General features: G+C 44.2%; 1 protein-coding gene across 4 annotated transcripts; it reads right to left on the reverse strand.

The window, feature by feature from the left end:
* Positions 1-17,370: 17,370 nt before the first annotated feature.
* Positions 17,371-42,340, reverse strand: LOC123127189 (methyl-CpG-binding domain-containing protein 9). 4 transcript variants are annotated; one of them, XM_044546766.1, is made up of 11 exons: positions 41,521-42,340; positions 31,298-31,383; positions 30,644-30,966; positions 29,338-30,468; positions 27,464-28,156; positions 26,209-26,517; positions 25,186-25,521; positions 22,193-22,291; positions 21,406-21,915; positions 18,321-20,201; positions 17,371-18,129 (listed from the first exon to the last, which is right to left on the reverse strand). In XM_044546766.1, exons 1-11 carry the CDS (start codon positions 42,186-42,188, stop codon positions 17,884-17,886), a joined length of 6,282 nt encoding a protein of 2,093 aa, XP_044402701.1. In that variant the 5' UTR covers positions 42,189-42,340; the 3' UTR covers positions 17,371-17,883. The 4 variants fall into 4 exon arrangements, with proteins under 4 accessions (XP_044402701.1, XP_044402702.1, XP_044402704.1 ...); XM_044546767.1 differs by having other exon boundaries at positions 41,524-42,339; XM_044546769.1 differs by lacking the exon at positions 41,521-42,340 and adding an exon at positions 34,340-34,582.
* Between the last annotated feature and the right edge of the window lie 29,749 nt (positions 42,341-72,089).

A 72,089-nucleotide genomic window follows, 5' to 3' on the forward strand; every position in this document is an offset into this window, starting at 1 on the left:
GATCAATTGCCTATGAGCTTTTCAAATATTGATCTTCGCTTATTTACTTTTCCGTTGCCGCTATTACAATCACTAAAAAAACTATTACTATTACCATTGCCACTGTTACCGTTACTTTCATATTACCTTGCTACTAAATACTTTGCTGCAGATATTAAGTTTCCAGGTGTGGTTGAATTGACAACTCAGCTGCTAATACTTGAGAATATTCTTTGGCTCCCCTTGTGTCGAATCAATAAATTTGGGTTGAATACTCTACCCTCGAAAACTGTTGCGATCCCTTATACTTGTGGGTTGTCATGTCGGCGGCGTGGTAGCCGGGGTGTGGCGTGCGGTGGCGATGAGTGTGGCTGGGGTGAAAACCTGATCTATCTTTGGATGGAACGGCGGCGGTGAAGCTCGTTCCCTTCTTGAAGGTGTTGTCGCGGCTCTCATTGCCCGTCGTGGTGCTTCAGTGGAAAATCTGATCCTCGGATTGGGAGGTGGTGGCGCTCCGGTTTCGTGTCCTTCCTGAAGGCGCTGCCTTGAAGCCCACGTTTCGTCATATGTGGCTTCACTTCTACGCGGTGGCATGTTCACGTCGATAGCCCCCGGCTGCTCTTGTAGTGCTAGGGATGGTGTTGCTGCACTCAGCACCTATGTATCTTGCCTTGGGTGCATGTGTGAGTGTGTTGTGGGAGCGTGTGTTTGTATCGGGTGCCGTTGATCTTTGCTTTATATATAAAGTGGGGCAAAAGCCTTTTTCGGTATGCGATTTGATCGATAAAGATCTTTGTAGAATATGTAGGAACCAATATGAGCATCCAGGTTCCGCTATTGGTTATTGACCGGAGATGTGTCTCGGTCATGTCTACATAGTTCTCGAACCCGTAGTATCCGCACACTTAATGTTCGATGACGATATGTATTATGAGTTATGTGTTTTGGTAACCGAAGTTTGTTTGGAGTCCCGGATGAGATCACGGACATGATGAGGAGTCTCTAAATGGTCGAGAGGTAAAGATTCATATATTGGAAGGTAGTATTCGGACATCGGAATTGTTCCGAGTGATTCAGGTATTTTTCCGGAGTACCGAGGGGTTACCGGAACCCCCAGGGGAAGTGTTGGGCCTACATGGGCCTAAAAGGAGAGAGAGGGAAGCCTGCGAGGGGTGGCGCGCACCCCCCTCCTAGGGAGTCCGGATAGGACAAGGAGGAGGGGATGCCCCCCTCCCTTTCCCTCTCCCTCTCCTTCCTATTCCCTTCGGTGGAGAAAGGAAAAAGGGGGGCGAATCCTACTTGGACTAGGAATCCAAGTAGGACACCCCCTTGGCCTTCTCCTCCCCCCCCCTCCTGCCCGCCGGCCTTCTCCTCCCCCCCCCTTTATATACGCCGGCGGGGGGCACCCCAAAGGCACACCAAGAATTCTCTTAGCCATGTCCGGTGCCCCCCTCCATAGTTTACTCCTCCGGTCATAGTGTCATAGTGCTTAGGCGAAGCCCTGCGCGGATCACATCACCATCACCGTCACCACGCCGTCCTGCTGTCGAAACTCTCCCTCGACCCTCTGCTAGATCAAGAGTTCAAGGGACGTTATCGAGCTGAACATGTGTTGAACATGGAGGTTCCGTACATTCGATACTTGGATCGGTTGGATTGTGAAGACATTCGACTACATCAACCGCGTTAACATAACGCTTCCGCTTTCGGTCTACAAGGGCACGTGGATACACTCTTCCCTCTCGTTGCTATGCATCTCCTCCATAGATCTTGTGTGATCATAGGATTTTTTTTGAAATTGCATGCTACGTTCCCCAACTGTGGCATCCGAGCCAGGTCTATGTGTAGATGATATGCACGAGTAGAACACAAAGAGTTGTGGGCGATAATAGTCATACTGCTTACCACCAACATCTTACTTTAATTCGGCGGTATTGTTGGATGAAGCGGCCCGGACCGACATTACATGACCGTGTTCATGAGACTGATTCTACCGACGTGCTTTGCACACAGGTGGCTGGCGGGTGTCTGTTTCTCCAACTTTAGTTGAATCGAGTTTGACTACGACCGGTCCTTGTTGAAGGTTAAAATAGCACACTTGACGAAAAATCGTTGTGGTTTTGATGCGTAGGTAAGAACGGTTCTTGCTAGTATCCCGTAGCAACCACGTAAAACTTGCAACAACAAAGTAGAGGACGTCTAACTTGTTTTTGCAGGGCATGTTGTGATGTGATATGGTCAAGACGGATGAGATATAAATTGTTGTATGAGATGATCATGTTTTGTATAAGTTATTGGAAACTGGCAGGAGCCTTATGGTTGTCGCTTTATTGTATGAAATGCAATCGCCATGTAATTGCTTTACTTTATCACTAAGCGGTAGCGGTAGTCGTAGAAGCAATAGTTGGCGAGACGACAACGATGCTACGATGGAGATCAAGGTGTCAAGCCAGTGGCGATGGAGATCATGACGGTGCTTTGGAGATGGAGATCAAAGGCACAAGATGATGATGGCCATATCATGTCACATATTTTGATTGCATGTGATGTTTATCTTTTATGCATCTTATTTTGCTTAGTACGGCGGTAGCATTATAAGATGATCCCTCACTAAATTTCAAGGTACAAGTGTTCTCCCTGAGTATGCACCGTTGCTACAGTTCTTCGTGCCGAGACACCATGTGATGATCGGGTGTGATAAGCTCTACGTTCACATACAACGGGTGCAAGCCAGTTTTGCACTTGCAGAATGCTCGGGTTAAACTTGACGAGCCTAGCATATGCAGATATGGCCTCGGAACACTGAGACCAAAAGGTCAAACGTGAATCATATAGTAGATATGATCAACATAGTGATGTTCACCATTGAAAACTACTCCATCTCACGTGATGATCGGACATGGTTTAGTTGATATGGATCACGTGATCATTTAGATGACTAGAGTGATGTCTATCTAAGTGGGAGTTCTTTAGTAATATGATTAATTAAACTTTAATTTATCATGAATTTAGTACCTGATAGTTTTTGCATATCTATGTTGTTATAGATCAATGGTTTGTGCTACCTTTCCCTTGAATTTTAATGTGTTCCTAGAGAAAGCTAAGTTGAAAGATGATGGTAGCAACTACACGGACTGGGTCCGTAACTTGAGGATTATCCTCATTGTTGCACAGAAGAATTACGTCCTGGAAGCACCACAAGGTGCAAGACCCGTTGCAGGAGCAACTCCGGACGTTATGAACGTGTGGCAGAGCAAAGCTGATGACTACTCGATAGTTCAGTGTGCCATGCTTTACGGCTTAGAATCGGGACTTCAAAGACGTTTTGAACATTATGGAGCATATGAGATGTTCCAGGAGTTGAAGTTAATATTTCAAACAAATGCCCGAGTTGGGAGATATGAAGTCTCCAACAAGTTCGATAGCTGCAAGATGGAGGAGAATAGTTCTGTCAGTGAACACATACTCAGATTGTCTGGGTACCATAACCACTTGACTCATCTGGGATTTAATATTCCTGATGATAGTGTCATTGACAGAGTTCTTCAATCACTGCCACCAAGCTATAAAGGCTTCATGATGAACTATAATATGCAAGGGATGGAAAAGATAATTCCTGAGCTCTTCGCAATGCTAAAAGCTACGGAGGTGGAAATCAAGAAGGAGCATCAAGTATTGCTGGTTAACAAGAACACTAGTTTCGAGAAAAAGGGCAAAGGGAAGAAGGAGAACTCAAATATCGGAGAAGAAATACGAGGCTATAAGAGATCATGCATAAAAGAGATGAAAGAAACTCAAATACTTTCATGGATATAAAAAGATATATTTGATCATAAACTCAAAGTTCATCGATCCCAACAAACACATCGCAAAAGAGTTACATCATATCGGAGAAGAAATACGAGGCTATAATAGATCATGCATAAAATAGATGAAAGAAACTCAAATACTTTCATGGATAAAAAAAAATATTTGATCATAAACTCAAAGTTCATCGATCCCAACAAACACATCGCAAAAGAGTTACATCATATGGATCTCCAAGAGACCATTGTATTGAGAATCAAGAGAGAGAGAGGAAGCCATCTAGCTACTAACTACGGACCCGAAGGTCTACAAAGAACTACTCACGCATCATCGGGGAGGCACCAATGGAGGTGGTGAACCCCATCCAAGATGGTGTCTAGATTGGATCTGGTGGTTCTGGACTCTGCGGTGGCTGGATGAATATTTTGTCGACTCCCCTAGGGCTTTGGGAATATTGGGGTATTTATAGAGCAAAGAGGCGGTCCGGGGGGGCACCCGAGGTGGGCACAACCCACCAGGGCGCGCCTGGGCCTCCTAGCGCGCCCTGGTGGGTTGTGCTCTCCTCGGAGCACCCCAGGCGCAACCAGGGTCCATTACGTGTCTTCTAGTCCATAAAAAATCTCCGTAAAGTTTCGTGGCATTTGGACTCCATTTGGCATTGATTTCCTGCGATGTAAAAAACATGAAAAAAACAGCAACTGGGACTTGGCACTATGTCAATAGGTTAGTACCAAAAATGATATAAAATGACTATAAAATGGTTATAAAAACATCCAAGATTGATAATATAACAACATGGAACAATCAAAAATTATAGATACGTTGGAGACGTATCAGCATCCCCAAGCTTAACTCCTACTTGTCCTCGAGTGGGTAAGTAGTAAAAACAGAATATTTGATGTGGAATGCTACCTATCATGTCATATCATATTTCTTTTCTGTATAGCATGGACATTTGGACTTTTATATTGTTCAAAGCAATAGTCTAGTTTTGACATGATAATTTAAATACTCAAGCATATCAACAAGCAACCATGTCTTTCAACATATCAATGCTAAAATAAGTTATCCCTAGCCCATTATGCTCAACCATTGATCCATTCATGAAACACACTCGCATATTAACTACACCCAATACTCAAGTACGATCATATTGCCTCCTAGTTGGTGCTTTTATAAGAGAAGATGGAGACTCAAATTCAAAAATAAAAATTGCATAAAGTAAAAGAAAGGCCCTTCGCAGAGGGAAGTAGGGATTTGTACAGGTGCTAGAGCTCAAAGCAAAAAATAGATAAAAACATTTTGGGAGGTGTATCCTTCCCACCAATGAAAACGATGAGTTCCCAACACTTTCCATGCTTAGATATATCATAGGCGGTTCCCAAACAGAAAATCAAGTTTATTCCTTTTTCAACCATACTTTCACTTTCCATGGCTAGCCGTATCCACGATTGCCCTCCATACCAACACTTTCCAAGGAATTTATTATTTGACAACATAAAGTAAATTCATTTTTCATTTCGGGATTGGGCATCCCTAATACCTTTGCCTTACTCTCGTGCAATGATAAGTGAATAAACACTCATCTTGAGAATAACACATCTAGCATGGAAAATATTAGCCACCCCTCACCGCTCCGCGAGCGAAACGAACACACAAAAGAGAAGTTTATTTTGAAAATTAGAGATGGCACATACAAATTTGCTTAGAACGGCAAATGAATACCGCATATAGGTAGATATAGTTGACTCATGTGGCAAAACTGGGTTAAATGTTTTTGGATGCACAAGTAGAGATCATACTTAGTGCAAAATGAAGGCTAGCAAAAGATTTAGAAGCGACCAACCAAGAAACGGATAATCTCATAAGTGAGCATTAAGCATAATTAACACCGAATAATGCACCACAAGTAGGATATAATTTCATTGCATAATTATTGACTTTCGTGCTTGCATAGGGAATCACAAACCTTAACACCAATATTCTTACTAAAGCATAATTACTCCTCAACATAAATCACATATCACATCATCATATCTCAAAACTATTACTAAGAATCAAGTTTATTTTGTCCAATGATCTTCATGAAAGTTTTTATTATATCCTTCTTGGATATCTATCACTTTGGGACTAATTTTTATGTGTTGCTTTTGACAAGCTCAAACAAATATAAGTGAAGATTATCAGCATAATATTTCTTTCTTTCTCTCAAATTAATTTAAGTGAAGCAAGAGAGAATTTCTTGAAAAATTTACAAACTCTCAAATAAATCTAAGTGAAGCAAGCGAGCATTTATTCAAAAATACTAAAGCACACCATGCTCAAAAAGATATAAGTGAAGCACTAGAGCAAGTCCATAGCTCATAAAAATTTAAGTGAAGCATAGAGAGCAATCCTAACAAGTCATGACATAATTTTGGCTCTCTCAAATAGGTGTGTCCAGCAAGGAATCAAGACTTAAAACACAAAATAAACCAAGCAAAGACTCATATCATACAAGACGCTCCAAGCAAAACACATAGTATGTGACGAATAAAAATATAGCTTCGAGTAAAATACCGATGGTCGTTAGAAGAAAGAGGGGATGCCACTCGGGGGCATCCCCAAGATTAGTTGCTTGCTCTCTTTTGGATAATAGCTTGGGATGCCGGGGGCATCCCCAAGATTAGTCTCTTCTTACTCCTTATTCCTTCATCCATCGTAAGATAACCCAAAACTTGAAAACTTTAATCACACAAAACTCAACAAAACCTTCGTGAGATCCGTTAGTATAAGAAAATAAATCACTACTATAAGTGTTGTATTAAACCAATTCATATTTTTTTCTCGCATTATATCTACTGTATTCCAACTTTTCTATGGCAAAAACTCATCAAAGAAAACCATAGAGCCATCAAAATAAGCACACAACACAAAGACAAAACAGAACAATGTGTAGCAATCTGGAGGTTTCGCATACTTTTGTAACTCCAAAAATTCTAAAAAGTAAGGACGGCCTGAGCAATTTGTATATTGATCTACTGCAAAAAGAATGGGTATTTTATCGCTCTCTAATAAAAAATGAGAATTATTTTCATGAGCGTAAAAGTTTCTGTTTTTTCAGCAAGATCAAACAACTATCACCCAAGAAGATCCTAAAGGCTTTACTTGGCACAAACACTAATTAAACATTAAAAAACACAATCATAACAATAGCATAATTGTGCTCATGCTCAAAAACAGGAAGTAAAAAGCAAAAATAAATTTTATTCATTGGATTGGCTCCCAACAAGCGCTATAGTTTTATGCCCTTGGCTAGGCATAAAACGAGGATCTAAGTTTTGTCATCCTTCTTAATTTTCGTGGAGTGCTACCTCTTTTAGCACTGCGTTGGTTTTCCCCGAAGAGGAAGGGATGATGTAGCAAAGTAGCATAAGTATTTCCCTCAGTTTTTGAGAACCAAGGTATCAATCCAGTAGGAGGCTACGCGCGAGTCCCTCGCACCTGCACAAAACAAATAACAACCAACGCAAATAGGGGTTGTCAATCCCTATAGGGCCACTTACGAGAGTGAGATCTGATAGATATGATAAGATAATATTTTTGGTATTTTTATGATAAAGATGCAAAGTAAAATAAAGGCAAAGTAAATAGAAAAGTAAATAACTAAGTAGTAGGAGATTGATATGATAAAGAATTAAAGATAGACCCGGGGGCCATAGGTTTCACTAGTGGCTTCTCTCGAGAGCATAAGTATTCTACGGTGGGTGAACAAATTACTATTGAGCAATTGACAGAATTGAGCATAGTTATGAGAATATCTAGGTATGATCATGTATATAGGCATCACGTCCGAGACAAGTAGACCGACTCCTGCCTGCATCTACTACTATTACTCCACTCATCGACAGCTATCCAGCATGCATCTAGAGTATTAAGTTAAAAACAGAGTAACGCCTTAAGCAAGATGACATGATGTAGAGGGATAGACTCATGCAATATGAAGAAAACCCCATCTTGTTATCCTCGATGGCAACAATACAATATGTGCCTTGCTGCCCTTACTGTCACCGGGAAAGGACATCGCAAGATTGAACCCAAAGCTAAGCACTTCTCCCATTGCAAGAAAGATCAATCTAGTAGGCCAAACCAAACTGATAATTCGAAGAGACTTGCAAAGATAACCAATCATACATAAAAGAATTCAGAGAAGATTCAAATATTATTCATAGATAGACTTGATCATAAACCCACAATTCATCAGTCTCAACAAACACACCGCAAAAAGAAGATTACATTGAATAGATCTCCACAAGAGAGGGGGAGAACGTTGTATTGAGATCCAAAAAGAGAGAAGAAGCCATCTAGCTACTAACTATGGACCCGTAGGTCTGAGGTAAACTACTCACACTTCATCGAAGGGGCTATGGTGTTGATGAAGAAGCCCTCCGTGATCGATGCCTCCTCCGGCGGAGCTCCGGAACAGGCCCCAAGATGGGATCTCGTGGATACAGAAAGTTACAGTGGTGGAATTAGGGTTTTTGCTCCGTATCTAATCGTTTGGGGGTACGTGGGTATATATAGGAGGAAGAAGTACGTCGGTGGAGCAAACTGGGGCCCACGAGGGTGGAGGGTACGCTTGGGGGGTAGGCACGCGCCCCCTACCTCGTGGCCTCCTGTTACGTGTCTTGACGTAGGGTCCAAGTCTCCTGAGTTGTATTCGATGAGAAAATCACGTTCCCGAAGGTTTCATTCCGTTTGGACTCCGTTTGATATTCCTTTTCTTCGAAACCCTAAAACAAGCAAAAAACAACAATTCTAGGCTGGGCCTCTGGTTAATAGGTTAGTCCCAAAAATAATATAAAAGTGGATAATAAAGCCCAATAATGTCCAAAACAGTAGATAATATAGCATGGAGCAATCAAAAATTATAGATACGTTGGAGACGTATCATGGAGGTATTTTCATCATGGGGTTTTGTAAACACAACATAAAACATATTATCCATAGAAAGCTTAGCATACCTAAGTTGGTGTTCATCATAACCTTTTTGATTTCCCACAACAATCCAAGAGTAATGTTGATTAACATTATTGAAAACCTGTTGGATTATATCTAAAACGGGGACTTCCTTTTTAAGATTCTCGTCAAAGATTTTATTATCCCCAAGCAAATATCTTAAAACATAGTCACTGTTGTAAATAATTTCATCTATCACAGGTTTCTCACGATTCATACCATAAAAATCAAAGATTCCCCCAGCTTCCCGTATGATATAGTCAAACTCATTAATAAGAACGAGAGTGGCTAACTTTTTAGCCTTAGGGTTCTTTATAACGGGGAGCTCAAAAAACAATCTTGGCAAAGTAGGATGAGTACGGATAAATTTACTTTCAAGTTTTAGAACTAGTGCTAAAATAGCATCCGCATAAGATCTAGTAGTTTTAAGTATAGGAGCATCATCAAGACTTAGATTCCAACACAATTGAAAAATTCTTGGATACGCTCTTTTCCCATAACGTTCCCTTGTCCTAAGATAAAAGTTTTAGCATCCAGATTGCCCGTACGTCCAATATTAGGAGTTAGGCCATCATCTGTTGGTGCCATACCGAAATCACTCATGATTGGAAGCAAAGGATAGATCTAAGAAGAAAATGGCGAACGAAAAAAGAGAGGCGGATAAAACGGCAAATTTTTAAAGTTGGGAGAGGAAACGAGAGGCAAATGGCAAATAATGTAAATTGTGAGGAGATGAGATTTGTGATTAGGAACCTGGTATATGTTGAAGATCCTCCCCAGCAACGGCGCCAGAAATTCCTTTAGATGCGGCTTCAAGCTACGTCGGTATTTCCCCAAAGAGGAAGGGAGGATGCAGCACAGCAGCGGTAGGTATTTCCCTCAGATGTGAAACCAAGGTTATCGAACCAGTAGGAGAACCAAGCAACACAACGTAAATAGCACCTACACACAGATAACAAATCCTTGCAACCCTACGTGTTAAAGGGGTTGTCAATCCCTTCCGGGTACGGCGCCTCAAGATAGGCAAACGGATGTGAGGTAAATTGTAGTAGATTGATAGATCGAACGCCAAATAAAATAAATAAGAATAAATTGTAGCAAGGTATTTTTGTGTTTTTAGTTTAATAGATCTGAAAATAAAAGCAAAGCAAAATAGATCGCAAAGGCAAATAATATGAGAAAGAGATCCGGGGGCCGTAGGTTTCACTAGTGGCTTCTCTCGAGAAAAATAGCAAACAGTGGGTGAACAAATTACTGTTGGGCAATTGATAGAACTTCAAATACTCATGACGATATCCAGGCAATGATCATTACATAGGCATCACCTTCCAAGATTAGTAGACCGACTCCTGCCTGCATCTACTACTATTACTCCACACATCGACCGCTATCCAGCATGCATCTAGTGTATTAAGTTCATGGAGAAACGGAGTAATGCAATAAGAATGATGACATGATGTAGACAAGATCTAACTATGTAGAGATAGACCCCATCGTTTTATCCTTAGTAGCAACGATACATACATGTCGGTTCCCCTTCTGTCATTGTGATCAAGCACCGTAAGATCGAACCCACTAGAAAGCACCTCTTCCCATTGCAAGATAAATAGATCAAGTTGGCCAAACAAAACCCAAATATCGGAGAAGAAATACGAGGCTATAAGAGATCATGCATAAAAGAGATGAAAGAAACTCAAATACTTTCATGGATATAAAAAGATATATTTGATCATAAACTCAAAGTTCATCCATCCCAAAACACACACCGCAAAAGAGTTACATCATATGGATCTCCAAGAGACCATTGTATTGAGAATCAAGAGAGAGAGAGAGAGAGGAAGCCATATAGCTACTAACTACGGACCCGAAGGTCTACAAAGAACTACTCACGCATCATCGGAGAGGCACCAATGGAGGTGGTGAACCCCATCCAAGATGGTGTCTAGATTGGATCTGGTGGTTCTGGACTCTGCAGCGGCTGGATGAATATTTCGTCGACTCCCCTAGGGCTTTGGGAATATTGGGGTATTTATAGAGCAAAGAGGCGGTCCGGGGGGCACCCGAGGTGGCACAACCCACCAGGGCGCGCCTGGGCCTCCTAGAGCGCCCTGGTGGGTTGTGCTCTCCTCGGAGCACCCCCTAGGCGCGGTTAGGGCCCATTACGTGTCTTCTGGTTCATAAAAAATCTCCATAAAGTTTCGTGGCATTTGGACTCCATTTGGTATTGATTTTCTGCTATGTAAAAAACATGGAAAAAACAGCAACTGGCACTTGGAACTATGTCAATAGGTTAGTACCAAAAAATGATATAAAATGACTATAAAATGATTATAAAATATCCAAGATTGATAATATAACAGCATGGAACAATCAAAAATTATAGGTACATTGGAGACGTATCAGTGTGTCCGAACGTCGTAACCGTACTTTATTAGATATGGTGTGATCTATGATGTCTCTTACCAATTTAACGCTATCGTTTTGGGGTTATGCTTTAGAGACGGCTGCATTCACGTTAAATAGGGCACCATCTAAATCCGTTGAGATGACACCATATGAACTATGGTTTGGCCAGAAACCTGAGCTGTCGTTTCTTAAAGTTTGGGGTTGCGATGCTTATGTGAAAAAGCTTCAACTTGATAAGCTCGAACCCAAATTGGAGAAATGTGTCTTCATAGGATACCCAAAGGAGACTATTGGGTACACCTTCTATCACAGATCCGAAGGCAAGATATTCGTTGCTAAGAATGGATCCTTTCTAGAGAAGGAGTTTCTCTCAAAAGAAGTGAGTGGGAGGAAAGTAGAACTTGATGAGGTAATTGTACCTTCTCCCGAATTGGAAAGTAGTTCATCACAGAAATCAGTTCCAGTGATTCCTACACCAATTAGTGAGGAAGCTAATGATGAAGATCATGAAACTTTAGATCAAGTTACTACCGAACCTCGTAGGTCAACCAGAGTACGATCCGCACTAGAGTGGTATGGTAATCCTGTTCTGGAAATCATGTTACTAGACCATGGCGATCCTACTAACTATGAGGAAGCGATGATGAGCCCAGATTCCGCGAAATGGCTTGAGGCCATGAAATCTGAGATGGGATCCATGTATGAGAACAAAGTGTGGACTTTGGTTGACTTGCCCGATGATCGGCAAGCCATAGAGAGTAAATGGATCTTCAAGAAGAAGACTGACGCTGACGATAATGTTACTATATACAAAGCTCGACTTGTTGCGAAAGGTTTTCGATAAGTTCAAGGAGTTCACTACGATGACACCTTCTCACCCGTGGCGATGCTTAAGTCTGTCCGAATCATGTTAGCAATTGCTGCATTTTATGATTATGAAATTTGGCAAATGGATGTCAAAATTGCATTCCTTAATGGATATCTTGAAGAAGAGTTGTATATGATGCAACCATAAGGTTTTGTCGATGTGCTAACAAAGTGTGCAAGCTCCAGCGATCCATTTATGGACTGGTGCAAGCCTCTCGGAGTTGGAATATACGCTTTGATAGTGTGATCAAAGCATATGGTTTTATACAGACTTTTGGAGAAGCCTGTATTTAACAAGAAAGTGAGTGGGAGCTCTATAGAATTTCTAATATTATATGTGGATGACATATTGTAGATTGGAAATAATACATAATTTCTGGATAGCATAAAAGGATACTTAAATAAGAATTTTTCAATGAAAGACCTCGATGAAGCTGCTTATATATTGGGCATCAAGATCTATAGAGATAGATCAAGATGATTAATTGGACTTTCACAAAGCACATACCTTGATAAAGTTTTAAAGAAGTTGAAAATGGATCAGTCAAAGAAAGGGTTCTTGCCTGTATTACAAGGTGTGAAGTTGAGTCAGACTCAATGCCCGACCACTGCAGATGATCGAGAGAAAATGAAAGTCATTCCCTATGCCTCAGCCATAGGTTCTATCATGTATGCAATGTTATGTACCAGGCCTGATGTGTGCCTTGCTATAAGTTTAACAGGGAGGTACCAAAGTAATCCAGGAGTGGATCACTAGCCAGCGGTCAAGAACATCCTGAAATACCTGAAAAGGACTAAGGATATGTTTCTTGTTTATGGAGGTGACAAAGATCTTGTCGTAAATGGTTACGTCGATGCAAGCTTTGACACTGATCCGGATGACTCTAAGTCACAAACCGGATACGTATTTATATTGAATGGTGGAGCTGTAAGTTGGTGCAGTTCCAAGCAGAGCGTCATGGCGGGATCTACGTGTGAAGTGGAGTACATAGATGCTTCGTAAGCAGCAAATGAAGGAGTCTAGATGAAGGAGTTCATATCCAATCTAGGTGTAATACCTAGTGCATCGGGTCCAATGAAAATCTTTTGTGACAATACTAGAGCAATTGCCTTGGGAAGGAATCCAGATTTCACAAGAGAACCAAACACATCAAGAGACGCTTCAATTCCATCCGCGATCAAGTCAAGGAGGGAGACATAGAGATTTGCAAAATACATACGGATTTGAATGTTGTAGACCCGTTAACTAAGCCTCTTCCATGATCAAAACATGATCAGCACCAAGACTCCATGGGTGTTAGAATCATTACTATGTAATCTAGATTATTGACTCTAGTGCAAGTGGGAGACTGAAGGAAATATGCCCTAGATACAATAATAAAGTTGTTATTTATATTTCCTTGTATCATGATAAATGTTTATTATTCATGCTAGAATTGTATTAAACGGAAACTTAGTACATGTGTGAATACATAGACAGAACAGAGTGTCCCTAGTATGCCTCTACTTGACTAGCTTGTTAATCAAAGATGGTTAAGTTTCCTGGCCATAGACATGTGTTGTCATTTGATGAACGGGGTCACATCATTAGAGAATGATGTGATGGACAAGACCCATCAGTTAGCTTAGAATTATAATCGTTTAGTTTTATTGCTATTGCTTTCTTCATGACTTATACATATTCCTCTAGCTATGAGCATCTTCCTTAAGAGAAATCGATGCTTGCAAGTGTAGGATTGAAAGTAGGTCTAGAGGGGGGGGTGATTAGACTACTTGACCAAATAAAAACCTAGCCTTATCCCAATTTCAGTTGTAGGCAAGTTTTAGCAATTCTACCAAGTCAAGCAACACCCTACAAATGCAAGTCTAAGAGTTGTGAAGCGGAAAGTAATGACTTTGCATATGAATTTAAGGGGGGGCATTGGAGATATCAAATGCAATGAAGACACGTTGTTTTCGACTTGGTTCCGATAGGTGGTGCTATCGTACATCCACGTTGATGGATACTTCAACCCACAGAGGGTAACGGTTGCATGAGTCCATGGAGGGCTCCACCCACGAAGGATCCACGAAGAAGCAACCTTGTCTATTCCACCATGGTTTACCCCACGAAGGACTAGCCTCACTCGGGATAGATCTTCATGAAGTAGGCGATCTCCTTGCCCTTACAAATTCCTTGGTTCAACTCCACATGATCTTGGAGGCTCCCAAGTGATACCTAACCAATCTAGGAGACACCACTCTCCAAAAGGTAATAGATGTTGTTATTGATGATGAAATCCTTGCTCTTGTGCTTCAAAAGGTGGCCTCCTCAACACTCAATCAATCTCTCACATATTTGGCTTGGGGTAGGAGAAGGATTGGAGTGGAAAGCAACTTGGGGAGGCTACAAATCAAGGTTCAAATGGTTGGACTGAAATCCCTTGATCTCAACACAAGTGTAGGTGGTTCTCTCTCAAAAAATAAATCTGGGAAGTGTAATTTCGTCATGGTTGCTCTGTCTAAGAGTAGGTGGTGGTGCAGGGGTATATATAGCCATCACTAAAGATCTAGCCGTTGCAAACTTTATGCACAACTCGGTGACACTAAAAGTAAATCTCGGTGAGACCGAACAGTGTAAAAGATTCGAATGTTAGACATTTCGGTGGGACCAGATGAATCCATGTGGTGAGACCGATATGTGATGACCTAAGAAGATTTCTCATCTCGGTAATTCTGATCAGTTTAACTCGGTAATTTCAAAATGAACACGACGAGTTACAGAAACTTGGTCATTGCAGTTCGGTGAGACCGAATATCATCTTGGTATAACCGAGTTTCTAGCGTTTGGCTTATGGCTATGTCTTGTGTATCTCGGTGGGTCCGGATAAGAGTGTTTTGGTAGGATAGAGATTGGACTTAGGGTTTTGGACAGATTAGATATGGAGAAAGTGGTTGATGGTTTTGGAGCAATATCTTCAAGCACTTGAGCAAATGATTCATGATCAAAACCTCATCCGCTTTTAATAGTATTAGCTTTCCTATGGACTCAATGTGATATTTGATCACTTAACCAAAAATGTAGAGTCTTAAAGCTTTTTCCAATGTATCTCCTTGGCATTTTGAGGGGTCCACAATCACATGTCCTTCCCATGACAACATTGAATTTTCCTGAAATTATCTTTGAATAGGCATTAGTTCAATGACATATATGTTGTTATTAATTTCCAAAACCACCCAGGGATTAGTTGCACTTTCAGCAACCTTTGCACTTGGTGCTTCAATCTAGTTGAGAGGAAGCAGCGTGCAGGTTATGATTCTCATTTCGGTGAATTTCATGTGATCGTCTTTAAGAGAAGAAATCTCAAAGTGGTATTTTATGGGCATGTTGAGGACAACCATTACGTTATTGATTTCTTGAAAGAGAGCACTCATTTTGTAACATGCCTAATGGCCAAGGCCGATTTGGGGTGGCTATGAAATCTTAGGCTAGCCCATGTGGGTATGAAAATTTACAAGCTCTATTAAAGGTGGAGCACATCCTTGGACTAACCGATGTGTCTATTGCCAAAGATCGTCCTTGTAGTGCTTGCATTGCTGGAAAACTGCATGAAAAAGCATAAGTTGAAGACTATCATCTCAATGCCGACGCCCCTTTGGATCTCTTTGGACCTCCATCTTATGATAGCTTGGGTGGGAGGAGGTATTGTCTTGTCATTGTTGATGATTATACAAGATATAGATAGGTGTTCTTTCTCAGTACTTAAGATGAAACACAAGACACCTTCATCGAATTAACCAAAACTTGTCAAGTTGACGCCAATACAATAACGAGATCATGGAAATTCGAAATGACAATGACACTGAGTTCGAGAATTACACTACGGACGATTTCGTTAGTGATGAGGGAATCAAGCATTAGTATGTCGTGACCTACACTCGACAAAATGGTGTTACGAGGAGGAAGAACCAGACTCTTATAGAGTTGGCTAGGACCATGTTTGATTAGTATAAATCTCCATACAGGCTTTGGGCCGAAGCCATCAACATTGCGTGTCATTCTTCATACCCATTTTTATCCCCACAAGCTCAAGAATGCGACCCCTTATGAACTCCTAATGGGAAATGGCCTATTGTCAAATGCTTTCGAGCATTCAGTGGTAAGTGTTTTGTTCTCAACAAGAAAAATCGACTAGATAAATTTGAGCCTAAAACTAGTTTGTTGGATATGCATCAAATTCTCATGATTACCATGTTCTTAATAAATCTACCAGGTGTATTGAGGAAACGATAAATGTGAAGTTTGACGAATATAATGGCTCTCGTATGGAGCAAATTTTTCCTATTGTTGTAAGTGATGAGGCTCCTTCACAAGTTATAAGTACTATGGGGATATGCACATTCGTCCATAAGAAATACCCCCAAGTTCAAGTAGGAGTAAGAGCCCCTCTTGTGGATTCTTTACAAGGGAAGTTATCACCCCCAACAGAAGTGCATAATGCTATGGGAGACCATGTACCTACCCAAGAACAAGATCAAGCCCCTCAGGTTCCCGAGCAAGATCAAGGGAATCTCAACCTAGTGGTAATGGACCAAACATTGAGCTCAAGTGCAAGTTCAAGCTACTCCTCACAACAACATCCTTTGGAGCATCACAAAAGGAGTAACTACTTGTAAACGTTTGGCAAATTTTTGTGAACATCCCTCTTTTGTCTCATGTTTTGAGACTCTTAAGGTATAATATGCTCTAGATGGCCTGGATTTGGTTGATGCTATGCATGAGGAACTAAACCATTTCACCCGCAACAAAGTTTGGTCTCTTGTGAAGAGGCCCAAAGAAAGAGATCATAAAGTCACTGGGACCAAATGGGTTTTCAAGAACAAACAAGATGAACATGGACAAGTTGCTAAAAACAAGGCAAGGTTAGTGGCCCGAGGGTTCAGCCAAATCGAAGGCTTGGATTTTGATAAAACCTTGCCGGCGCTACATGTCTTGAGTCCATACGTATCTTGTTTGCATATGCATATCATCACAGTTTCAAATTATATCAAATGGATGTTAAGCATGTATTTCTTAACGGTCCTCTTAGTGAGTTGGTCTATGTAAGACACCTCCCAGTTTTGAAAACTCGATCACCCCACTCACATACCTTGTGACATTTTTAGGCGAGAAGGGGTTTCAGATCAGGTTAATAGATTCCACTCTCAAGAAAGAGGGTAAAAGGAGAATTGTTTGTATGCCAATATCTAAACCGTTATGTATTTGGGGACACTGAGAGTAGTACATCCATGTATGCAGTGGCTTGCGTACGTTCAAAATTGTATCGTTGAACAGAAAGGCTAACAAACATGCATCGTTGAACAGAAAGGCTAACGGCCACTACCCGCCACATGCTGTCAATCATGTGAAGGTGGGTACAAAATGAGGCACAATATCCTCGGGTTCTCAGACCGGGAGCTAACATGAATGATATGTATCCCTGAAAGCCAAAACAGATTAGCCCAAAAGGAAAAAACTACGCTCGCATGCAGCCGCTCCCGGCAGAAAACTTGAACGACAGCTATTGCGGCTGCCATCCTCAAAACAACGCATTTTCCTTCTTCGCTGGCCCTAACATATCTAAGGCGCACAACTATAGTCTGGTAAATATGACTTATTTAAATGAACGGTCAAGGTTGCACCCTTGCAGGAACACCAGAATCAAAGCTAGCTAGCCTAAAGGCTCAACCACTCAAGGGACCACATAACCAAAGACTCTGTCTATACCATCTCTATCACCACAGCGTCACATTGTTGCACCGTCTGCGGAACTTCTAAGTTTGGGGTATGCAATAGAGCAGCGCAGATTACGACGCTGATGGTTCTGGCTCTTTCCTCCTCTTCCCCTTGTTTACAACCTTTGTACTGTCAGCCACCATGGTGTTAGGCTCCTTGGTGTACATGATACAGTCATCAAGAGTGTAGATCCTGAGAGCGAGCGAGGATACAGTTGAGGTCTTCATAGCTACTGTGAAGGAGGACCAGTACCACCAATCATTCTTCAGGAACTCGGATTTTATCATATTCTCCAACACACTGGTCGCCAGTACCATCTGGAAGAGGCATAGATACGATTAATCAGTACAATGGATAATATCAGCGCTCTCAAGCATTTATTTTGTATGGAGATGATGTTAGAGAGCTCTTAATGGATACTAGATAATCAGCACAAAAATAATCATAAACACTAGTAAATAGATATATGTTTTCTGTGGCATGAAGGTGAATAAATAGATCAAGTCACCTCGGATATTGATTCTGCATGCTTCACAAAAGCACGCCATGAACGCCTTCTTATTTGTTGAGACTTTGAGGCTCTCAAAGCTTCCTCAGGCAACGCTGCATCGATATCAAGCAAATTTATCTTCTGCTGCTTTAGGATATGAGAGTTTCTTCCTATAACAGGCCTCAATGATGACTCCGGAACCAAGCCACCATTAACAGCTAGCAATCTTGTTGGCTTGTCTGTTGCAGAAGATGCTTCCTCACAGGAAGTACTATCAGAGGCGGGCTTCTTAGATTTTGACACATTTTCATCACCCGTGCTACCAGGACAATTTTGACCGGAATTGGACCCCTCCTGTCCTAACTTTTGTGCAGACATTGCCTGGCATTCCTCCAAGGAGGAAACCCAATCATTTGGGATATCATCTTTTTTGTTTTTATTCAGAATAACTGGAGGCTCAAGATAAGATGCAGGTGAAGGGACAAAAGATGGAACTCCATTTGATCCAATAAGTCCAATATCCTTCACTATCTCCTTGTTTGAATCATTTGTGGTAAATTTTCTGCAAATCTCTTCAAAGTCATATGGGCATGACTTCAGTTTTCTGGACTCGGCAGTGGAGCTCGGATCAACGGAATCCTTCTCCTTGACATCTCCATTGCACTTTCCAGCATGCTCTTCATACTCCGTTGATGTGGAGTAAGTCTCATGACATGCTACGCAGTGGTGTTGAGCAGGCCATATAGGCTCTAAGCAGTCACAGCGGCATGTTTTCTCCAAAATTGCTCCAGCCTTGGTACTGGGAAGGTCCATAAGCTGCTGCTCGCTGTTCGACCCCTTGGATATTGGAGGATCACTGAGAACAAAATTACCCAGGTGATAAAGATGCCGCTGCCACTGCTGGATAGCATCTTTCAGCTCCTTTTCCCTTGGATCGTACTCCCTTAGCCAGTCAACAAGACTACGGATTTCGTCATCCGATTCATAAATGACAACAGATGCAGAATTCCATCCTTTACAATCAGAAGTAGATGGGGGGTAGCTATTAACCATGTTAATGTCCCTCTCCTTGCATATCAGCATGCTTCCATCAGCGACCAGCAAAGGACGTTTACCAGATCGTCCTAAAACCCAGTACAATCGACCCAAGGAATCCTTTCCCAAACAATCTCTTCTGAGGGATGACATATTAAGTTGTGACTCTACTGTGCCAATTGACTCCTGCACTTTTGAAATCTCATCCGATAAAGTATCCATTTCACCATTATCAGCAGCTTGCTCAAGTGATCTAGTTGTTGACATTTTCAGATTATCTTGGGATGCGCTGGCATTTTCATCAGGCAACTCCCCACCCGGTGTACTGAGAGGTGTAGCTACTGGTTCTCTTTCAGCAATAGGAGTGTCCACCAAATTGAAGTTATCACGCGACCTTTCGTTCATAATGTTCCCTTCAATCCGGTCACTACCTGTCCCTGATGGTTGTTCAGAAAGTTCCAAAGACTTATTTTCTTCAACCATAGACATGCCATTGTCACTTTTGCAAGGTTTGCCAACATTTAGTTGCCCAGGAGGTGTCCCTTCAGCTGGCTGGTTGAGGTTAACTCCAGTATTACCTTGTTCAGACTCTTCAAGATGGTCTGATGCTATGGCCACTTCATTCTGTTGATTTTCCGCAAGTCCAGAACAATTGCTAACGTGCTGTTCAGTCTTGCTCCATCTGCTTTGTCTAGCATATGAAGTCCTCATTTCCTCCTTATACTTCAAATCTTTCAATTCAAAATTCAAAGCACGAAACTTCTGCTGGAGGTCATTCAACTTATCTGGACATTTTTCTATATGTTCTCTTACCAGGACTGTGTTGAGCATTTCATCACATAGAAATTTCAGCATATTTATTCTCTGCATTTTGATGGTAAATGTTAGACACTGTAGGTTGTCACTTTGTCCACTATGAAAATCAGCACACAGATAAATTATTAGGTATACTAATAGAGAAAAGATTATCTGGCCAAGTAAAATCATATCAGGCCAAATGAGTAAATACACAATACCAACGTACTCCATCCACAGTTCCGTGCAGACTTTTAAGGAAAATCGTCCAAGACATCGGCTAAGAGCTAACTTTATAAAATCAAGCTCCAACTAAACCATCAATGTGGTTATCTAGAGTACGACAGTACAAAGCGTCAGAGAAAATCATTCCGCTTATCCCTTCTACCTTTTTCTTTGAAGACCTCTTGCGCCAAATACAATTATCTACTTCGGTAAAATACAATTATCTACAGAAATAATAAATACACCAAGCCAAATTGTTCTGTTTACACGGCAAAGCATATGCCTAAATAAGTTCAATCTGAGAATGAAGGGGCCCAAATTTTGTGTTGAAATTTTCTGAAAACATGGTCCCGTTTTTCAGGTAATAAGATGGCAAAAGAGCTGTCTTCTTGTCCTAGCATAGACTAGGGGAAGGGAAGTTCACAAGATGATAGAGTGAGGGAAGGGAAGTTCAAAAACGGATCAAATAATTTAAACTACGAGACCATGGGGTGCACCATAGCACCATACACATATGTTGACTTCATCTGTTTGCACAAAGTGCCACATATATAAGATACCCAACAACGCTTGAATAATTAACCTTATTTTGATGGTTGTGACAACACAGGGACAATCCAACAGACTAACACACAGAATATATGTGGCATGTAGAAGTTCACCGGAGCTAACACAAATAAAACATTTCATCTACCACTATGATGGGCGGGAAATTGGGAAGTGTTATAAAACATACGTACAAGTAAAGGAAACCCCAGGTAAAAATACCAGCAAATCTAAAACATGTCGATTTTCAGGGTGCCTATGAATCCAACATCCCTACCACCATAGCAGGACATACCAATCAGAAAATGTTGGTCTAAGTAAGGAATGAAGTCTGACCAGCTTAAATTTTGTATGAGAAAAATGACCCATTTTGTTTTACTGGTCTGAACTCTCAAGCTTCCACTTCATTTTTCTTAATATGAAGGAACACAACGAACTGTGCAATACACAAAGAACTAAAACTTCCAAACACTAAACAATAGAGATATCAGAAAACCCATACCTCTTGTGTGCTAAGCTCCCAGTACTCCTTTTGTTCCATTGCTACAGTTAACTTAATAAGTATGTCGTGAAAGGCTCCTTTTCGTTGTCGTTTCAGATCCTGAACACCCTGGTCAGGATGTGATTTCTTTTGACCTGACATGCACGACGGTTTGTCGTGAACATGAGACTCTGCTCCTTTTCGTTGTCGTTTGGAATCCTGAGCACCCTGGTCAAGACGTGATTTTTTCTTTGGCTTTAATATGCACGATGGGCAGAACCAGTCTCCTTGTGGTATACGAGCTAGTGGTGGATTCAAGCAGTAAGTATGGTATTCCGAGTCACACTCATCACATAAGAGAACACTTTCATCATCTCTATCAATGCCACATACTTTGCAAACACCCTCCTCCCATGGAGCTTTAGGTAATTTGGTTGCTGCAGTCAGAATTTCATGTAGCTCCTCATGGATTTCTGAATCAGTATTCTCATTAGACAGGTGACAATCAAATTTCTGAACAAGGTCGAGCACCTGCACCAGCCATGTAAAAAGAAGAGAAATCCAAAAGGTTTATTAAAATCCCTGGTAATATAACTTAGTAAAAATTAACAGTAAGCTAATATATACTCAAATCAGCATAGGTAATCCCAATAAGATTGTATAAAGCTTACTCAGTGACCCATTTATTTTATTTTCTAGTTGCAATATCATCTTGATCATAAACGCATGTGAAATGAAATTATGGAATCGCATGAGATAGGTTGACTAAATCACGTGAGATAGATTGATAAAGAAAGGGATAACAAACCTCTGTCTTATATAAGGATTCAAGACTCTGAGACAATTCTGCAACCATTTCCACTACATCAGCTCGATCAGCAAATGCAGTGTGCAGATTACGGATTACCTGCAGGTAAACATAATGGCATCATAATTTGACCAGGGAACTAAATATATATACTGCTCAATTATAGAGACATAAACAAATGAGTTCTAGTAGGTTCACCAAATATAATATCAAATTTGCTAATGTAGCTGTGCTCATGAATCATGAATGAACGGGAATCATTCCCAACTTTTCTGAACCAAACAGATGTGTCTCATGTACCAACTTAGAAGCTCGGGATGTTCAATTCAGCACAACACTTTACCTTTTTTGTGCATGTGTAACATCCCTTGAATGGACATAAACCAACGCACATCAAAGTTTATGAATATATACAATGGCAATCAATAAGGAAACAGCCGTCAATAGAAACGAGAATAAGAATCGCTCATGGATAAACAGGCATTACTACATTGCCAACATGAATAGCAATGATATACATAGATAAATTCGTACTGCAGCAGTCAATGGGCTTAGTTTAGCATGAGAAGCAGTTAGTGCACTCATGCCAGCTTTAGACCTGTAGTAGAATGCACACTCAACAGTAAACTGGTGTAGCATCATATAACCAAAAGCCCACTTAGGGAAACCCAGACGAGACACTTCACAGTAAACTTTGATGTGCCCGGGATTGCCCGGGATCGCGCCCGACCCACGGCGGTCGTTTCAGCAGGGAAATATTACACGTGGATCACAATTTGAATATTTGGTTTGGCCCAGGGCATGGAAAATACCGGCCCAAACCACGGCAATCCACTCTGTTCCATAGGGGCCAAAAGGATCGGCTCATCCTCGTGGAACTGATCCACGACGAGAAGAGAAGGAGCGGTGGCGCGCGAACCTACCGAGGCGAAGGGGCGGCGGCGCAAGAAACAGCACCGAGCAGAGCCACCAGCGATGCCTCTGACGATGGTCGCCTTCTCTCCTGTAAGTATGTACCTCTGCCTCCTTCCCTTCTCTATTCCTTTGATCTCCTTTTCTCCTGTATCTTGCGTAGTAGAATCGTCAATGAGCAGGGCATCGGTGCTGCTGGTAGCGAAGATGACGACGGTGACGATGGCAGCCTTCTCTCCCGTAAGTTATCTCATTTTTTTTCTTGCCCTGGCCTGAATCCTTCCCTCCCTCTCCTCCTGCTGCACCGCAGCACCGTCGCCAGCGACGGACAAGGCGGGGCCGTGGGGCTTCCGTTTCATTCCTTCTGTGATGGAATAGTAGTTATTTTGTCAAATCTGTGTGGCTCCAAATTAGGTTCTCATGTGGAGACTTGTTAGGTTCCCATGTAGATCAAACACACGCACATGGCTCCAAATCTGTCATGTCTCTAGTAATTGTCTTTGCATTTCTTGGACGAGTAAGTGATGATAGTTGTGTGTGTAGTAGGAGCTGGCTGTGACTAGTTGCAAGAACAATCATAAGATCAAACACACACACGTCTATTCGTAGTCAGATGGTAACCAAAACTCACAGAAGGTTCATCTTTCTAAGCTGACATGTAGTCCAGTATTAAATATGTGCAGATCTATTTGCTTTTGTCTACTGTTTTGATTGGAGACTTGTTAGGTTCTCATGTCTAAAGATATGTTAGGACTTGGAATTTCTGGACTTTCACCTATGTGCATGTTTGTAGCCTCTAGTACAGTTGCTCTCCACTGTCCTTGTAGTTCATTGTGACTAGTAGTTGGACACACACATTGAGCAAAACTTGCATTATTAATGGCTGCTAGAATAGGTTGACTCAGTTACTTGTCTTTGCAAATTTCCGTAGTTTGTCCCCTGCGTTTTCTTGCAGTTATACTCTTCTTGGTTGCTGTCCAAATTATATGTGGATATATATCCTAATGAATATGTAAGGAATGCATGGATACTATTAGTAGATGGGTAGGTTTCTGACCCGCTAACACTTCTAGTAAGATTAAACATGGGTTACTTGGGCTCTACCAGTCTAGCCGTAGAACAAAACTGAGCACCTCTTCAACTTCAAAGTTATTATGGTTGTTTTGGTATGGTGGGGATTAAGCTTTCCTTTTATTTTGTATGGTTGTTCTAATCAACTTGAAAGTTATTGTGCATCCTCAAAGTTTGCATGGTTTCTTGCGTTGCAAAATTGGTTTGATGTTGTGACGCGTCCTGTAGAAATGATGGGGTCTGTCTAATGATGAGTTCATGACCCTTTTTCTGTTTTACTTGAACCAGAAATGCCACCTGAAGAACAAGGATGTCAGCAAGTTCTTGTATGATACCTACATCGAAGAGAAGTGCACAATCGAGGAACACAAGTTCTTGTTTATTTATTTTTTGAGTGGATCACAAAAGTTCTGAGTAATTTGTACTGAATTATCAAGGATGATATGCAACTGGAGATGGTGTTTGTATCGTTTCGAGATGTTTGTCTACCAGTTTATTCATGTTACTGCTGCATTCTTGTTGCCATCTTGTTATATGGTGCAGACCATTTTCGTATATGATAGTATTGTGTATGTTGTTCAAATGTTATGTCCAAACATGTTGCTCTGTGTCATTTATAACTCTGAACTGAGTTTGGGAGAACCAAATGAGATCTGAAGAGGGGGGTTTGGTATGGATTGGTATACAGTTGGATTGGGTGACAAGCAGGGATCAGCCCAATCCCTAGGTGGATTGATTCCACTAGTGGATTAAATCCCTCGAAAGCAAACAAGGCCTTAGAGAAACCCAGACAAACTATCTCCAAAAACAGATTGTAGCTAGTCAACATTTCTGAAATTTTCTGTTAAAAGATAGAATGATGCTGAAGCAACACCATGATCTGGTGGTACCACCATGTCACCATCTAGCACAAGCTAATGCAACATGAAGTCATCCATGGAAAATCTGAGAAAATATCCCATGCGTATCACCATAGCATAATATAAAAAGGGTGTTAAAGAAAAACATACCTCTTGCACATCCTCAAAAAAAGTCTCCCAAGATCCACAGTAAGCGCCCATAGCCAACCTTGTATCAATTGTGCGGAAGTCCAAAGGGCGTGGCACCATACCAGAAAATCCAAGGATGCCCTCATCCTCATTCTCATTAGAGTTCATTAGAGTAGTTCCAAGCAAATTCCCAAAAAGCTTAGATTCATCTGAAGAAATGGCATGGCGCAGAGCAATACGACACTTTTTCAAGATAACCTCTGAGATGGAAATAGTTTTCCTTTCATTTCTTGGGTTTTCAGGTTTTTGTGGCACTATTACACGGCATGCCTCTGACAACACAGACAAAACAGCTTTCTGTAACAAGAAAAAAAATTAGTGTATTTTCCAAATAGTCCCCTAGTTATAAGGGTTCTCAAATTAAAAGATAGACAAAAGTATCATGGCAAAGAATAAGTCTAATAAGGCACCTAGCAAATACATTTCTTTAAATACAACATAAGTATGGCCGTGCTATGCACTGACTCCTCTTCTGGCAGCTATATATATAGTAAAACTTTGGTAAAGTGCAATACTGACAGCAAGTTCATGTTAACCGAAGTTTCCTGCTCGGCCTATATAAGCAAAGACATGTAAATACAAAATACATCATCTGACTGATTTTCAAGTTTTCAAACAAAATTCGCATTTCTGTCATCCTTTTTAAGGGATACAATACTTCGTAACAAAAGAATTGTCAGGGGAACTAGAAAACGGAATTTATGTATTCGTCTTGCCGGCTAAGAGCAAAATTCATGAGTAGTTCTAATCTAGACTGCAACCCACACAACAAATGGTAATAAAACATAAACTAATACAAACTCATACTTATATTTTGCAACTCGTTACTTCTTACGAGAAAAACACCATAAGCATTGCAGCTCGATGTATTAGTAAAATAGTTTTTTAAGGGACAGAGAGTGGGTCAAGGCTAAAAGAAGGAAAATAAACGCAGTCTAGAACAGCAATAATCATATGACTGCAGCCTGCAGGAGCATTACTAACCTTGGTTGGTCCAGATGCATTACCCTTGTAGACCTCTTTACTTATCGAATGTTCCAAAATTTTCCTTGCCCATTCTGGTGGTTTTCGATCCAAAGCTTCATAAACACACTTTCTAATTCTTGTTCCCACATTTGTCGGTAATTTTCTCACCGGCTCTAGTGGTTCTGCCCAATCTGGCAATGTTCTATTATCAGCAATAGGCACCTCAGCAGAATCTATCATACCAGTGTATTTGTAATCCATCATAAAAACCTTGTTTCCTTCACTTGATAGAGAACTGCATATCAAATTTTCCGCCTCCAGAAGCAGCTGAAAATACAAGACATTAATTACAGTGCAGCAAAAATACACATAAAAATTTATCATCATCTAAAATAAGAACACAGGAAATTTTATAATATCTCTTAGTGAGCGAACAAAAAACTATAGATAAATTATACAACAAACGTAAAACAGCATCCTTATAAATTATATTCAAAATTCTCAAAATATCACACAGCTGGACAAGGAATTAATGTAGTCAAGATGTCTCCATAGATAAGATTTAACAACAAAATTTCTGCAAACAGGTGGAAAAAAAAGGGCAACCTGGTGCATGTAGCTCCCGCTTGCGCAGGGTCCAGGGAAGGGTCCGACCACTTTGGGTCTATAGTACGCAGCCTTTCCCTACATTTCTGTAAGAGGCTGTTTCCAGGACTTGAACCCATGACCTCATGGTCACAAGGCAGCAGCTTTACCACTGCGCCAAGGCTCCCCTTCAGGTGGAAAAACTCTGAATAAAATCATAGAAAAAAACAAATGGGCAGAGTCTCTCAACTGATTATACCCGACTTGCTAGGCTTGTACATACATCTTTCTATTATACTACAAAGTACATATAAATACAGAGTAATGGCATTCCCTGTTGTTTTACCGTAAAAAATGGAAAGCGGTACTGATGGTGACAGCAACCCAAAAAAACAAGTTTTTTTCCTAAGCAGAATAAAACAGGGATATGTCTTATTTCCCTCATGGAAACAACATAGAAACATACTATTATGAAGAGTTAATGTGGGTAATATAATTGTACGGGGTTGCAATCAAAGCAAATATTATTAAATAGAAATAAGAAGTTAAAAATCCAAAAACAGATAGCAAATAACCATAGCATACAGCAATCTAAAGACTGCAACTCATGTCTGACTGAAGAAGGAAAGGAAGGCATGATCCAAATGAATCACAAGTTTAGCTAATTGTATAAGTATAAAATGCTTACCAGGGCATCCTTCTCCATGCCGGCAACCCCAGGTACTGCTCCGCACAGTATGCCACCATCACCTTGTAGGCAGCGGAATAACTTCACCCCTTCTCGACTGGAAATGTCAGACACGTCCATGCACCCATTTATGGAAGAAATAGCTAGCATGTACCTTCTAGCCAACTCGGGCCAAGTCAACTTGTTAGCAGTTAGCATATCAAAGTTAAATTCCTTTGTTGAAATGAGGCTCTCAGTGTCCTTCTTTCTTCCACGCCTGGGTTTTGATTCTTTGGGGTCAATGTTTGGATCTACAAATACGGCAACCTTTGACAGTAGCTCACCAAAAAGAACCTTGAAGAGTGCAAGGTGAACTCCAGGCAATACTACACCAGTGCACCTCCCAAGTGTCTGCGCTGCCAATTTATCTTGACCAGCTTCCTTCATAGAAGAAGTTTCCACAGGAATAAACACAGACACAATCTCTTCATTATTGGATAGACCAGATTCACTATTTGAATGTGATATAGAAACATTTGCAGGGGAATTCATCGGTGAAGAGTAATCCCTACATTGTTGAATGCCCTTCAACAATGTTTCTTTCTGATTTCCACAAACTGGCCATGGGTCAACAAGTTCATCTTCCAATTGTTCATATGAAGGCACTTCTTTGAGACCAATGATTTCAGCAAAACGCCCCAAGAACTCCCATATCTACAAGAATATTTCAATGAGAAGATGGATGCAAGAATAAGAAGGAAATGCACAACTGTGTAAAGATGTGTTTCTTCAAATAGTAGAACCAGTGAAAGATATGCAGGAAGCCTGTGCAGGGTGTGCGCCTGCACAGGCCCTCCAAATCAGAGGGGGCCCAGATTTGATTAAGTACTACTAGTAATAATTGTTAATCATGCAATGATAAAAAAATGTTAATCCTGCGTTAACAGTACTAGTGAGAAAGCACTTGCAATGCTATTTGATAGTTGTACACCGAGAACTGAGACAACTACAGTCTACAAACTCCACCTCACGCACATCTCCCCCTTCCTTCCTTCCACTCGCTCCCTCTCTCTCTCTCTCCTATTCAAATTGGAGACTATCTCCATCAGTCCATCTTTCCTTGACTAATTTCTTGCAATTCCCCAGAATGAATCTATTATCAGCATGAATAGCTAGCACACTTCCTGTCAATCTCCCACCTACCCCATCAATAATTGTTCGGTGAAGAGAAATTCAACTTCTTTTTAACAATTGATAATATTTGAAAAAAAATGTTTATAAAGACCTAATTGAAGATTATGTACACCTTACATTCGAAATAGATGACAATTTTGGAACAAGCAACCTTGACTGCTAATCTCTGTATAAATATGGAGCAGGTAACTATAATAAAAAAAATCCATGTCAAATGTATTGGCACTTTTTTTAACAAACTCAAAAACCTTTTGTTATTAGCGGCAAAGATATAGATTTTTGACTCTATATTTGTAGGATATTTCGGAACGTAGGTGAGTAGTATCAAACAATGCTAAAATGATGCCACCATATGCGAAAAATCAAGTCATTCGGGGCAAGATTTGTTTTTTGATAAGATACAATTCTTTGAGCAATTATATTAGTGATATGAACCATATCTTTCTTTTTTGGAATTCCATTTCATTTTTTTATTAGCGATATGAAATATAAAACTTGTTCTCACAGTTAATTATGTACTCCCTCCGCCCCATATTAATTGACGATCAAATGGATGTATCTAGCACTAAAATACGGCTAGATACATCCGTTTGAGCGTCAATTAGTATGGGACGGAGGTAGTAATACTTAGGGCCAAAATTTAATTTTGCACAGGGCCTCTAATTTCTCAGGTACGACCCTGCAGATATGTAAAGAGCTACCTGGAAAACATCTCCCGCCGATTCTGGTGGAAGCTTATGGCTAATAGGACGTCCCGGAGGTAGCTCACGGATGCTAGAACTGCTGGGCTGAACATGATCATGTAGCCCAGTCACCGCACCATGTCTATCATATGACATATCTCCATTACTTTGGCCATCTTTATGCACAGATATAAGTAAACCACTTGCAACTGTCATAGAAGAGTGAAATTCAGCCCTATTGCACAAGAACTGGTAGTTTATGCAAGACCTGGATCTAGGAAGAGACTCCACAATTTCTTGAACAAATTCCAAATCAAGCCCAATTCTATCATGGTATAACCACTTCTTCAGTAATGTATAAGTAGATTCCACATCATTCTTCTTTTCTATAATTCGTGGTATACTGGGGCCATTGGATGAGCAAAATCTAGTTAAGGGAGCGTAAGGACCATCAAAGTTCTGACATCCACTCCCCTTGTTTAACAAATGATTTCCACTACTGTGTGTGCATGAGAAGACCAAATGCCCATGTTCCTTGTACATTTTTTCACAAGCTTCCACCATAGCACAAGAAATCATCCTCCATACTGAAGAGGATGATGTTCCCTCAAATGTAAACTCACCAATTTGGTCATTAATATTGGCTTCCTTACTTGGTGGAACATTCTCTGAATTTGAAGGTAGTATTTGTGACACCATATTTGAACTCTGTACATCATTGCAACCCAAAGAAGTCATTTTATCCTCTGTATCATTGGTAAGACATGATAAGAAATCTTGATTGGTCTCAGAGGGAACATCCCGGATCATATAAAGATCATCATCCATATCATTAGCAGCATCTCCAATAAAACTGCTACTTTCCTTTGTTTCAATTGTATCAGCCTTTCTTGCACCATTCTGAGAGAGAATGGTCGAGGCTTCTGGAAGGGGGAACGCTGAGCATGGTAACCTTCTGACCTTAAACAAAGGCCCAAAACTCCCTCCATCACACACCTCACACTCAAACAGTGAACCAGTAACTCTATCATGCCAGTAAGACGTAAAACCCACTGGCCATATCTGGTGGCAATTGTGGTAGCTTGCCTGTTTATCAATTTCTCCCAAGCTAGTTATAAAGAAATCTTGATATTGAACAGGTAGGCCAACCTAGAGAAACAACACAACAAAGTAATATTTATCAAAATCAGTGCCAAAGTGAACGTAAGATACAAGAACTGTAGTATAAAATGAATAAATAAAGGCTGTACCAGTGGGAAACAATAACATCTAAAATGGACACTGGATGAAGAAACAAATCGGAAACAGTTAATGAGATACTCACACTGCGATGATGTGGTTGACGGTTGCAATTTTCCGCAAGAAATTTTGGAGGCTTTAGTGGATTTCTTTCTTCTGTAGGACTCGGGGCTGTTGCTTTCATAAAAAATGATGGCTCCATCAAAATGCTGGAACTTACAAACTCGTGCTTCTCAGAAAACTTGGGCAATGCTGATGTTTGTGGAAAATCTCTTCTCCTGCGGCGTGTATGATTGGACCTCTGTTCTATGTTTCCATCAGCAATGAAATTTTGATCCACAGGAGGAAATTGTTGTCTTATGCTAAAACAATGAGGAAGACCAAATGCTGGCATAAAGTGATTCCCATCTGCAACATGATAGCCAGAAGAGGGATTATTATAAGATGCACCACCAATGATGGTCAATAGTTACTTTTAGAGACGAGACAGGTATAGCTTCAAAATGTTAGCATGACCCATATTTTTTTGGAACTGGAACCAAATTTCCCTTTATAAACACATAATATGCCTAAGTGGCCACACATGCACTGAACATGGGGGCAAGCAGAAGTTGATCTTGATGGTTAGCACAGCAAATTGCTGTCTAAAAAGTTACAGTGCATAAAAGGTGTGGAAAATCCCCAACAGAAAGCAAATACATCTCTCTTGCAGTACATATGATTGCTCTAATATCCTTACCAAAAGGAGTTGTATTATTCAATTGCAGCCCCTCGAAACGTGGAGTAGCCAATTCGGTCAAGTGAGCTCCATCAGCAACACTTACTCTGAGGATCAAAAAAATAATATTAACTCTCTTCTGATGATAATGTCTGTACAACAAGGGTTATTAGAAAACTTCCTATAACATTTCTGATATTATGCACCCAAAAACAGTACATCTTATAAAGTTTATCGCTAAATAGCTGCCACAAGTTACTTGTAGTTTCACTTTTCTTTGCAAAAGGTAGAATTTTCAAGAAATCAGAAGTTTTTCCTTCAAACAGATCTTTCAAGAATAATCAAGACAATAACCACTTGACAATAAAACAGCGAGCATCATGTAAGATAATGAAAGCACTGCTCTGTAACACAATGAACCGGCTAGAGTAAATGCAAGCATGCTTTCAGCGCTTATTCTCTTCAGCATAGCACATAAAAGTAGTCTAAAACAATGAGAGGACAATAACGATTTGATTGTTTTACAATTTAGTTTGCAGTACTACTGAGAATTATTGCGGCGCAACCTATTCAACTGTTAAGGGTATAAGCTTCTTAACACACTGTTATGCAAAGACAACTCGATTAAGCAAATTCAACTCCATAATAATCACTAAAGGTACAGAAGAACAATCATCAAGATAACTAAACATTGTACAGAATGATGGTGGGCTGAAAACAGAAATAGTTAGCTTCAAATCATGTTTGATTTTGAAGTTATACTGCAGTTATGTACTCGGCTGCAGCAATTTCGCAACCATCTGTGGATGGGCTACTGATGGGATCTAGTACATCATGTGGATTTAAGAAGATCAAAAGATCTGCTGAAGGAGAGAATGAACATTGGGGCAACTTTGTCCATGAAATCAAGAGAAAGATTCACCAAATAATATGTGACTAAAATTTTAGCATCAAAATAGACCAAACAAGGTGGGGAAATTGTACATCATCTATGCATGTACCAGAACTAATAGGCCGCAAGAATAAATAAAGCAAACTTTGATGTTTGTTACCAACTTCAGTACGCATGATCTGATGCAGGTATAACACTTCACAAAATTGCAAAAGTTGGAAATTCTAGAACTGCCCTCTGCACCCGCCCCCCACCCCACCCCCACCTCGTGCAAGGAGAAAGAAACCTAGATCTGCACCTCCAGATGCATAGATTTGCAGATCATCCGATCTGCCATCAGCTGAAGCAATATTCCAGGGCTGATTTGCAGAACAATAGCGAGGGCAGAATCAGGAGTAATCCCCAAAACAACAAACAGAAGGAAGAAAAGGCACGCAGCGCAGCCTTTAACCCCACCTGAGAGAGAGAGAGAAAAACTAGGTCTACCTCAAGATGCACAGGTTCACAGATCACATCAACTCCTGTCAACTGAACTGAGATCTCAGAGCTGATTGGCGGAAGAAGGGTGAGGGCAAAGTTAAGGGTTCTCGCTCTTTTCTTTTCCCTTCCTGTTCTCTTTTTTATCAAGGAGATTGATTCTCGGGACGATATTCTCTTTTTTATCAAGGAGATTGATTCTCGGGACGATTGGTGTTATAAAGGGAAAGACCCATGGAGTATGTACTCAGTTTATCACCTCCATAAAGGAACATGAGAAAAATGTGCCATCACTACAATAAAAATATATACTTTTAACAAATTCCACGTCACCGTTCCAGCATGTATATCTTATAAGACTTGGCTGTATATAGACAATAAAGTAGAACAATTTGGTGCAGGGTCATCTGGTTGAACGATTTCTGTAAGTACATAAGCCTTTGTCTTATGTGGATCTAAATGTGATATTAAAACAAGTACACGAGAAACTGCAAAAAAGGGGCATGCATGAGGGTTGATGCGCGAAAGCATAGAATGCCACTTTCTGACCGGCATTCTTTTTCTTCAAATTTAGTCTGAAATATATCTTTTTGAAATACAAAAACCAAGCAATCTGACACGTGACCATGGCCCAGTCTCCAAAGGAGACCATCCTTGCAATAATTATGGAATAACATAACCAAAATAGGGAAGGAGTAACCTACAGTACAAGTCAGGTCAGAATCCATCACTAAGCAGTACATGTTTCACAAATGCTCATATAATCTTATATGCTGTATATGATATTGAAATGCTTTAATAAAGGAAAGGCGTCGCCTGCTAACAATTGGGTAAATGCGTATGAACTGATCAGAAAAATTTGCAGCCATGCGAGAGTTGTCATGTTAAAAGAAGAACAGAATAGATGATTAGTAGGTTTTCCATACATAACTTGGTTAATGGATGCCCCTTCTACCTTAACAGCAACATGTTTCATATAATTTATGTCTGCCTATTTTTGCTACGTTTATTCTTCTTTATTCCTCATTAATGCTGTGCACCTTGTTGTAGTATTCCAAGATTATAAAATACATAGGGGCAGGCCCCAGGATTAACAAGCCTGGAAGGAAACCCAATAGTTTTCAGTGAGAAAGAAAATCATGGTAAAATCAAACCCAGAAGAAATTTCCTTAATAGTATTTGAAATTTGAATTCATAATGCAAAACAAGTTTTGTTATCAAAGTGGAATGTTCTTTAGAAATTCTGAAATAGTGAACCCCTTCTCGCATAAAAAAATAAAATAAAAAACTGCATTATACTCTTCCCCACAAGAATTAAAGAGCAGAAAAGCAAGCCGTCCGTGTAGAGAGCCAAATTACTGGATGCCCAACTCCATCCCCACAGCACTCTCCGGACACAGGACTGGAAACAGGACGGATACTATCTGGGCGATCCAAAGTCATATCCCGTAGTAAGCCATTCAAGAAGGCCATTCAATATCCAGCAGAATCCAGTGTAGGACTTGGATATTTCATCCCAGAACAAATTCGGATTCAGAAAAGGCAGTATCTATAGTGAGAGTTCATAAAGTTGACCCTCTATTGAACCGTCAGCCAAAAAATGACCATAGTCTAAAACTTCAACTAAATCTAACCCTTTTGCTCATCGTCAGCCATCGAGGAACCGGGAGAGGAAGGGAGGAACCAGAGCTCACCTATGAAGATGAGGCTGGACGCGAGATCTGAGGGGGGAGCTCCAAGTCGTGCACTTGGGGGACGCGAGGAAGAGGAGATCCCGCTAGCACCGGCGGCGCGAGGTACAGATCCAGTCGCCGGGAACCTGGGGAGAGAGCCGGCGGTGCGGGGTTAGAGCCGGCAGCGTGAGGAGATCCCGCTAGCACCAGCGGCGTGAGGTACAGATCCAGACGCTGGCAACTTGGGGAGAGAGTCGGCGGTGCGGAGTGAGAGCTGACGTTAGAACCTAAATAAGCAAGCCTAAGCCTAAATTTTATAGAATAAGCCGGGGAGGGGGCAGCTTATTTCCACGGCCAGCAATAAGCCCCAAAAGAACTGGCCCTTACAATTGATGGGAGTGTGTGGGCAGGCCAAAAGGGCACGGGTGGGGTAGAGGCCCGGCGGCACATGAGAGTGGCTTTCCAGTGGGCCCAATCGAGAGGAGCGGCTGACAAGTGGACCTTATTAGAGCGAGACGGGCAACAATTGTGAATCTAGGCGATGCGAATGCAGCTAGGAACATGGGGATGCAGCGGCGACAGTGGGATGAAGACAATGGTGAGAGGAGGTCGGGAGAAACTCGAATTGAGAAGACCAGGAGAGAGATGAGTTGCGGCTTCAGGATTAAAAATCAAATCCCTAAACCTAACTTCTGGTACCATGCGAGGAAATATGCAACTCGTATTTCCACGAGGCCATAGGCTGTGGCCCCATAATGCAACGGAATTAAGAGATGATACTGTAGTCACCCACATGTTAGGGGATGTGATTTGGATAATTATTGAACCGGACCATTTGAGGATCCAATGTATAGATAGGACATGGTAATAGTTTTTTTTTACATCTAGACACTATCTGCTCCGATTCCAAACCCGGCACACAAGATATATTATTCCTAATATCTGATGGTGTTAGGATTATGGAGTTTTTTAGTGAGATTATCCAACCCTCTTAAATAGGATAATCCGACTTCCATAGAACTTTAGTAACAAACTTGTCATACGGGTGTTACTTGTTTATGACATGGTATGCTGGCGTCCCTAGTGTTTTACTTGTGGAAGTTTACCGCCTTCTAGAGTTTATTATGTGCTTCTAATTGTTATATATCACCTTGTAGTTCTATATGCCCTTTACTCTTGTGATTTTGCTCGACGTTTAAATACTCTTCGCATGTGTGTATTACCCCGTTAACTTGTGTCTACTATCGGATGAGGCATTACGCTACCTGCCAAGTCTAGCTATGCGGCTGTATTTGTATCTACATCCTAGCGCTATCCGATTCGCTTCTGAATCCAACAAAATAATGTCGTATAGGGGATGGTCTGAGCAGTATCTGATCAAATCCACTGCACTTGCACCTGTAGGCTACATGGCACCGATCATGCTCCATGCAGCCAGATAATGAGTAACACCCTAAGGTGTGAAGAAGTTAATCATGAATCATATCATACTTATTCTTTGGCAGAGACACCAATGGTAAACAAATAGGCAACTCAATTAACCCTACCGTCTCGCCATACACAGACGACGTGATCCTCTTCTGCCACCCATCACCGGGTGATATTATGGCAGAGAAGAACATCTTGCAGCTCTTCAGGCAAGCCTCGGGCCTTCGGGTCAATTTCTTGAAGAGCTCCGCCACCCTGATTCAATGTGACACTGATGAGGCTGCGCCCACCGCCGTCGACCTCCTGGGCTGCCCCATTGTGGATTTCCCCATCACCTACCTGGGCATTCCACTGACGATCTTGCGACCCACTGCTGCCCAGTTGCAGCCCGTCATCGACAAGACTGCCGGTATGCTCCCAGGATGGAAGGCGCGCCTCATGAACAAGGCCAGCCGCCTCGCATTCATCAAGGCACTACTGAGCGCGATCCCCGTCCATCAGCTGCTAGTGTTGGCACCCCCCCAAGAAGACCATCAAGGTACTTGAGAAAATCCAGAGGATTCCTCTGGGCCGGACGCACAAAAGCTAATGGTGGGAACTGCCACGTCAACTGGCGGCGCATCTCCAAGCCAATCTCGCTAGGTGGAATTGGCGTCCACGACCTCGAGCGCACCGGCCTCGCGCTGCACACGCGCTGGCTTTGGTTCAGCAGCACGGACAATACTAGGGCCTAGAACGGCCTTGACCTGCAGTTCAGCGCCGAGGAGTGCACCTCCGCCTCCACCACCATGCTGCTAAGGAATGGCCTAGGGGCCCTGTTCTGGGAGGATCGGTGGATCGATGGCACTCAGTCTGCGAGATCACGCCCCTCCTGTATGCGTGCATCCCCAAGAGCCGCCGCAAGCTCCGGACGGTCGCCAACGGGTTCCACACTGATCAGTGGGCACGAGACATCCATGGCACCGTTGGCGTCCAGGAAATCGGCAAATACCTCCAACTCTGGTACAAGATCAAGCCCACAACTCTCTCCACCGAGCCGGGCTATCTAACCTAGAAATGGAGCGCAAGCAGCATCTACTCCGCGAAGTTTGCCTACCTAGCCACGTTCCACAGCTCCACCGACTGCGACACTTGGAAGCTCACCTGGAACTGTTGGGCACTAACGCAACTCCGATTCTTCCATTGGCTTGCTAACCTTGATCGGTGCTGGACCATGGACCTACTCGCTCGCCACGGCCTACAGCACCCATGCGCTGCCCCCTCTGCGACCAAGTTCCTGAGACCATGCATCACCTCCCCTCCCCCCACCCCCACCGGCCCCTTCTCTCGGCAGGTCCAGTATGAGACGCTGAGCTGGCTAAGGATGCCCTACCTCCCACCCGACAACGAGCCTTCGCTCAATGCTTGGTGGCAATCCACAAGGCAGCTCGCCCCCAAGCCTATGCTCAAAGGCCTCGCCTATGCGACCTTGCTAGTCCCCTGGATGCTCTGGAAACACCGAAATGATTGTGCCGTCAAAGGAGGTCACCCCTTGACGAATGACTTACGTACAAAGATCAAAGATGAGGCAGCCCTCTGGGCACGTGCCGGAGCATTAGGACTTAGAGCTATCACCCCCCAACTTGGGATGTCCACTGATTCCAAATCACAGATTGTAACTGCCTCCTATGAGGATTGTAACTCAAACCCCTTCTTTTCAATGCAATGAAACGCAAGATCTATTGTGTTTTCTCGAGGGGGTGACATAATGTGTGCAAGGGTGGCAGGGGGGTCGCCAACACCGAGGGTGTTGGTGACGAGGTGGCATCACGACATAATAGTCATCCATTGCTCCTTTATCATGGCCAACGTTTCCACCACACCCTCATATACGGTCAAGACATCTTGTAGGCGGTTTGATGTTCTCGAAGGTGTCCATGGGTGAGTATAGCCACCATATTGTTGTTGTTGGCCTTCAACTGGCCCCAAGGAGACTTGATGGCAAAATGTCATATGAAGGAAGATGCGTGGTAGTGCCTTGAATAGGACGAGGCACAAGTTAAGAGAAGAGAATGTAGCCTTGGGAGATAATTTCCCTTCATCGTTTATTGTTTTCCTCTCAAGCATAGGCTCTTCTGCATAAGTAGGAAACGCCTCTTAGCAAGTCCAACATGAAGATATCGGTAAATAGGAAAATCTTCAATCCAGGAAATATGGCAAAATGTGATCATGAGCAAACCAAGTATACCCTCAATCCTGATGATTCCCCTAGATCTTGCAATGTGGAAGTCCTCTCGGATGTAGGTTGTCGACTCACTATATGAGGTTACTCAATGACATGGCTCGCATCATGTCTCTTCCTTGGTTCATCTCCCCTACATGGCCTAAGGTTAGTAACTCCCTTTGTGTGGCAGAATCGTCACATGGGGGTTCACATAGATGCCATTTGCTACATAAGGGGATACCATGGCATACCTCTCCGAGAATCACCATCAATGCGTTTGTTGAAATGTAATGTCTCACGAGCTTAACTAACCGGTTGTGTAGAAGGTCCCACTCAGACTTCTATGAAGATGTACTAAATTGTGTCATGACTTGTTCTACTCATAAAATACATGTGACACTGACGATCAAACATTACCAGTGTTAAACCTTGATAGTTTGTTCCTCTAAGCCTTCAGAAAGTACCTGATAGCTCTTTAATGTTCAGACACAACGACAATTCCAATTTCACATCAAAACTATGTTTATAGTTCATCGAACGGCAGAAAGAAAGATGGGTTAACATCTCAAATCAAACCGTTATAAGGAGTTAGACCAAATGACCATCTACAAGTAAGGTCTCAGAAAGAGTTGCCACGTTAATGGAAAATAATGAAAATTGTTAAAGCTGACAATAGTGGCCACAAGTAAGAACATGGTGACGATAATTTTTTAGTCACGACAATGATCGCGGACTACATAGAAGGTTATACATAAATACCAAAAGGGCAATTTTACATCGGGGAGAACACGTCAGAGGCGAGAGAAGAGATTGGAGTTGGGCCATGCTCGATCTAATTAGGATGGGCCATCGGGAAGAAAAAATGGAAAGGATTCAATGCAGATGGTCACATAAGGAAGGGTTGTGACAAACTAAGGAAATTAAATTACTAGCTAAAGGAGACAAAAAATTGAGAAGATTTGTGTAGCTTTGGATAAAGTTGACGAGAAACAAAAGAACTCGGTGGAGTAACAAGTAACCATGGACATGCCAACTAAAAAGATCCTTTAGAGATCTAGCTAAAGAATGTGTAGCGAGGTCAAGGAGTCAAGGCCGACAATACTGAATCTGAAGAAAAAAACCTAACAACAAGAGTCATGTCCACTGATATTGAGCAATGATGCGACGATAACTACACAAGAGGCACCAAAATAGATTGCCACGGCGATACAGGTTAGGCACGGATGCTAACAGGAAGACCCAGTACATGTTTGTTTGATGTCCCATACATTGTAGTGTAAGAGAGATTAGGGATACTATCACAATGTTGTGATTCACAACAAATTCTAATCATAACAAGAATGTAGACGCAATTCAATCTTGTAAAGGATTTCTGGATTATGCGAATACAAAAAGAACTACTCCCTCCGTTCCTAAATATATGACGTTTTTGCAGTTCAAATTGAGCTGCAAAAGCGTCTTATATTTAGGGACAGAGATAGTAATTCTATGCGTAGGTGGCACCAGAGCTACACGAGTATTTATCCATCGACCATGTCAGCACTCTGCCCACCCTCCTTTTGTCTCTCTTACCATACCAGCTTCTTCCTACTATCGCTCGACCCACACGCCTGACAAACATGTTAAATTTGTTCTTCCTCACAGGCGCCACCACTGGTAGAGAGCCGTGGTGGAGCCCTATCGTGGTGTTGGTGTTGGTACAGTCGTCGACCATGGTTTTCCTTACCAAGCGAAATCTTTACACGGTGATGAATACACACGCTCTAATGGTGGAGGATGGTTTGTCAAGAAGAGTGGTGGTACAAGCGTTCGGCCACAAGTCACTATACTTGATCTCTCTCCATGATGGCCCTTTCATAAAAGTTGTATGCATCATCTTGTGCTCACATGTCCCTTGTACATGAGACATGATGAAACCCTAGCCATTGGACGAATCGTCCACCGTTTCAATCTCCGCCAATTTCCCTCGCCTTCGACAACCGATTTAGCATTAGGAAGTAAGGATCAATATCTGGCTAGGAGTTTAGGTGCCTTCTTTGTTAGGCTTGTGTTTGGAGGTGGTGGCCCCATGGTGGTCTCCCAACTCCATCCTCGCCCTAGTGTGACCATGATGATCTACCTCATGGAGCTAGTAATTCTCAATGCTCGCTATTTTGGGCTTTGCACCTTCTCTACTGGTTGTATGTCTGAGCAACAGTTTGGCAGGCTGCCTTGCAAGGGGTGTGTCCTCGACCACAGTGTTTTTGGTCACATTAGGTTCTCACCACTTGAGCTAGCCAACCCATGTGGCTCTTCAAAACCTATAAGGTTGGTCTGGCTTGTGCGGGTTTGATCTTTTGTGGTTTCGTCACTAAAGACATGGAGAAACATCAAACATTAGATCAAAAGGACCTTCATGCAACTTCCGGTTTTATCATGGATCTTCTTTGTTGGTGGCATTCCAGTTGTTCTGATCCATTGTACTATCGTCAATCAATCAATAAAACTAGCTCATTGTTCTGACAAAATCCCCATCTACCTGATCCTCCGTATAAATTTCCATCCGCAGCTCGGCAGCGAGACACCCTCATCGTCGATGCTTCGGTGCCTTCTACTCTATTACTAGTGATCCATTCTCCAATTAATCACACCAATCCAAATCTTCTCCTCTTCTGAACCTGGTTAATTAATTTACTGGAACATGCTAAGTGATACCTAACCCCAAACTTAATGGACCGAAAAAGAACCCACAAAAGAGTTCATGATTCACGCTAGAGAGAACTAGTTCAAATTTCCATACTAGAATTTTGAATAAAGATAATGTCAGACAACAATCTCATGCAACAATGCAAGAGAAACCAATAAGATACCTTCACAATGAAAGAAAAAAAAAAGGTTACAAATTTCTCTCCTACAGATTGCAAGTCGTGGTGATTTTAAAATTTCCTAAGGCTGAACTGCATGTACCTGTCAAGACCGAAACATGCAGGCATCCTACTTCAATAAACTAATAACACAAACCAAATTTGTGCCACAACTAGAACAAAATAAAATTATCATTGTGCATGCCCTTATTGCCATGAAAGGGTGAAAGTATCAAATTAGCTGCAGTATCTCATACCCTGTTCTTTGTAGTAAATCAGGGAGAAACATGCAGCAACCACGAATTACTCAGTGTAATACCTAAATTTAGAAGCCACTAAAAGAAAATGCAACACCATGCTGCACTCTTACTAATGCTTTAGAAAGCCACTGCTACCAGTTGCTAATTATAGCACTTAAACCAAGGCATTCAGATCTCAGTGTTATCAACAGTCAAGCAAAGCAGAAAAATCCAAAGAACATACCAGATTCATATGCTATGTTGATAGCAAGTGCATCTGTGTAATCATAAGAAGTAGCAAACCAAACATCAGCGATATATAACAAGGTTCAAACCATCATGACACGTTCTCGATTGGACTCAACATTACCATTTGCAAAGTACTGGCGTTTCATGAACAACAATCTACTTCTTAGAGCTAATATATAAAATTCGCTGATCAAAAGATCTAAATTCATAAGGAGATGATTAAGAGGGAGCTGAGATAACTGCCTGGTGATGTCTCCGACGGTGATGGCAACAGGATCCTCCCGTGGGGCAGCATTGATGTCGAGCGGCACTGCTCGAAGCTTCCAGCGCTTAGAGTGGGCACCACCTATCTCACACGCCGGGCACATCCAGTCCTCGTTCACGGCTACCGGAGGCCGCCGCACGCCAGGGGGGGTGGGCAGCGGTGGTGGCGGAGGCTGGCGCATAAGCGGCCCCCAGACGTGGACGCAGGATTCGTGGAACCCACGTTCGCAGGCGTCACAGATAATGGTGGCCCCCGGCAGCTCGGGGAGGCCGCAGGACGCGCACGGGGGCGGCGGGTTCCCCCACCCCGCTACTCCCGGGTGCTGCGCTGGAGGCGGCACCTCCACCGACGAACCAGCGGTCACGGCCGCAATGGCCGTAGCAGCAGCCAGCCTCCACGACTCCCCACGGTGGTACGCCAGCGCTATCTCGCGGGCCTGGTGCGCGAGCAGCAGCTGGGCCTGCGCGTTGGCGGGAGGCTGGGGCTGGGGTGGTGGCGGCGGCGGCAGCAGCAGCGGAGGCGGAGGAGCAAAAATGGGGGCAGCGAACCCGCGCGGCGGCGACTGAGGAACCGCCGCCGGCGGCGAGGGCGGCGGCGAGGGCGCCTCGTTGAGGTCGATGTCGAGATGTGGCGGGCGATCCATGGCGAACAGGGGATCAGGGGCGCGCCCGAGCTCAGGCTAGGGTTCGAATTCCGGGCATAGCGACGGGGAGGGAGGGGGGAGGAGGAGGTTAGAGAGCGAGCAAGGGAAAGCAGCAGCTTCACGAGCGAAGCACGGCTGGGGTTAAGGGAGGGGGGAGCGAGGGATTCCGGGGAGAAGCAAAGCAAAGGAGAAGAACGGACAGGACGGACGGGACACGTGGACGAGGGGCCTGGGACGCGTAGGTGGAAACGGCCGAGCGCCCGGCTGTCAGTGAGCCATGTCGTGCCTGGGGAGATGGGCTGCGGTGGCGCGGAGCGTGCGACGGAAGCTCTTTCGCCCGTGCAGCGGGGCGCGGTGCTGTGTCCGTCCGCGCGCGGTGCTCTACAGTTTGGTGTTGGCTGCGTCTAGTTCGTTGTACACATCGACAAAGCACGTTTGGTGTACTGATAAGAGCAACTCTGGCAGACCCCGCAAAATCCTGACTCACAAAACACGTTTGCAATTTGACGAAACAGTTTCGCGGAAGAAATTGCATCATACTAGTTCATCACGTACGTACGTATATTTACATGATCAAATAGTACAAACACTAGTTCATACTCCATCTGTCTCACAAAAATTGTCTTAAATTTGTTTAGATATGAATGTATCTAATACTAAAACGTAATTTGATACATCCGTATCTACACAAATTTAAAAGGCATGTTCTGACTCTCCACTCCCAGCTTCTCAAACTTCAAACAAAATCACGCCGCGCTTTAGCCCGAGGAAGCTAAAATTCTCGAAGCTCTTCTCGGCCGTAGTGCAATTTGGAGAAGCTGGGAAAATCGAGCTCCGCGTTTACAAGAATCTGGAGTTCCATCTATTTACGCCCAATATGCCACCGCCCAGGAAAACGATTCGGGCTCGTACAGGCGCACGACCCCCTCGAGGCATCTGATCCAATCGTTTTCCCTCTCCTCTCTTCCTCGTTCTCTCTCTCGAACCCTCCTGCCGCCGCCAGTCACGCCGCCACGCCCGCTCCCCCGTGGCTGCGACGCCGGCGCCACCTCAACTAGTACTGCCGCCTCCTCTCCTCCGACTTCCACCCCAGGAGCGTGCCCCAAGCCCCTGATGCTCCAGCGCAGAGCAGAGCGCTTTAATTCGGCCATGGCGTATGCATTTTCGATCTCCTTTGTTACTGAACAATAGGTTGTGCACTCTGATGGAATGGATTCGCGACGAATAGGGCGACAAATTTGATGTTCAAGTTGATGTGACTCGGGGTCTAAATCACCTGATTTGATGAGTAATTGGCAGTAGTTATGTGTCCAATTTGTTCCTGTGCGTGAGCTGAAGGTTGAGGACGACCTGTAGCGAAGGTGGGCTAGGTGGGAGGCTCCCCTACTACAGCCCAGCCGGCCCAATACGGCGCTAGACAGGCCAACAGCCGCTGCCAGCCCATGGTGGTGATGGAGAAGTTGATTTTGCTGCAGAACGGATGGAAATGTGGAGTTAGAAGCCACTCTGAGAAGCTGGAAATGTGGAGTTTTGAGAAGCTGGAGAGGTTTAGAACAGGCCCTAAGACAAGATTTTTGGGACGGAGGGAGTACCACATGCTACATCAGTACTAGTACTAGAGGGGTGGGGATCTCACGGCGGCGAGCTCGCGGCCATGGACGACACCGTGGAGGAGCTTAATCCTCCTCACCGGAGCTGCCGAGGTCGATGTACTTCGCCCTCTGCTCCTCGCGGATGCGCCGCCACTCGTCGTCCTTCTCCTTGGCGGCGAGGTTGGTCGCGACCGCCTGCCGAACCTCAAGGTCTTCGAGCTCCTCGTGGTGGCGTCGGCGCTCTGTCTCCTCGCGCACGCTCCGCTCGGCAATGGCGGCCGCAACCGCGTCGACATCGGCGACGAAGTCCTCCGGCCCGATGACTCCGCGGCGGTCGAGCTCCTCCTAGACGGGGACGAACCCGAAGTCCTCCGGCTCCTCCAACCACTCCCTCTTCACGGGGAGAAAGGCCCGCGCCGGAAGAGGAGGAGCTCCCGGCGTAGGAAGATCTCGCCGCGGAGGATGAGCCCGCGGCAGAGGACGGGGTGCGACCGTGCCGACGGTTGTACTCATCTGCTCGCGGACGCTGAAGCCGCCGAGAGGTCGCGGTTGGTCCACTTCCTCGCGCCGTCCGACCAGACGCGCCGCTCGCGCTCGGGGTTACTGCCGCCGCCGGATCTGCTCCCGCAGCCGCGTCCGGAGCTCCACATGCGTCCCCCACATGGCGGCTGGAGGCGGAAGGGGGTCGCCGGCGTACACAGCGACAAAACAGGTTCGGTGTACTGGTAAATATGCAAAAGCAGCCATCAATTGTTGTTCTTTGCTAGAATACGAAAAATACACTAGAATTGTTAATTAATGTCTTCATTTACTAGCATCCATATATTAATATAATCTCGTATTAATCCCGTGCATTGCTCGAATACGAAGAAATATATTGAAATCGTTCATTAATGTCTTCTTGTTATACATAATATATATAAACATTTATAAAATATATCTTGGGAAAATCTTGTGATCAATTCTGTGCTTTGTTTGAATACGAGGAATATACTGAAATAGTTCGCTAATGTCTTCTTATACGGAATATATAGAAGTCATTTGTTAAAATATATGTTCAAAAATCTTGTAGTATAAATATGTGTTTTGCTGTAATATGAGAAATATATTGCATTAATGTCTTCTTATAAGAACTATATGGAAAGCAAGAAAAATCTTGTACAAATAATTGTTTATTAATCTCAATAATGTTACTCCCTCTTTAAAGAAATATAAGAGCGTTTAGATCACTAAAGTATAAGATATGTTAAATCATTTATAAATATTTATATATAGGAAAGTGCTATATCAATTTATTCTGTGTGAGAATTGTTATAAACAATGTTATTGTCATTGTGACTAATACTTTCTTAATCTTTAACGATCATATGAGTAGAAACTGGTAAACAAAAATCTAAAAAGGAATATAAGAACAAAAGAATCATTTACTATGGATGTTTCTCTAAACAATGTACACTTTAATGTGATCACATTTGCACGTTAATAACTATTCTTAAAATTGTGAAAAAATTTATTCAAAACTCCAATTAGAGTATGTCTAAGTTATAAATAATTAATCAAAACCAAATATGGAGATCATTTATGTTAAATATGACATGGATATTTTGTTTTACAAATAAATTTTTGAGGTTGAGGATTGATGTCACAGTACACTTGGTGTTGTACAAACTAGCATTCACTCGGTCTACTAGTTGGTTAACACGATGCCAAAAGAGGTTCAATGCACATATATCAATATACTGTGCAACTTTTAGATGGGGGTTCTAATATAAATTTAATGTTGAATAACTATTAAAAATATATAAATATATATACATATACATATAGAAAGCATTTATTAGTATAACTTATATACAGAAAATCTCTTATTACTGCAACTAATAGTTTGCTAATCTTTTAACGAACTTATGTTAACAGTAACTAAAGAGTAAATACAAAAAAAACATATTTTCCATTACTACCAGTATTTATTCAAATATGAACACACTTTAATGTGATCACATTTGTAGTTCTAATGATTTTCCCAGAATAATGATTGTTATAGTCATAGCTTTTTATTTGAGACTTGAATTATAGTATGTCAACGTTATAAATACGAAATATAAAGCAATGATGGGTATTATTTACCTCAATTATGACATGGAGATTTTCTAAAGGCAATTTTGTGAAGATAAGTATTGATGTCACCATACTTTGATGTTGTACAGGTTGGCGTTTGTTAGGTTTGTCAGTTGGTTTACACAACGCCAAAAAGGGGTTCACTACTTTACTTGTGGGTTTCACTAAGCATACCCTTTTTCGCACATAAATAAGAACCAAATATATGAGGTGTTTATTTAAGAGGATTTTACATTCCTGCCCTTAATTGGTGCCCATCAAATAATTTTGCTCCTACTTTCAACGGGTGCTCAGTTTCGCCCCTAAACGAGATGACATGGAGGGTCACTGTGAAACATCTTTGACAAGATGGAAATGGATCATAAGGGGCATTTCTATAACCAAATATAAATGTATAGGGGCAAAACTAAACATAGTTATAATCTAAGGGCAAAACAAAACATAGTTATAAACTAAGGGCAAAACTGTCTAGTGGGCACCAACAATGCAGACATGTAAAATTCTCTTTATTTATATATGTCTTATGTACGATGTGCAATTGCACCAGTAAAAATCTAAGGGCGGAGATATTTTTGACTTGTTACAGTGACTAGTGATTAACTTTTTAATGATGATATGTTAGCTGAGACCAACTCGTGAGTTTAAAAATTTATAAGAATTTCACTTCATTTTCCGCTATGAAAATTTATCTAAAATACGTTCACACGTTAATGTGATTATGTTTTGCAAAATCAACGAACTTTTTATAATAATGATTGGTATAATTGTAACTTTATTTGCAGCCTGCTATAGAAAATATCTTAGCCATAACTATTGAATAGTAACCAAGTATAGAAAGCATTTATATATGGTATGGAGATTCTATTAAATAAATTTTCAAAGGCAAAAACTCAATTTTGATCGATGGATGAGGCTAGACATAAAATGTATTGATTTGGGTTTATCTTTGGTGCTACCTACAAAAGCACGATCTAGCCTTCTAAGCAAACCATCTTGGCCATTCAGTCGTATCTAGACTCAAGGAAAGTTTATCTAATAATTATATATTATTGTATACAATGCCTAATAATACAGTATAATTACCATTTAATATGGCTCCTTTTACATTAATGCCTTATAAAATCATAAATAAAAGGCCGTCTAATTGAGTTTTCAATAGTGTCTAATAATTCTAAACCGGATGTTAGAAGTTGTGATAGATTAATTCTTCCAATTTTTTTTTAGAAAATTGAACTTACTCTAAGTGCTCAAGGGTAATTACTTTTTGAAATTCTCCTAGTTATCTGGTACAGATGTTTGTTTGGTGCTACTGGAATAGTCGACTAGTATCACATAGTCAGAGATTTGGCATGATTTCATAATTTTGGTCCTACAACACTGAGGTTGGAGTTTCCGTAGCATGGGTCGAGAGCTCAAGCACATCGTTGTTACACTCACCGATGTCAACAAGTTAGTCCACAATGGGTCTCTCACCATGCAAATAATCAATGGCCCCACAAGAAATTTGAGGTACATTCCAGGATACTTAGTCACTGGATCTATTCCCCCCTTTCGTGCAACCTCACATGCACCTTCAGTTCGTTGAGGTCGCCATGGAGAAAAAAGGTGTGTGGCAAGAGATAGCATCACTATGACATCCATGGCAAAGATCAAGGCGACTATGGTAATCGTGGTGATTGCTCTCTGGCACCCGGGGCAAGCACGAACGCAGCGGCCTGCTCATGCACCATGGAAGATCCTTTTTCTGATGAATATGATCCTGGTAATGGACATGGGCATGATTGTGGGACACCAACAAAGACCACAGTGGTGCCACTGATTCACCCCATTCCCACCACTTTCCCCACACACTTTGTATCCATGAAAACTCTGTTGATGTCCTTGGTTTGTCTTCGGCGTCCATACACATGCCTACCTGGTCATGCTCTCATGGGCCCAACATCGAACTCCCCGATCATCATGTGGCACACGTCAATTCCTCGGGATCACGACCCCATGATCCACGCTACCATGAGCAACACTTCTCTTGGTACTCGTGAGTGGTACATGGACACGGGCAACTCCAATCACAGTAGAAGCAACTTGTATAACTCGACGACACATCTTTCCTCTATAGGTCATGCTTCTAGCATCTGATTGACATTTCATTGAGTTTGACCCATTTTGGTTTCATTGTGGATCTAGCCACCAACACACCTCTTATAAGATTTGATAGTGGAGCCGAGCTCTACCCCCACTCCCATCACCACTCTAGCAGCTTACACCACCTGCACCAATGACTTGTTGCATCTGTTGGGACCCCTAGTGCATCTTATTTTTCTCATTTTCCTTATGTTTTCCTTTGGGGATGTAATAAAGAAATTGGTCATCTCTCCTTTATGCGAACCATATCATCCTGGACGACAACCTTAGTCGCTCTCCTTTGTGTGAACGGTATCATCTAGGCAGACAACTCATTTACCATTTTCTTTGTCTCTTTTATTCTACTACTTCTCCCTTCCAAGTTATTCATTGTGACTTGTGGACCACGTCGCTTATTAGCGGTTCTGCCCTTTTCTATTTCTACTCCCTCGTTCAAACTTATTCGTTGCAACTTTTGTGGACCTCATCGTCTATTACAAATATTACCTTACTGTTCTTTATGATTACTCGAGGTTTTCCAACAACAAGATATTGAGAAGTATGCCCAAAAGAGAAGGGAAAGGCGGAGTCTGTACCAAGAAACAAGAGTATGGAGCCATTCAAACAACAAGATGTTGAGAAGTATGCCCTAAAGATGAAAAAGGCCAACTTATCAAGGTTACATGTGACATTGTTGGAGGCGCGTACCACTTCGGTTAGCGGCTGAGTGTTGCTCATGGCAGCATCGGTCATGGCCTAAGAATGCAATGTTGCATCATATGACGATGGGGGAACTGGCTGGTGAGATGTCTTATACAACGCCTCATGAGCTAGTTTGCCACTATAGCGCTTCATGACGCTTGTATGGCGGTATGGGTCAACCTATCTGGAGTCCCTACCGCTCCTTCCATTAGCTAGTGGCTAAGTTCGCCTCTTTTTCTTGCACTCGTTGAATTAAAAAACTAGCATCTAATGTTTTAAATTGACTAGGCTATTTTTATTGGTTAAAAAAGGCATACATTCAAATATTCATGGATTTGAAAAATATTCATGATTTTGAAAATAGTTCACAATTTTGGGGGAAATCATGAATTAAAAAAAATACAAATTTTGAAAAAGTTCATGAATTTGAAACATGTTCACATGTGTTAAAAGTTCACGGACTGAGAATATATTTGTGGATTTGAAAAAAATATTCGCCGATTTTGAAAAAGAAATCACAAAATTTGAATTCAAATGAAAAGAATAAAGAAAAACCGAGAGCCACCAAAGAAGACCCAAATAGAAAACACATAAAACCCCGGTTAGAGCTTCTAGAAGCTTCACAATACCAATAAAAGGGTTTTACATGGCCGATCCACTTATCACGCCTATCTGTGTGCACCTTAGGGCTCATTCGGTTTGAAGGAAATCAAAACGTAGGAATTAGGAATAGTATAGAAATATGATAGGATGGCACTTGCCATCCTAAGGAATTGACTTGCCTCGTTCCTACGCGTAAAATGAGCTTTGAGTGGATGTGTAGTTTCCTCCAAAAACACGGGAAATGAGTAGTATTCCTACGAAATTTCTGCACGCATTTCCTACAAACCGAATGCATACATAGGAAATTTTTCTCTGGAATCCTTATTCCTATGTTTTTCCTACGAAAATCCTCCAAACCATTGCTTAGGCCTATATGCACAACGCATTGTTCGGTGGATTTGCCCTAGTTGCTGGGCCCAAGAATACGATCGGGTAGGCCTGCGTTTGAACGCGGAGGCGCGGGCCTATAATACGAACATAGTTCGACGGTAGAACTCCTAATGCTTGAGGCGCCACCGAACAAGCCGTAGCTCGCACGACCCTAGGGCGGCCCGCGGCCCAAATAATGCTCGGGCTCGGTGACTAGATGGTTCAATGGCCCTTTTTTTATTGATGGCCTATTCGTTCAATTGCAGACAGTAAAAAAGACCAAGAACTATTGGTCTAGAATAAAACAAACTTCCGGTCTTCCATAGATAAAAGATGGTACATTCAAATGGTCGTATGTTTCACTAATTTAAAAAATATACCTGAACACAATAAAGTCGTGAATTGAAAAAAAATGTTCATGAATACAAAAATGTCCGCAAAGATAAAACAATTATTCGCCAATTCAAATATTGTTCGTGAATTGTAAGAAATATCACAAATTTGAGAAAAAGTTAGGGAATTTGAAAAGTTCATGAACTTAAAAAGTGTTTGTGAAAATAAAAAAACATGAATTTTAAAAAGGCTCATGCATTCGGGAAAAAGACCACAAAGGCAAAAAATGTGAAAAACAAATAGAAATTTGAAAAAAATTCATGAATTTGAAATGTATGAATTTTATGTATTGAAAAAGTGCATGAATTTAATAAGTAATAAAAAATCATGATTTAAAAAAATCAAGAATTTTGAAAAGTTCACAAGATTAAATAAAAGTCGATGGGTATGACAAAAAGGTTGTGAAAAGCGAAATAAACAAAGAACAAAAACAACGAAAAAGCAATAAACAAACCAAAAACGAAAAATATAAATAAAGGAATATCAGGAAAACGTCACAAGCTTTGCAAAACTGTTCGGAAGCTTCTAAAAGCTTCACAAAACCGGATGATGGATGCTTATAACAAACCAAAATGCAACCTACATGGGCCGGCCCATTTCTTAAAGTACGTACTTGAGGAGGGTGGGCGCCATGTACCGATATTCCTATAAGTGACGTCTTTAGCACCAAAAATACTCAATTATAATGCCCTGAAAAAAGCACCAAATAGAAACAGACGTTCGGCGGGATCCAATGGGCAGGGCCGGCGGTGGGGACAGGCGCGTCCCATGAGTCAAGGTTGAACAGAAGCTTCACAAACTGTCCGGCCGTTTTTACGGAATCCTTTTTTTTCGGAATATTTTATACGGAATCCAATCTGTATAAACCATAAGAGCAACTCCAACGGGCCGACCCAAACTGACGGTGTTTTTGTCCATTTTTTATCTGTTTGGATCGGCTGCCCGCCCGCCGTTCGTCCTTTTTTAGTTTTAGGTCGGCGGTGCGTCCAACGGGCCGATCCATGAAAATTTCATGACTGTGCGTGCTTTAGATCATGCCAGCTGGCACTCCAACGCACGGGGGAAAGCGGCCTAGCGCACGGGAAAGGTTCGCGCGCGCGTCGCGGCCGGCGCTTGTTATAAGAAGACGCTCCCTCCACACTCTGCCCCGCTCGTTGTTCGCCACCCACTCGTTTTGCCTCTGCGCCACCATGTCGATCCGCCGCCTGGGCGCTTCGAATTTTCGCGGAGTCCGCGAGCGCCGCTCCGGCGCCTTCTCCTCCGATATCTTGTTTCGCAAGAAACGTCTCATCCTCGGCACCTTCGACACCGCAGAGGAGGCGGCCCCGCGCGCACGACGCGGCGGCGTGGCGCCTCCTGAGGCCTCGTCGGGATATGAATTTCCCGACGTGTCGAGCCAGCGGGCGCAGGATGTGGTGCCTCTCCCGCGCTTTTCACCGCCGAGGATCGTCGTGTCCACCGGAGGCGGCAGCGTCGCCTCGCCATCGCCGAGATGGACGTGGAAGCCATGGTGGTGTGGCACGAACGCTTCCCGCAGGACATCGTCGACGAGCGCCAATTCTACAAGAAAAGGATGTTGGAGAGGGTCCCGCAGGACATCGTCGACGAGCGCCAATTCTATAAGAAAAGGATGTTGGAGAGGGACGCGAGGAGGACGGAGCGAGCCGCCTATCGGGAGGACAAGCGTTCGCGGAAGCAGGCCGCTCAATTGAAGCTAAAGCTATGAGAAACGTCGGGTTGGGACTTTAAAGACGAGCAGCATGCTGACGCCTACATTCAGACGTCGGAGGAGGACATTACCGAGTCGGAGTCAGAAAGCGACGAGTTAGTGGTTTTTTTTATCTGTGTACGCTAGAACTATCTATGTATCCATTTTATCGGGAAAAATGGCCGACGGCGTCAGCGATGAAACAGGCGGGCGAGGATATGTTGTTTGATGTGAAGAGGCCAATCCAATGTGTCACCGACTAGCAGGCCCGGTGAGGAAAGAAGGCGAGCGCACGCGCGTCCGTATTGTGTCCACGCCGATGCAAATCCGACTAAAAAATAAGCCGGAAATGGGTCAGCAGGCGACGAGAGCGGACGCGCGTCCGTTTAAATCAACGCGTTGAGCCGACTTTTTTGCGCATCGATCCAAATAGACGGTCGTAGATGAAATGAGTTGTCTCATTGGAGTTGCTCAAAAACGGCCGAACAGACTAAAACTACGTTTGGGCGTTTGGCTACTCCAACTATTCCGTAGATAAGCAAAAAAAACCGGATTCTTCAATCGATACCTGAAATTTCACGTTTGTATAAAAACGACTATTGGTCACTTTTGTAAAAACCCGTTTTGCATATCCTCCTTCCTCTCTTTTGCCGATCCATGAGGCCGGTGGCCGTGGCCACATCCCTAACTACATAGCGTTGGCGCCCTCGAGGGCTGTCAGATGATGACGGCAGTGATCATCGGTAGGTTGCACGTCGAGGCTGTCCTCGTCTAGTCACCGCGCCACATACGGCCGCCGCCTCCTCCGTGTCGTCTGCCCTGGTCGCCGCCGCTGCAGGTCAGCCAAGTTGAGCTTTCACGGTGAGCCGTTGTTGCGGCATGCGACAACAAAGCAGGCGGATGAATCATATACGGCTGCAGCTTGGCATCGATCAAAAAGTTTGCACCCGTGGACACAATCTTTTCTCGTCCTTGAACCTCAACGGCGAGAGGTGCCATGGCCATGAACGACGACGTGCAAGCCGCGTCAACGACAAAAGGAAGGTGGATCCGTGGAGCTTTTTCCCATAAAACGTCTTGTGTGTCTCACGTACGTGTGCGTGAGTGTTTCGTGCATCCGCAACCGGTGGATCAAATCGATCCAGCAGCTTCAGGTGTCCGGCGAGATCGAAAGTCACCGTAGAATGAGAAAATCACGGAAGAATAGGAACAGTCTAAGTCATTATCCAAACAAGGAACTTTTTTTGCATCGTTTTTTTTTTGCATCGAACAAGGAACTGAACAAACACACTTTCCAAGCCAAACGTAATCTTCTACGTACTCCATATAAACTGATTACGAACATATTTTTAGTAAAACTGGTTTTGCTAAAACCCTGTTAAAAAGTCGTTTTCTACTGTATGAACCAAACACTAATGTTTGCTATCCAAACAGACACGTAATCATTTTTCGTCATACACGAGCGGGGACACACAGGCCCCGTTACAGCTGAGGATCCGGTCTTTCCTCTAGACTAGGATCTGGTGGTCAGAGCTACAACCGAATACGTATAATACACAAGCACAGGTATAACACGAACGGGGCCTAATACATGCATAAACTGTACCAGCCGTACACCCTAGCTAGGTCGTTTGGCACGCGCAAGACCAGCCGTCGGCGGGCTGCAATGGCAAGAAAGCGGCGGTGGCCGCCGGTTGCCGCCTCAAACGCGTAACAACTAACAGATTGATCTTCCCCAGTGTAAACTTTCCTCCAATCGATCGTCGATCGACCTCGCGCGCTCATGATCGAAATCGCGGCAATGTATAGCAACACAAACGAACGGATAATGGATATATACGATACAATGGAACGACATGGTTACCTTTAGTTCCCGCCGGCGATGTGCGAGCCCTGGCTGAGCTGCTTGCCGCCGCGCGCCTGTGTGCGCCGGGAGGGAGGAAAGAGATGACTGCGCGAGGCCTTCCTTCGTTTGTTTCGATGACATGCAGCGTCTTAGACCATCTACAACCGTATATCACATTATCACAAATATCGGACGCACCCAGTCGTGTTTACGGAGAGGCATGGTTACCCCGTGTCTGGTGGAACCGCATACCTCAAATTCATACTACACGCACCAACTGTTGTTTGCGGTGAAGGACGCTGGCGCGCTGCAGCTATTGACAGGCAGAGAAATTAGAGTATATAGCAAAAAAAAAAAAAAAACTACCACATTACATGTTATGTTAATAGAAAACTATCACTTTTTTTTGAATTTTCACGCGGGAGGGGGGGGGGGGGGAGATTTCCCCACCTGAATTGTCATATATCTAGGCCCAAACAGCCGAGTAAAACATCCGTCACAAGTACATTTTTACAAGTAAAGAGAGAGGGAGGGGGGAGGGGGGGTAGGGTGTAACATCAGGGGGTAAAGCATCTGCTGCCTGCTTAAGAGCGTCTGGGAGGCGAACACGCCAGAGAACGACGTCCTTTCTACATAGTTGCACCAGTCGGGGAAGCAACGGAGGCAAGCCCCGGAAGACGACCGCGTTGCGGTGCTTCCAAAGTTGCCAACAACAAAGGAGCAGGAAGGTCACCCCCATCCAGGGGGTATCGAACTTGGCACGAACATAAGGTGGAGCAGTTTGACGGACAGTCGGGGTCACCCCAACCATGGCCCAGAACTGCCAAGCAAATGGGTAGACAAAGATGAGGTGCTCCGCCGACTCGAGCGGTGTCAAGCAGATTGGGCAGGCCGCTCCGACAGGCTCAACAATGTGTTTCCGCAGGAGGACATCCCTCGTGTGTATCCGAGCTTGGACTAGGAGCCAGGCGAAGAACCGGACCCGGCTGGGGGCGTAGTTGGCCCAGATGAAGTCGACGAGCGACGCTCTCACTCCTTCGAATGGTTACATTTTAGGCCTTCTTATGTTCCAAAAAACTACCACAAAATTGGTTCAATGTTCCAAAAAATCTAGTTGTCGAACGGTTACATTTTAAGCCTTCGTATGACAGGAAGGGCTTGCCCGCCAGGCCCACGTCAGCTCCTGGCTGACGACGCGCGTGCTAACGGCCGTTAGGCCGCAGCCGTTCCGACCGGGCCAGGTCAACCCAAGCCATCTCCTTTGTCTCCCCCACTCACTCTCACCCCGTCTCCCCTTTCCCCCGTTGATGGCGGCAACGGCAAAACGAGTCGATGGCGGCGACTCTATGGGGCGATGGTGGAGACTATTCTGAGGTGGATAACTGATTGGGCAGCGGCAGCTTCGCCATGCAGCCGCCGCTGCCTACTCCTCCGGCGGCGAAGAGCTAGCCCTCGGACAGCCTACAACAGCTGCACAACCTACTACCTCTGCACGGGAGAATCAGGAGATTGCCCTTGAGTATAGAGCGACCAAGGCTTTTGTTGGCGGTGTCACCGCAGATCTGGCCAATTCCAACCGCTGGGCCTTGACATTTGGAGGGGTCGAGTAAGTTTTCTCTCTTCATCTACTCGTTGACCAAACCCTTGTTTAATTTAGTACCGCTAGGTTAGTAGATAGCATGAAATCTTTAGTTAGGTTTGAGCAAACCCTAATTTAATGTAGTAGTGATTCAGATTAGTAGATGTATTTAGTTGGATCCATTAGTGATTTAGATTAGTACATGGATTTTGTACTGAGTGTGCATGAGTGGTTATCCTAGCACTGAATTTGTATTGAATTATGTTAAATATGGATGTAGTTACAGATTTAGTACTCAATTTTCTAGTCAGTGGGCTAAATAGGGATGCAATTATAGATGCAATATAGTTGTGGCAGTACTAAATTTTGTTGCAGTTAGGTTTCTAATTTTGTACAAGTTACAAAAAGTCATGAAGTAACACATTCTGTAATACAGGCTGGATGATGACATTTGGGAGGTGAGACTGCATTTTTAGGGCAGAGATAACATGGAAAGAAGCTTTTCTCTTTTGAGACATCACTTTTCTCAATCTGATTGCACTTACTGAGACTGAAGGCTATGGGTCAAATGACTACATGTGCTGGGTAAAGGACGTTCAAATTGGACAGGATGGTTTATTTCTTCTGGACAATCAAGAGGCAGTTGAAGAAATGATTGACCACTTTGATTTCATAGTTCTGAATATCATGGTGGCCAAGGCTAATGAAGATAGAGATGTTGAAATTAATATGGGTCACAATGCTTATGAAGAACAAGTTCCAATAGGCAGCCCAGTGGGTGGCCCTGGTTTTGTGTTAAGTTTGTCACAAGGTGGTATTGTTCACCCTCTTGAAGTTAATCTAAACACACAACAAAGTTGCAACTTGAACAATACAGAAGCTCCTGGTGAAGATGGGGATGCAGCTAAAGAAGATGAGGCTAGTGGTGAGGATGGAGATGCTTGTGGAGAAGATGATGAGATGGACAAATCATCTTTAGACTTCGCGATTGATAGGGGTGATTACATAGGAATAAAGATGTCTTACAAGGCTTGAAAGAGAGGTGAAGAAAATGTGGTCAATGAAGAATAAACTTATGCTACACAAGAGAGGCCACAGTTTTAAGGTGACAGTGTCCTTACCGGGGGTGGCTAACACTAAGGAGCCCTGGGCTGTAGGCAGATGGTGTTGGAAATATGCCCTAGAGGCAATAATAAAATGATTATTATATTTCCTTGTTCATGATAATTGTCTATTATTCATGCTATAATTGTATTATCTGGAAATCGTAATACATGTGTGAATACATAGACCACAATGTTCCCTAGTGAGCCTCTAATTGACTAGCTCGTTGATCAACAGATAGTCATGGTTTCCTGGCTATGGACATGGGAATGTCATTGATAACGGGATCACATCATTAGGAGAATGATGTGATGGACAAGACCCAAACCTAAGCATAGCTCAAAGATCGTGTAAGTTCGTTTGTGAGAGCTTTTCTAATGTCAAGTATCATTTCCTTAGACCATGAGATTGTGCAACTCCCGGATACCGTAGGAGTGCTTTGGGTGCATCAAACGTCACAACATAACTGGGTGGCTATAAAGGTGCACTATGGGTATCTCCGAAAGTGTCTGTTGGGTTGGCACGAATCGAGACTGGGATTTGTCACTCCGTATGACGGAGAGGTATCTCTGGGCCCACTCGGTAATGCATCATCATAATGAGCTCAATGTGACCAAGGGGTTGGTCACGGGATCATGCATTACGGTACGAGTAAAGTGACTTGCCGGTAACGAGATTGAACAAGGTATTGGGATACCGACGATCGAGTCTCGGGCAAGTAACGTACCGATTGACAAAGGGAATTGAATACGGGATTGATTAAGTCCTCGACATCGTGGTTCATCCGATGAGATCATCGAGGAGCATGTGGGAGCCAACATGGGTATCCAGATCCCGCTGTTGGTTATTGACCGGAGAGGCGTCTCGGTCATGTCTGCGTGTCTCCCGAACCCGTAGGGTCTACACACTTAAGGTTCGGTGACGCTAGGGTTGTAGAGATATTAGTATGCAGTAACCCGAAAGTTGTTCGGAGTCCCGGATGAGATCCCGGACGTCACGAGGAGTTCCGGAATGGTCCGGAGGTAAAGATTTATATATAGGAAGTCCAGTTTCGGCCAGCGGGAAGGTTTCGGGGGTTACCGGTATTGTACCGGGACCACCGGAAGGGTCCCGGGGGTCCACCGGATGGGGCCACCTATCCCGGAGGGCCCCATGGGCTGAAGTGGCGTGGGAACCAGCCCCTGATGGGCTGGTGCGCCCCACCCAAGGGCCCAAGGCGCCTAGGGTTGGAAACCCTAGGGGGCCGTTGCCCCCCGAGGGGGCATGCGCCCCCTGGTTGGAAACCCTAAGGGGGCCGTTGCCCCCAGGGGCCGCCCCCCCCTTTTAGATGGGATCTCCAAGGGGGCATGCGCCCCCCTAGCCCCTATATATAGTGGAAGGGAGGGAGGGCAGCCGCACCTTGCTCTTGGCGCCTCCCTCTCCCTCCGTAACACCTCTCCTCCCCGCTTGTGCTTGGCGAAGCCCTGCCGGGATCCTGCTGCATCCACCACCACGCCGTCGTGCTGCTGGATCTTCATCAACCTCTCCTTCCCCCTTGCTGGATCAAGAAGGAGGAGACGTCTTCCCAACCGTACGTGTGTTGAACGCGGAGGTGCTGTCCGTTCGGCACTTGGTCATCGGTGATTTGGATCACGGCGAGTACGACTCCATCATCCCCGTTCACTTGAACGCTTCCGCTCGCGATCTACAAGGGTATGTAGATGCACTCCTATTCCCCTCGTTGCTAGAATACTCCATAGATTGATCTTGGTGATGCGTAGAAATTTTTTAATTTCTGCTACGATCCCCAACAGTGGCATCATGAGCTAGGTCTATGCGTAGTTACTATGCACGAGTAGAACACAAAGTAGTTGTGGGCGTCGATATTGTCAATTTGCTTGCCGTTACTAGTCTTATCTTGATTCGGCGGCATCGTGGGATGAAGCGGCCCGGACCAACCTTACACGTACGCTTACGTGAGACCGGTTCCACCGACTGACATGCACTAGTTGCATAAGGTGGCTGGCGGGTGTCTGTCTCTCCCACTTTAGTCGGATCGGATTCGATGAACAGGGTCCTTATGAAGGGTAAATAGAAATTGGCAATTCACGTTGTGGTTTTGGCGTAGGTAAGAAACGTTCTTGCTAGAAACCTATAGCAGCCACGTAAAAACTTGCAACAACAATTAGAGGACGTCTAACTTGTTTTTGCAGCAAGTGTTTTGTGATGTGATATGGCCAAAGGTTGTGATGAATGATGAATGATATATGTGATGTATGAGATTGATCATGTTCTTGTAATAGGAATCACGACTTGCATGTCGATGAGTATGACAACCGGCAGGAGCCATAGGAGTTGTCTTTATTTATTTATGACCTGCGTGTCAACATAAACGTCATGTAATTACTTTACTTTATTGCTAAAGCGTTAGCCATAGTAGTAGAAGTAATAGATGACGAGACAACTTCAAGAAGACACGATGATGGAGATCATGATGATGGATCATGGTGTCATGCCGGTGACAACGATGATCATGGAGCCCCGAAGATGGAGATCAAAGGAGCAAATGATATTGGCCATATCATGTCACTATTTGATTGCATGTGATGTTTATCATGTTTTACATCTTATTTGCTTAGAACGACGGTAGCTTAAATAAGATGATCCCTCGTAATAATTTCAAGAAAGTGTTCCCCCTAACTGTGCACCGTTGCGAAGGTTCGTTGTTTCGAAGCACCACGTGATGATCGGGTGTGATAGATTCTAACGTTCGAATACAACGGGTGTAAGACAGATTTACACACGCAATACACTTAGGTTGACTTGACGAGCCTAGCATGTACAGACATGGCCTCGGAACACAGAAGACCGAAAGGTCGAGCATGAGTCGTATAGAAGATACGATCAACATGAAGATGTTCACCGATGTTGACTAGTCCGTCTCACGTGATGATCGGACACGGCCTAGTTAACTCGGATCATGTTATACTTAGATGACTGGAGGGATGTCTATCTGAGTGGGAGTTCATTTAATAATTTGATTAGATGAACTTAATTATCATGAACTTAGTCTAAAATCTTTACAATATGTCTTGTAGATCAAATGGCCCACGTTGTCCTCAACTTCAACGCGTTCCTAGAGAAAACCAAGCTGAAAGACGATGGCAGCAACTATACGGACTGGGTCCGGAACCTGAGGATCATCCTCATAGCTGCCAAGAAAGATTATGTCCTAGAAGCACCGCTAGGTGACGCACCCGTCCCACAGAACCAAGACGTTATGAACGCTTGGCAGACACGTGCTGATGATTACTCCCTCGTTCAGTGCGGCATGCTTTACAGCTTAGAACCGGGGCTCCAAAAGCGTTTTGAGAGACACGGAGCATATGAGATGTTCGAAGAGCTGAAAATGGTTTTTCAAGCTCATGCCCGGGTCGAGAGATATGAAGTCTCCGACAAGTTCTTCAGCTGTAAGATGGAGGAAAATAGTTCTGTCAGTGAGCACATACTCAAAATGTCTGGGTTGCATAACCGCTTGACTCAGCTGGGAGTTAATCTCCCGGATGACGCGGTCATTGACAGAATCCTTCAGTCGCTTCCACCGAGCTACAAGAGCTTTGTGATGAACTTCAATATGCAGGGGATGGAAAAGACCATTCCTGAAGTATTTGCAATGCTGAAATCAGCAGAGGTAGAAGTCAAAAAGGAACATCAAGTGTTGATGGTGAATAAAACCACTAAGTTCAAGAAAGGCAAGGGTAAGAAGAACTTCAAGAAGGACGGCAAGGGAGTTGCCGCGCCCGGTAAGCAAGCTGCCGGGAAGAAGCCAAAGAATGGACCCAAGCCCGAGACTGAGTGTTTTTATTGCAAGGGAAGTGGTCACTGGAAGCGGAACTGCCCCAAATACTTAGCGGACAAGAAGGCCGGCATCACGAAAGGTATATGTGATATACATGTAATTGATGTGTACCTTACCAGTACTCGTAGTAGCTCCTGGGTATTTGATACCGGTGCGGTTGCTCACATTTGTAACTCAAAGCAGGAGCTGCGGAATAAACGGAGACTGGCGAAGGACGAGGTGACGATGCGCGTCGGGAATGGTTCCAAGGTCGATGTGATCGCCGTCGGCACGCTACCTCTACATTTACCTACGGGATTAGTTTTAAACCTCAATAATTGTTATTTAGTGCCAGCTTTGAGCATGAACATTGTATCAGGATCTCGTTTAATTCGAGATGGCTACTCATTTAAATCCGAGAATAATGGTTGTTCTATTTATATGAGAGATATGTTTTATGGTCATGCTCCGATGGTGAATGGTTTATTCTTAATGAATCTCGAGCGTAATGCTACACATATTCATAGTGTGAATACCAAAAGATGTAAGGTTGATAATGATAGTCCCACATACTTGTGGCACTGCCGCCTTGGTCACATAGGTGTCAAACGCATGAAGAAGCTCCATGCAGATGGACTTTTAGAGTCTCTTGATTACGAATCATTTGACACGTGCGAACCATGCCTCATGGGTAAGATGACCAAGACTCCGTTCTCAGGAACAATGGAGCGAGCAACCAACTTATTGGAAATCATACATACTGATGTGTGCGGTCCAATGAGTGTTGAGGCTCGCGGTGGCTATCGTTATGTTCTCACCCTCACTGATGACTTGAGTAGATATGGGTATGTCTACTTAATGAAACACAAGTCTGAGACCTTTGAAAAGTTCAAGGAATTTCAGAGTGAGGTTGAGAATCAACGTGACAGGAAAATCAAGTTCTTGCGATCAGATCGTGGGGGAGAATACTTGAGTCACGAATTTGGCACACACTTAAGAAAATGTGGAATAGTTTCACAACTCACGCCGCCTGGAACACCTCAGCGTAATGGTGTGTCCGAACGTCGTAATCGCACTCTATTAGATATGGTGCGATCTATGATGTCTCTTACCGATTTACCGCTATCATTTTGGGGCTATGCTTTAGAGACTGCCGCATTCACTTTAAATAGGGCTCCGTCGAAATCCGTTGAGACGACACCGTATGAATTATGGTTTGGGAAGAAACCTAAGCTGTCGTTTCTAAAAGTTTGGGGATGCGATGCTTATGTCAAGAAACTTCAACCTGAAAAGCTCGAACCCAAGTCGGAAAAATGCGTCTTCATAGGATACCCTAAGGAAACCATTGGGTATACCTTCTACCTCAGATCCGAAGGCAAGATCTTCGTTGCCAAGAATGGATCCTTTCTAGAGAAGGAGTTTCTCTCGAAAGAAGTAAGTGGGAGGAAAGTAGAGCTTGATGAAGTACTGCCTCTTGAAGCAGAGAGTAGCGCAGCTCAGGAAAATGTTCCTGTGGTGCCTGCACCGATTAGAGAGGAAGTTAATGATGATGATCAAGATACTTCGGATCAAGCTCCTACTGAACTTCGTAGGTCCACAAGGACACGTTCCGCACCAGAGTGGTACGGCAACCCTGTCTTGGAAATCATGTTGTTAGACAACGGTGAACCTTCGAACTATGAAGAAGCGATGGCGGGCCCAGATTCCGACAAATGGCTAGAAGCCATGAAATCCGAGATAGAATCCATGTATGAAAACAAAGTATGGACTTTGACTGACTTGCCCGAAGATCGGCGAGCCATAGAAAATAAATGGATCTTTAAGAAGAAGACAGACGCGGATGGTAATGTGACCATCTATAAGGCTCGACTTGTCGCTAAGGGTTATCGACAAGTTCAAGGGGTTGACTACGATGAGACTTTCTCACCCGTAGCGAAGCTGAAGTCCGTCCGAATCATGTTAGCAATTGCCGCATTCTATGATTATGAGATATGGCAAATGGACGTCAAAACGGCATTCCTTAACGGCTTTCTTAAGGAAGAATTGTATATGATGCAGCCGGAAGGTTTTGTCGATCCTAAGAATGCTAACAAGGTGTGCAAGCTCCAACGCTCAATCTATGGGCTGGTGCAAGCATCTCGGAGTTGGAACATTCGCTTTGATGAGATGATCAAAGCGTTTGGGTTTATGCAGACTTATGGAGAAGCCTGCGTTTACAAGAAAGTGAGTGGGAGCTCTGTAGCATTTCTCATATTATATGTGGATGACATACTGTTGATGGGAAATGATATAGAATTCTTGGAAAGCATAAAGGCCTATTTGAACAAGTGTTTTTCAATGAAGGACCTTGGAGAAGCTGCTTATATATTAGGCATCAAGATCTATAGAGATAGATCGAGACGCCTCATCGGTCTTTCACAAAGTACGTACCTTGACAAGATATTGAAGAAGTTCAATATGGATCAGTCCAAGAAGGGGTTCTTGCCTGTATTGCAAGGTGTGCGATTGAGCACGGCTCAATGCCCGACCACGGCAGAAGATATAGAAGAGATGAGTGTCATCCCCTATGCCTCAGCCATAGGGTCTATTATGTATGCCATGCTGTGTACCAGACCTGATGTAAACCTTGCCGTAAGTTTGGTAGGTAGGTACCAAAGTAATCCCGGCAAGGAACACTGGACAGCGGTCAAAAACATCCTGAAGTACCTGAAAAGGACCAAGGATATGTTTCTCGTTTATGGAGGTGGCGAAGAGCTCGTCGTAAAGGGTTACGTCGACGCTAGCTTCGACACAGATCTGGATGACTCTAAGTCACAAACCGGATACGTGTATATTTTGAATGGTGGGGCAGTAAGCTGGTGCAGTTGCAAGCAAAGCGTCGTGGCGGGATCTACATGTGAAGCAGAATACATGGCAGCCTCGGAGGCAGCACAAGAAGCAATCTGGGTGAAGGAGTTCATCACCGACCTAGGAGTCATACCCAATGCGTCGGGGCCGATGACTCTCTTCTGTGACAACACTGGAGCTATTGCCCTTGCCAAGGAGCCCAGGTTTCACAGGAAGACCAGGCATATCAAGCGTCGCTTCAACTCCATTCGTGAAAGTGTTCAAAATGGAGACATAGAAATTTGTAAAGTACATACGGACCTGAATGTAGCAGATCCGTTGACTAAACCTCTCCCTAGAGCAAAACATGATCAACACCAGAATTCCATGGGTGTTCGATTCATCACAATGTAACTAGATGATTGACTCTAGTGCAAGTGGGAGACTGTTGGAAATATGCCCTAGAGGCAATAATAAAATGATTATTATATTTCCTTGTTCATGATAATTGTCTATTATTCATGCTATAATTGTATTATCCGGAAATCGTAATACATGTGTGAATACATAGACCACAATGTGTCCCTAGTGAGCCTCTAGTTGACTAGCTCGTTGATCAACAGATAGTCATGGTTTCCTGGCTATGGACATGGGGATGTCATTGATAACGGGATCACATCATTAGGAGAATGATGTGATGGACAAGACCCAAACCTAAGCATAGCACAAAGATCGTGTAGTTCGTTTGTGAGAGCTTTTCTAATGTCAAGTATCATTTCCTTAGACCATGAGATTGTGCAACTCCCGGATACCGTAGGAGTGCCTTGGGTGTGCCAAACGTCACAACGTAACTGGGTGGCTATAAAGGTACACTACAGGTATCTCCGAAAGTGTCTGTTGGGTTGGCACGAATCGAGACTGGGATTTGTCACTCCGTATGACGGAGAGGTATCTCTGGGGCCACTCGGTAATGCATCATCATAATGAGCTCAATGTGACCAAGGGGTTGGTCACGGGATCATGCATTACGGTACGAGTAAAGTGACTTGCCGGTAACGAGATTGAACAAGGTATTGGGATACCGACGATCGAGTCTCGGGCAAGTAACGTACCGATTGACAAAGGGAATTGAATACGGGATTGATTAAGTCCTCGACATCGTGGTTCATCCGATGAGATCATCGAGGAGCATGTGGGAGCCAACATGGGTATCCAGATCCCGCTGTTGGTTATTGACCGGAGAGGCGTCTCGGTCATGTCTGCGTGTCTCCCGAACCCGTAGGGTCTACACACTTAAGGTTCGGTGACGCTAGGGTTGTAGAGATATTAGTATGCAGTAACCCGAAAGTTGTTCGGAGTCCCGGATGAGATCCCGGACGTCACGAGGAGTTCCGGAATGGTCCGGAGGTAAAGATTTATATATAGGAAGTCCAGTTTCGGCCAGCGGGAAGGTTTCGGGGGTTACCGGTATTGTACCGGGACCACCGGAAGGGTCCCGGGGGTCCACCGGATGGGGCCACCTATCCCGGAGGGCCCCATGGGCTGAAGTGGCGTGGGAACCAGCCCCTGATGGGCTGGTGCGCCCCACCCAAGGGCCCAAGGCGCCTAGGGTTGGAAACCCTAGGGGGCCGTTGCCCCCCGAGGGGGCATGCGCCCCCCTGGTTGGAAACCCTAAGGGGGCCGTTGCCCCCAGGGGCCGCCCCCCCCTTTTAGATGGGATCTCCAAGGGGGCATGCGCCCCCCTAGCCCCTATATATAGTGGAAGGGAGGGAGGGCAGCCGCACCTTGCTCTTGGCGCCTCCCTCTCCCTCCGTAACACCTCTCCTCCCCGCTTGTGCTTGGCGAAGCCCTGCCGGGATCCTGCTGCATCCACCACCACGCCGTCGTGCTGCTGGATCTTCATCAACCTCTCCTTCCCCCTTGCTGGATCAAGAAGGAGGAGACGTCTTCCCAACCGTATGTGTGTTGAATGCGGAGGTGCTGTCAGTTCGGCACTTGGTCATCGGTGATTTGGATCACGACGAGTACGACTCCATCATCCCCGTTCACTTGAACGCTTCCGCTCGTGATCTACAAGGGTATGTAGATGCACTCCTATTCCCCTCGTTGCTAGAATACTCCATAGATTGATCTTGGCGATGCGTAGAATTTTTTTAATTTCTGCTACGATCCCCAACAGATGGGCCTGGGTACCCCAGTCCCACGGGCCTGATAGTAGTCCCCGGGCCCGCGGCGTGCACGACTCCACCCGTGAAGAAGGGAGGGGGCAAAACGGTGGGGACACCAACCGGCTGTGGGCTAGGCTCGACACATGGCATGCAACGGGGCACGGGACAACCCAACTTCCCCATGACGCCTCAGCAACCGTCCGGGCTGAAATAAAGCCTGACGGGCGCCGCACGAGGCCATCATTGCTTTGAAGGCGAAGGGGCACGAACCAACCCCCATCAGCGATATAAAAGGGCAAGGGGTCCGTGAGGGAGTCTTGGATTAAGGGGTCCTCGGGCGTCCGGGCTATATGACATGGGCCGGACTAATGGGCCGTAAAGATACAAGACAGAAGATTTTCTCCCGTGTCCGGATGGGACTCTCCTTGGCGTGTAAGGCAAGTTTAGCGTGCGGATATGAATATTCCTTTCTCTATAAACCGACTTTGTACAACCCTAGCCCCTCCGGTGTCTATATAAACCAGATGGTTTAGTCCGTAGAGGCAATCATAATCATACATGCTAGACAATTAGGGTTTAGCCATTACGATCTCGTGGTAGATCAACTCTTGCAACCCATATACTCAATAAAGTCAATCAAGCAGGACGTAGGGTATTACCTCCATCGAGAGGGCCCGAACCTGGGTAAAACATCGTGTCCCTTGTCTCATGTTACCATCAATTCTTAGATGCACAGTTCGGGACCCGCTACCAAAGATCTGCTGGTTTTGACACCGACATTGGTGCTTTCATCGAGAGTTCCTTTGTTGCGTCGACAACAGGATTGATGGGCCGCCTTTTATCAAGGACGGTATTACTTCTGGAGGAGCCCTGGCCTCACGCCAAACCCTCCGGCTGGGCAGCTTTACCATGGCCGCCCGTTCGGCCTTTAAGCCGATGATGACTTCCCAAGTCATCGAAAATCGTCTCCATGTCGACTCCAGATACTCCAAGCAGATGGATCCGGCGGATTTTTCGTCCTTAAATGAACTCCTGGATCGTATCGCCGCCCTGGGAGTCGCTACAGACTATGATCAGATTGGGCTTAAACCCGATTGGATAGAAATCAAATCTCCGCCGATCACCCATCATATAGCGGCAGTTGAGGAGCAAAGCAACAACAACTCTTCCCCTATACTGAAAACAAGCTATGTTCAGATTTCCGAGCTCATAGAGCCGGATACTTGTCCGCAGGGTGACACTCCCGGTCCTCCGAACTAAGAACCGGACGTTGAGCCTAAGGAATCATTGGACATCCCGGATCCCAAACTGATAAACTTGGAAGTTCTTCAAACTCCGGACTCCACATTGGGCCAGGGTTCGGATGTTATGCCACCCACTCACCACCAGCAATATTCGCCAAGCAATTCTGGTCCCTCGGATATATGTGACCTCATGTACGTACGGCAGCAGCCTCAGGAAACAGTCCATCACTTATGGGCTAGATTCCTCCTTGTCAAGGACAAGGTTAAAGATTGCCGCGACGAGGACGTGATTTCAACATTCCGCAATAATTGCACGGACAAAGGAATCCTCAACGCCCTCAACCGCCATCACATACTGCACTTCTCTGACTTGGCAACCATAGTACAGAAGTACCGCGCAATGGAAAATGCCTGGAAAACTCAGACATCTTGCTGGGAACCACCGGCCTTCACGCCACCTCCCTGGCGGGCAAAAAGGATGCACCCTCGAGCAGCACCTGACCCCGTAGGCAAGAAAATTAAACCCATTACGGGATGTGGCACCGTTCTTGAAGGATGGCTTGATAGGCCATGCAAAATACACACGACACCGGATACCGAACCAACCCACAGCCTTAGAGCATATTGGATACTCCGGCAAGTAGTCAAGAGCGGCGAGGATATCCTCACCAAAAATACCTCAGAGCCACACTTTCTGGAAGACGACGACCTCAGAGTACTGACGGTCTTAGAGACTTTCGCTTCAAACAATCGGCGTAAGAGAACACTCCGTGACCTCGCCGAAGTCTGCCAAGTCGCAGCAATAAATCCATAGAGCGACACGGCAATAACCTTTAATGCCAAGGACAAACCAAAATTCCGTTCAGTCGGGGCACCGGCCGCCTTGGTCCTCAACCCAATTGTGGATGGCTTTCGACTCACTAAAGTGCTCATGGACGACAGTAGAGGATTGAACTTCATTTACGAGGACACACTCAGTAAAATGCAAATAGACAAAAGCCGCATCCAGCAAAGTGATACGACCTTTCGAGGAATCATTCCCAGTCGAGAAGCAAGATGTGCGGGAAAAATTAAGCTCGATGTGGTATTCGGCACACCGGAGAACTATCGGTCCGAAGAGTTAACCTTGCAAGTGGCCCCTTTCAACAGTGGATATCACGCCCTGTTAGGGTGGGACGCATTCACACGCTTTCAAGCCATACCTCATTACGGGTATATGAAGCTCAAGATTCCCGGGCCCAACGGTATTATCACTCTCGCCAGTGAACCGGACATATCACTTTGCGCTGAAAACAAAACCGCATCTCTGGCCCTCGAGGCACTATCCGAGGCCCTTGCGGCCGAAGAATTGACCGCACTACGCTCCATGGTGGATAGGGACGATGTAATCCTTGATAAGAGCCCCAAATCCACCTCCTTCAAACCAGCAGATGAAATAGTCAAATTTCAAGTTCACCCGATGGACCCCAAGAAGACGGCCTCCATTGGGGCAGAGCTGGATCCTACAGTCGACGCTGCATTAAGCACGTTCCTACGCGAGAACTGGGACATATTCGCCTGGCACCCTTCTGACATGCCAGGAATCCCATGCAGGTTGGCCGAACACAGCCTCAATATATTGAAGGGATACAAGTCGGTCAAGCAAGCACTGCGGCGCTTTTCCGAACCCAAATGACAAGCTATGGCGGATGAACTAGCCAAGTTAATTGAGGCCAGGTTCATCAGAGAAATAAAACATCCAGACTGGCTAGAAAACCTGGTGATGGTACCAAAGAAGGATAAATCCTGGCGCCTGTGTGTCGATTTCAAAGACCTCAACAAGGCTTGCTGAGGGAGTCCTGGATTAGGGGGTCTCTGGACAGCCGGACTATATCCTTTGGCCGGACTGTTGGACTATGAAGACACAAGATTGAAGACTTCGTCCCGTGTCCGGATGGGACTCTACTTGGCGTGGAAGGCAAGCTAGGCAATACGGATATTTATATCTCCTCCTTTGTAACCGACCTTGTGTAACCCTAGCCCCCTCCGGTGTCTATATAAACCGGAGGGTTTTAGTCCGTAGGACAACATACAATCATACCATAGTCTAGCTTCTAGGGTTTTGCCTCTCCGATCTCGTGGTAGATCAACTCTTGTACTACTCATATTATCAAGAATAAATCAAGCAGGACGTAGGGTTTTACCTCCATCAAGAGGGCCCGAACCTAGGTAAAACATCGTGTCCCCTGCCTCCTGTTACCATCCGCCTTAGACACACAGTTCGGGACCCCCTACCCGAGATCCGCCGGTTTTGACACCGACATTGGTGCTTTCATTGAGAGTTCCTCTGTGCTGTAACCGTGAGGAAGGATGCCTCATCTCGTTGTTAAAAACAACATCACCGCCGAGGGAGCCCTGGCTGTCGGCCAAACTCTCCGGCTAGGCAGTTTCATCATGACCGCCCGTTCGGCTGCTGCCCCGACGATGACTTCTCGGGTCATCGAAAACAAACTCCATGTCGGCTCGGAATTCGCCGAGAAGATGGATCTAATGGAGCTCTCTTCCCTAAACGAGCTCTTGGATCGCATCGCCGCCTTGGGAGTCGCTATGGACTATGATCTGATTGGGCTTAAACCCGATCAAAGGGAGATTAACTCTCCACCGGTCACCCATCGTGTTGCGGTGGTGGAGGAGCAATGCGGCGATTCTTCTTCTATCTCGAGGACTAACTATGTCCGGATTCCTGAGCTCTCCGAGCCGGATACCCGTTTATGGGAGGACATCACCCAAGCCCTGAACCTAGAGTCAGGTAGCGGGCCAGACTTATCGGGCAACATATCGGAACCCAAAATTCCAATATTGGAAACACCTCGGCCCCTGGGTCTCAGATTGGGTAGGGGTTCGGACCCAATTCCACCCACCCACTCAGACATAAACGATCTTTCCCACGTCAAGCAAGAGCCCCATGAAACGGTACATCATTATTGGGCCAGATTCCTCCTTGTGATGAACAAGGTTAAGGACTGCCGTGAGGAAGACGCAGTCTCCTTTTTCTGCAATAATTGCATAGACAAGGGAATCCTTAACGCCTTGAGTCGCCGTGACATATCATGCTTCACTGACTTGGCGTCCATAGTATGAAAGTACTGCGCGATGGAAAGCACCTGGAAAACCAAAAAGAAATTTTGGGATAATCCGGCGTGGAATATACACCCAGTCCGAACTAAAAGGGTGCACTATCATAAGACACCCGAATTAGTTACAAAGAAACAAAAACCCTCTTCTGAGCATGGAACCGTATTGGAGGGATGGCTTAACGGACCCTGCAAAATTAATAGTACAACAGATACCATACCAACACACAGCCTTAGAGCATGTTGGATACTTCGGCAGGTGGCCAAAAGTGGTGAGGATCTTCTCATCCCAAATACCACAGAGCACCATCCCATCGATAGCAATACGGTATTAACGGTCTTTGAAACCTTCGCATCAAATAATAGGCGCAACCGAACACTCCGCAACCTCGCCGAAATCTGCCACGTGGCAGCAATAAATCCATGGAGTGACACGGCTATCACCTTCAATGCTAGTGACAAACCTAAATTCCGAACAGCCCGAGCACCAGCTGCACTGGTCCTAAGTCCAATTGTGGACGGTTTTCGACTCACCAAAGTACTCATGGATGGCGGTAGTGGATTGAACCTCATCTATGAGGAAACCCTTCAAAAAATGGAAATAGACTGGAACCGCATTGAGCAAAGTAGCACAACCTTTAGAGGAATCATCCCTAGTCGGGAAGCACGCTGTGCTGGAAAAATCACACTAGATGTGGTATTCGGCACGCGGGAGAACTATAGGTCCGAAGAAATTACATTCCAAGTGGCCCCGTTCAGTAGTGGATACCACGCCCTCTTGGGACGGGAGGCGTTCACGATCTTCCAAGCCATACCCCATTATGGGTACATGAAGCTCAAAATGCCCGGGCCCAACGGAATCATCACTCTCGTTAGTGATCCGGACACAGCACTCCGCGCCGAAAACAAAACATCCGCATTGGCCCTGGAGGCATTGTCTGAAGCCCTTTCGGCCGAGGAATTAACTGCGCTATGCTCCACAGTGGACAGGGATGACATGATACTCGACAAGAGATCCAAGTCCACCTCTTTTAAACCAGCGGATGAAATAGTCAAATTCCAAGTCCACCCTACGGACCCTACAAAAACAGCCTCCATCGGGGCACAGTTAAACCCCGCCGTGGACGCCGCATTACGAGAGTTCCTGCGCAAGAATTGGGACATATTCGCATGGCACCCCTCGGACCTGCCAAGAATCCCATGCAGGCTGGCTGAACACAGCCTCAATATCCTAAAGGGATTCAAGCCGGTCAAGCAGGCTCTTCGGCGTTTCTCTGAACCTAAGAGACAGGCTATGGGAGAGGAACTAGCCAAGTTATTGGAGGCCAGATTCATTAGAGAAATAAAACACCCGGACTGGCTAGCAAACCTGGTGATGGTACCAAAGAAGGATAAATCCTAGCGCCTATGTGTCGATTTCAAGGACCTCAAGAAGGCTTGCCCAAAGGATCCCTTCCCCCTCCCCCGCATCGATCAAATTACCGATGCTACCGCAGGACATGAGTCATTGTGTTTCCTCGACGCATACTCCGGCTACCACCAAATCAAGATGGAGGAGTCCGACCAAGCCACAACGGCATTCATCACACCATATGGCCCCCACAATGCCTTTTGGGCTCAAAAATGCCGGCACAACATATCAGCGCATGATCCAGACATGTCTGGAGAAACAGATCGGCAAAACAGTAGAGGCATATGTAGATGATGTGGTAGTTAAAACCAAACACATCGATTCTCTAATAGACGACTTGAGGCTCACATTCGACAACCTCCGAACATACGACATCAAGCTCAATCCGGAAAAATGCATTTTCGGCGTACCAGTCAGAAAGCTCCTGGGCTTCATTGTCTCCAGTAGAGGAATTGAAGCTAATCCGGCCAAAATCCGAGCTCTGTCATAGTTGGCTATCCCAACGGACCTCAAACAAATCCAGAAACTAACTGGATGTGTGATGGCTCTAAGCCGCTTTATCTCCCGCTTAGGAGAAAAGGCATTACCACTTTATCGCCTCCTTCGGTGCACCGAACACTTCGAGTGGACGGACATTGCCACAGCTGGATTGGAAGAAATAAAAGCCATACTGGCAACCAACCCAATCCTGGCCGCGCCAAACATCGGCGAACCAATGCTGTTGTACATTGCGGCAACTCATGAAGTTGTAAGCGTAGTGCTTGTCGTCGAACGAGAAGTTGACGGACATAAATTCCCTCTTCAAAAGCCGGTATACTATGTATCCACTGTCCTCACTCCATGCAAATCAGGGTACCCACACTATCAAAAGATAGCCTATGCGGTATTCATGGCATCCCGGAAGCCGCGGCACTACTTTCAAGAGTGTTCAATTATAGTAGCCTCGGAAGTGCCACTTAATGATATTATAAACAACCGCGACGCCACGGGCCGGATTGCCAAATGGGCCATTGAGCTCCTCCCATTCGACATAACATACAAACCTCGATGAGCCATTAAATCGCAAGTATTGGCCGACTTTGTCGCCAAATGGACGGAAGCCGAACTCCCTAAAGAGTACGGCGCATACTCCAATTGGATCATGAAATTCAACGGCTCCAAAATGCTGGCCGGTCTGGGGGCTAGCG

Source organism: Triticum aestivum, chromosome 6A, assembly GCF_018294505.1.
Source record: "Triticum aestivum cultivar Chinese Spring chromosome 6A, IWGSC CS RefSeq v2.1, whole genome shotgun sequence".
Classification (NCBI taxonomy): domain Eukaryota; kingdom Viridiplantae; phylum Streptophyta; class Magnoliopsida; order Poales; family Poaceae; genus Triticum; species Triticum aestivum.

Excerpts from the sequence above, each read along its gene's own strand:
- LOC123127189 (XM_044546766.1), bottom strand. The coding sequence starts at position 42,188 with ATGGATCGCCCGCCACATCTCGACATCGACCTCAACGAGGCGCCCTCG. Across the intron at positions 22,292-25,185 it reads TTTTTGAGGATGTGCAAGAG|GTAATCCGTAATCTGCACAC; the intron begins GTATGTTTTTCT and ends GTTTACCTGCAG. Across the intron at positions 20,202-21,405 it reads GGGAGCTTAGCACACAAGAG|AGAATAAATATGCTGAAATT; the intron begins GTATGGGTTTTC and ends ATCAAAATGCAG.